The 72,089-nt window shown below is 46.4% G+C and overlaps 2 protein-coding genes across 3 annotated transcripts; both read left to right on the forward strand.

Annotated features, from left to right (window-relative positions):
- Window positions 1-2,917: 2,917 nt before the first annotated feature.
- On the forward strand, window positions 2,918-60,558 carry LOC130298320 (uncharacterized). 2 transcript variants are annotated; one of them, XM_056551251.1, is made up of 2 exons: window positions 2,918-3,406; window positions 59,846-60,558. In XM_056551251.1, the coding sequence occupies exons 1-2, from the start codon at window positions 3,282-3,284 to the stop codon at window positions 60,444-60,446; spliced, it is 726 nt and encodes a 241-aa protein (XP_056407226.1). In that variant the 5' UTR covers window positions 2,918-3,281; the 3' UTR covers window positions 60,447-60,558. The 2 variants fall into 2 exon arrangements, with proteins under 2 accessions (XP_056407226.1, XP_056407225.1); XM_056551250.1 differs by lacking the exon at window positions 2,918-3,406 and adding an exon at window positions 59,588-59,759.
- LOC130298321 (uncharacterized) lies at window positions 28,634-29,883 on the forward strand. The gene is made up of 2 exons (XM_056551252.1): window positions 28,634-29,125; window positions 29,212-29,883. Exons 1-2 carry the CDS (start codon window positions 29,001-29,003, stop codon window positions 29,810-29,812), a joined length of 726 nt encoding a protein of 241 aa, XP_056407227.1. The 5' UTR covers window positions 28,634-29,000; the 3' UTR covers window positions 29,813-29,883.
- Window positions 60,559-72,089: the final 11,531 nt, after the last annotated feature.

Consider the following 72,089-nt stretch of genomic DNA (forward strand, 5'->3'; position numbering starts at 1 on the left):
GGCGCTGGTGCAGCTCGTTCCGCCCCAGGGCACCATATCCGGCTCACTGCGCCGCAAGGGAGAGGGGGACGGAGGGGGACACAGGAGACGGAGAGTGAAGGAGGGGGATGCGGGGGACACAGGGAACAGATGGGGAAGGAGGGGAACACGGGTCACGCGGCAGACGCAGGGGACGGAGGGGAACACAGGAAACGCAGGAGATAGAGGGGGACGCTGTGTGCGCAGTGCGCACGCAGACTTCCCTTCCCCCCTGCGCCGTCAGGCCGGGGCGGGACATTTAAAAAAAAATAATAGTAAAAAATAAAAAAAATCACGGCAAAATCCAGCGGCACCACGGGCAGTGCTGAACGGCACACACGTGTGCCGCGGCACCGCGGTTGGGAATCACTGCTATATACTGACCCCCATATATATGAATGTATACTATATACTGACCACATATATATGAATGTATACTATATACTGACCCCCGTATATATGAATGTATACTATATACTGACCCCCATATATGAATGTATATTATATACTGACCCCCATATATATGAATGTATACTATATACTGACCCCCATATATATGAATGTATATTATATACTGAAACCCCATATATATGAATGTATACTATATACTGACCCCCATATATATGAATGTATATTATATACTGACCACATATATATGAATGTATACTATATACTGACCCCCGTATATATGAATGTATACTATATACTGACCCCCATATATGAATGTATATTATATACTGACCCCTATATATATGAATGTATACTATATACTGACCCCATATATATGAATGTATACTATATACTAACCCCCATATATGAATGTATACTATATACTGACCCCCATATATATGAATGTATACTTTATACTGACCCCATATATATGAATGTATACTATATACTGACCCCCATATATATGAATGTATACTATATACTGACCCCCATATATATGAATGTTTACTATATACTGACCACACATATGAATGTATACTATATACTGACCCCCATATATATGAATGTATACTATATACTGACCCCCATATATATGAATGTATACTATATACTGACCCCCATATATGAATGTATACTATATACTGACCACACATATGAATGTATACTATATACTGACCCCCATATATATGAATGTATACTATATACTGACCCCCATATATATGAATGTATACTATATACTGACCCCCATATATATGAATGTATACTATATATTGACCACATATATGAATGTTTACTATATACTTAGCAACCAATCAGATCGCTTCTTTCATTTTTGAATAGGCCTCTGAAAAATGAAAGAAGCAATTTGATTGGTTGCTATGGGCAACTCAGCAGCTTTTCCAGGAAAGTAAAGTTTAACCACAACACTGTAACACTGTCCACCCTGGGACTCGAACCAGTGACGGTTTCCCATCCCACTGTACTGCCGAGACGGTCCTGCTTATCTTACATGCAGTGAGATCCCCATAGACCACAATTAGCCTATTGGTTTTATTGGGCAAAAAATCACAGAGTTGATGCACTAGTCACAGTTCTCTATACCATTAATGAAGGGAGGGCTCAATATTCGCAAATTTGCGCATATGCGCACAAATTTTCACATATGCGCAAAAAAAGCGAATATTCGTAATTATGAATATATAGTGCTATATTTGCAATATTCGCAAATTCGCGAATATGCTATATTCGCGATTAAAATTTGAATTGCGAATATTCGTGAGCAACACTAGTCGCTGCAAATACAGTGAAGGAGTTTAAACATGCATGGGATAGGCATAAGGCTATCCTTCATATAAGATAGGGCCAGGGACTATTGATAGGATTCAGATTATTGGGCAGACTAGATGGGCCAATTGGTTCTTATCTGCCGACACATTCTATGTTTCTATACTGTATGGATATCAGAAAAATGGTTCCAAGCTCTTATTTCTTTATTAAATTCACTACTTTGGGGCAGGAAAGCACGAGAATGAAATATGTTTCTTTAACGTTAGCTGAGCACGATGGGGGTTGGGCACTTTTTTTTTTTTTTAGGTACTTTTTAGCACTAAAATTGCAGACTATTATGAGAAGGAGGGAAAATGTAGTCCTATTTTTTCTCTCTAAGGGTATGTTCACACTACGGAATTCCCGCGGAAATCCACCGGCGGAATTCCGCAAGCCGAATTCCACGGGCGGAACTCCGAGAGCCGAATTCCGCGGTGTGAACTTAACATTAATGTGAATGGGTTTCCGCGAGAGCCGTTCACACTGCGGAATTTCAGCGCCACTGAAATTGTTCCGCCCAAAGAAAGAACATGTTCATTCTTTGCACGGAAGTCCGCGAGCACTGCATAGCTGTCAATAGTGACGGCTCAGTGCCGCCCGGTCCTACCGCCACCGCCGGCTGCCAGTCTGAATCTTCGCTCACTGAATTCAGCGAGCGGAGATTCCATTCACACACTGTAGTGTGAACATACCCTAATGGGTCGTTATAAGGATATTTTTGAGATTTTGGAAGCTGGGATACTCACTACACCCATGCATATCTAGATAATTAAGTATGGGAGGAACTTAAAAAATGTTTAAAATCACATGGAGATTTGACTTTACTTCATTATGGTCGAATAAAGCACTTAAAGAATTCCTTAAAATTAAAGATTCACTCTTTTGGATGAAAAGGGGCTTATTTATGTAAATCAATTATACGCTTTAGGTCAAATAAAGTCGTTTGAAGAGATAGCCCATAAGTGTGTGGGGGGAAGACAATCAGAAACATTGTTTTTAACAAATAAGTAACACAGATCATAAACCAATAAAAGGAGAGATTGGAGATTTCAGGGATTCTATATATAAGAAAAGTTTAATTAGACTATTTCCTTATGCGAAGTTGCTGTCTCGGCATGCTGGGAGTTGTGGTTCTGCAGCGGTTGGGGGTTCACAGCTTGAAGACCACTGCTATAGAGGGTGCAAATGTATCTGAGCCCTGGAACTCAAATAATGTGAAATATGAGATGATCAAAATGGAGCCCCTGCACTAATTACTTGGGTTCTGAGGTCTGTAAGGTCCATAGTAAAAACATCAGGTTCTGTCTATAGCAGATACTAAATCATGGCAGCTCAAAGAAACAAGCAGTCATTCTGACATGTCACATGTGATGTCATAGACAGCTGGAGGCCTGACATTCCACTGACAGCCGCCCGAGCCTTCAGTCAGTTCCAGTGCGATTAGTGAGAATAGTGAGATTAGCGTCTTCTTCTTCTACTTGTCTGAAATGGAGCTAAAAGGACTGGGGTTCGTCCCCCTCCTGTTGGGGTTTTGGTGTGCGGCCTGGCTTGCCACCAGCTACATCATGACGGTCGTCCTCGGCCATGCAGCCTCGCCACTGATGAGCATCAGGTAAGATAAACAAGCACATGATTCTTATTTCATGGGTTGGGAGTGAGGAAATATCCATAATAACATTGGTTTCTTTTCCTTCACAGTGATGTGGGAAATGTCTTTCCCGAAAGCATATTATTCAGAATTGGATTCATAGGGATGTCCATTGGCACTTTGGTACTAACCTTTCTTATTTATAAGTATATGGTTATGCATACTGAAGAGTTCAGGGGTCATCAGGTCCTGATCCAGAGGATCCTGCTGGCCATTGTGTGGGCCTCCTGTTTTTCCACAGCTGTTATGCATGTATTGTCCCCCGAAGAATATCCCAGGATACACTTTGTCAGCACGATAATTTCCATTACATGTGAAGCCTTATACTACCTTGGGCAGTCCATCCAGATGTATAAATTACCAGGAGCAAAAAAAGTCATCCACCATAGTAGATGCACCTGCTGTGGCCTGACTTTTGTCTTTTTTAGTTTTCTATTTTGGATATGAAACATTAAAGGAATTATTCCATAATGATGAAGACTGGGACGAGATCCGTGAAATCCCCATCATAATCATCGAGTGGGTGATGCTTCTACTGATCCTGATAAACATCGTGACCTATTATTCCACCATGCAGAGGTTATTGTTGACCGTCTCCAGAAACAGCTGCACACTCTCTCTTAGAGTAAAAATTGATGACTTCGGGGTGTAGACCACCACGGGGGCCATCAAGTGGACTTCTGGGAGAGATACTGCACAGGACACGGAAAACATCTAAAGAAGAATAACTGGGGGACTACATATGGTGCCAGTAATCATGACACAATAATATGAGCTGGTGATATTACCTATACAAAAAAAAATAAAAAAAATAATAAAAAAATATTGGTGTGTGAAGTGTAATACCTAGTTAGAAAAACAGAATCAAATTCATCATTATAACCCCCCTCTGCATTACCCTGTTTATTATTTTTCAAGCAAGCACTTTGTTCTAATTCGTCCACTCTCTGGCGTGCTCCTTGTATAAGGGGTTTGGGATACCCTTTTTGTTTAAAACGATCCTCCAGGTTCTCTAGTTGTTGTAGGTATTTTTGTGTGGAAGAACAATTCCTTCGGATTCTTTTCATTTGACCGAATGGAATGTTCTTCTTCCATTATTTAAGATGGCAACTGTTAAAGTCGAGGTATCTGTTTGCATCCACCTCCTTTAAAATAGTTGGCAGTATGCGAACAGCCATCCTGAATATAGATATTTAAATCCAGGAACTCACATTTTTTGGGGGGACTGATGCAGCGCTGCCTTTGGATATCTCTGGCTCTGCCATAGCGCTTTTTTTGAGGGGGCGTGTCGGCTGCCCCTTCGTCTGGTGGTCAACACTAGTGTTGCTCGCAAATATTCGCAATGCGCGAATTCGCGAATATTCGCCAATATAGCACTATATATTCGAAATTACGAATATTGTTTTTTTTTTTTTCACAATACACATCACAGTGATCATCCCTCTCTGCTTCCAGCTTGTGTGGTGTAAAGAAGGCTCTAATACTACTGTGTGAGACTGGCGTATGAATTTTCGCATATGGGAAAATTTGCTTATGCACATTTTCATTTATGCAAATTTTCGCATATGCAAAAATATTACGCGAATATTACGAATATGCGAATTTAGCGAATATATGACGAATATTTGTCCATATATACGCGAAATATCGCGAATTCGAATATGGCCTATGCTGCTCAACACTAGTCAACACGCGCTATCTGGCCAGCGAGCCAGGGCCCCGTACAGGAGATCACGGGGCCCCCCAGCAGTCGGACACCCCACAATCTGAAATGTATCCCCTATCCTTGGGATAGGGGATGTTTTTCAACACTGCACTACTCCTTTAATGGCCTCCAAAATGAAGTTCCTCTGATGTATGGGCATCAAGGGATCTTCCACTAAAAAAGATCACACAGCTTCCACTCCTCTGTCATGTGGGATGTTACTATATAATGAAGCAATATCTAGCGTTGCCCACATATAGTCCTCTTCCCGTATGATATCTTTCAATAGGGTTAATAAACGCCCATTTATCTCTGAGGTATGCTGGTAAAGACACCGCACATTTCTGTAACTGATGGTCTATATATTCAGATAAACATCTGGCAACTATCGGGCGAACAGGTGTTTTTTTTTTCGGTCTTTATGTACATTAGGTAGAAAATAAAAATAAGGTACATTTGGTTTGGGGTTAAATATATATCATGTTTTTCCCTCTTAAAGGGGTACTACGCACCAAGACATCTTATCCCCTCTCCAAAGGACCCCCGTGATCTCGGTTGCGGCACCCTGTTGTCATCACTGCACAGAGAATACAGGGGCCAGCACATCGGCATAGCCATTGACTGTCCTGGCATGCTGGGAGTTTTGCTACAGCTGGAACTCTTTTTATTAGAAAAATATAAAACTTTTACAAAACACAAATACAATGCTTAATCAGCTGAAACATAAGGATGAAAAAGTAACAAATATAAACTCTTTGTTACAGAATAAAAGGACCTACCTAACCAACCAGCCCAGCTTAACTCAACTACCAAATAATGCCTGATACTACTAATTCTTACCTATTATCCTTCCAAACACACATACACACACACATTAATTACCAACAAAACATAAATATAGCTTTCCTTAATTAAGTTTTAACTGAAAACATCCGAATAGGAAACTTATCCCCACATACCATACACAAAATGCATTAAACAAAAATAAATAGGGCTAACTGCCATAAAAATAATAAGGAAATAAATAAAATAATTCCATCTTGGAAATACCATTAATTTTACACACAGACAACAACCAATACTCACAATACATATTAGATCATAACAACGAAAAAAATAAAAAAATAAAATAAAGTAAAAAAAAATAAAAAAAATTATAATAAAAAGAGGGCTTATTGCCATAACTAAAAATAATTCCAACTTGGAAATTTCATTTATTTATTTATTTTTTCCCCTTTCTCCTTTCCCTTCTCTTTAAACTATAGTAACACACACATGCATGGATACATTACCATAAGGGGGAAAAAATAAACACAATAATATCAACTAAAAGCTGGTCCGACTGCCTTTACCCAACAATGAGGTATAACACTATACAAAAATACATAAAACTATTTATACTTATGAAATACATGTAAACAAGAATAAAACCTAAAGAAAAATAACCTACACTATGAACTCTCCCATCACCCACACCACTCCCACTGGACATGGTCAGAGTTCGTGTATCACAGTGTTTTTTTATTTTTTTTTTACTGAAACAGTCATTGTCCATAAACTGACCCAAGTCAGACCCAAAGCATCACCCCCTCCCCCCAACAACCCCCACCCAACTTAAAATTAATCCCCCCCCCCCACTATTATTAACTAACTCAACAATGTACTAATTCACTACAACCACAGAAATAATATGAAAAACAAAGTAATACAGTACTTCAAACCCCCACCAGGCCCAAGATTGGTTGCCTGCAAGCCCTTTACATTCAAATTACAGAAAACAAAACAAAAAGCTAGAGTGACATGCATAGCCCACCACCAGGAAGAAGGATGGCAATCCTGATAAAACTAAGTTTCAAAATGCTTACCCTATGAACCTTACTTCTAACCCTATCGCTATCCCTTCATAAAACTGACCCTATACTCACCCTAACATCTATATACTGTCCCTAACCAAAATTAAGGTACATCAAAAGAAAACCCTCTCCACAGGAGAGAAGCCCTACTGGTACCAAGACTGCCATACTCCAAAGACCTGATCTTCCCGAGGTCACCAGTGATGTTCCTACATACCTCCACCTCGGAGAGGACTTTCTGTTGGGTCGATACTAAGCACCGTGCATTCCACGTGTAGTACCTAACCACTAAGCTAACTAAGAATAAAGTGCCCCGATCACGGCCACCCAGGTTCCTGAATGCCCCATAAGCCCACTCCGGATAGGAAAGGCCGGCAAGTTGACTCCAGCCGATGGAAGCACCCACCCTGTTGTAAACCCCTATATTAAAGGGACAATGAAGCAGGAAGTGGTCCATGCTTTCCAGCGTGTCCCCGTACTCTTCTCGGGGACATCCCCGGTCATCAGAGTTCCTGTACTTCAGGTTGTCCCTCACATATAGCTTCCCCTGAAAGCAGCGCCAGGCCAAGTCCCAAAACTTCTGGGGGATCCTTTTCATATTTAAAAGATGCAATCCCACCGTCAGATCCCGACCTGGGCAGTCCCTGAGCGCCAGAGGCTTCTGGAAGTGGGTCAACAGAACCCGTTTGTCAAGGAACTGCCTTGACTGGGTCCTGATCTCCCACACTCCCAGACCCCACCGACGTATCGCCTTCAGAGTCGGGGTAGCGTAAGCCGGAAGATATCCATGTGGTGTACGGAGGTCCTTCACTTGCCCTCCTGTCTCCCATTCCTGGAAGAAAGGCCGAAACCATTCCCTGCAGGAGAGTACCCACGGAGGAGCCCTCTCTGACCAGAGGTTTGCAATGTTGGCTTTCAAGAAGGTGTTCGTTAAGAACACCACAGGGTTTACCATAGATAAACCCCCTAGTCTCCTCGTGCGGTACGTAACCTCCCTCTTGACTAGGTTCAACCTGTTCCCCCATAACAGTTGGAAAAACAGGCTGTAGACCCTAGTGTAGTAAGCCTCTGGTAAAATACATACGCTGCCCAGATAGATAAACAAGGGGAGCAGGTACGATTTGATCAGGTGTACCCTTTCCCTGAGGGTCATAGACCAACCCTTCCACTGGTCCACCCTCTGAGTGGCATCCTGGAGCTTACCATCCCAGTTTTTGGTGGGATAATCATCCTGGCCGAATGTGATGCCCAAAACTTTTGCTGAGTCTTGGGGCCCTGGAAGGGTGTCCGGGAGATCAAACGTGGGGTCTCCCCCTCCCAGCCAGAGACTCTCACACTTATCCTGGTTGATCTTAGACCCGGATGCCTCCGAGTAGCGGTCCACTTCCGACATCACCACATCGGCCTCCTCTCTCGAGGAGAGGAAAATGGTGACATCATCAGCGTACGCCACCACTCTCTGGGCGACACCCGGCTCCGCCAGAATCATCCTGACTCCCGCCAATGGTCCGCAACTCACCCTCCTAAGGAAGGGATCGATCGCAAATACATATAAGAGCGGGCTCAAAGGACAACCCTGACGGACTCCAGACCCCACCTCAAAGAGCGGCCAGACCACCCGTTCACCAGCGGGAAACTCTCTGCCCCTGCATACAAGATCTTAAGCCAATTAACAAAAGTACACGGTAAGCCATATCTCAGGAGGACGGACCAGAGGTAGTCATGGTTCACTCGATCAAATGCTTTGGCCTGATCCAAGGAAAAGTAAGTACCCCTTCCAGAGACCCGCACTACTCCGCTCCACTGCCTCCCTGACACTGAGGACAGCACTTAAGGTGCTTCGGCCTGGAACAGAGCAGTGCTGAGCCCCCGAAAGGAGCCGGGGTGCAAACTTCACCAGCCGATTAAACAGTATCTTGGCCAGAAGCTTCCTGTCTGTAGGTGCGAGTAGAAGGATCTGACGACCTCCAGGATCCCTGATCTGGACCGATTCAGAGATCCCGTACTATCAATCAGTCCTGAGACTACTTTACTACTCACTGACATCTTGCAGTTCCTGTAAGGGTCGGGCGAGCGGTACTTCCCGTAATCCCTCTCAAAAACCAAAGATGCTTGCCTATCGTACTGACACCTCATCAGCAAGGACTTCACTCTGGAGATATCCTCTCGGCTACCTCCAGTCGAGACGAGAAGCTCGAGTTTCCTCCTCAGTCCCTGATACAGGCGATACCTGTTTAGGGACCTGAGGCTCGAGAGCTGGCGGAAGAACCCCGCAACCTGCTTCTTGAATATCTCCCACCACTCAGACTTACTACTACAAAAGTCCAGTAAAGGTACCTGACTTTGAAGAAAATCCTCAAAGGACTGTCTTATCTCTGTTTCCTCCAGGAGGGACAAATTCAGCTTCCAATAACCTTTTCCCATCCGGGGGGTCTCTGAAACATTCAGGGAAAACAAAATCATACAGTGGTCGGAGAACTCCACCTCAACCACGGACACTGCGGAAGAGACGGCTTCCTCCTTTAAATAAAACCTGTCTATCCTAGACCTGCTGCTACCTCGATGAAAGGTGAAACCCGCGTGGCCTGAGGGGCTCCGGATGTGGGCATCCTCTAGGCGAGCTTCCCTGACTATATTACTAAGGGCCACACAGTCATAAGCCAGCCGATCATTGGAACCTCTCCTATCTTGGGACCTCGTGACATTATTGAAGTCCCCTCCAAAGATCACTTGCCGGCTAGTAAAAAGAAAGGGTTTAATCCTCATAAAGAGATCCTTACGGCCCCACTTTGTTTGTGGGGTGTAGATGTTAATGAGCCGGAGCTCTTGTCCCTTCATGAAGACATCTAAGATCAGGCACCTCCCCATTTCTAACTCAATGACCCGTCTGCATTCGACCGGAGCGGTAAAAAGGACCGCCACCCCACTATACGGCTCAGCCACAAGAGACCAGTGGGAGGGGCCGCGCCTCCACTCTCTTCTGGCTTTCACCAGAGAGGCTAGATCTGACAACCTGGTCTCCTGTAAAAAGAAAATGTCGGCTTCAACACGGCCGAGAAAATCAAAGGCTGCGAATCTAGCCGTATCAGACTTTATACTGGCACAATTAATAGATGCCAGCGTCAATGGGGTGAGTGCTGCCATCCTGGGTAATTGAGTTAGACGGCCTTACCCATTATTTTTTCTTGCCCTTCTTCTTCACCGCCTCATCCCCTGAAGAAGAAGGAGCATTCTTACTTTCTTTAGATCTCTTTTTTGACTCAGACTGATCCATCTGGCTCCCATCTCCATCTGGCCCTGAGTTAGCCCTGCCCTCCGAGGAAGATGCCTCAACAGGACAGGACCCAGTTCCCCCTGGAGGCTCCAATCCCTCAGGCACCCCATCCTCGCCACCCCCCTCCAATGAGGGGGAGGAGATGGTATCAAGGACAAGGTACCTGTTCGATAGGTCAATCAGAAGGGGGGCAGGTAAGCTTCCTTTTAGGACCTGGCCTTTAGCACCTGAAATAGAGGACTGAGACTTCCCCTTTACAACTTTTTTGCCCTTGTCTTTTTTCGGCCTTTCCCTCCCCTCCTCATCCACACTTTTATAGTGGGAGGAATCAGAAAAGATCAGCCTCTTTGCCTTCCTCTTCGCGAATCCTCCTAATCTCCTCATCCAACACACCATCCCCCAGGGTCTCAGCAACATCTGGGCTAGTGACAGGAGCAGGGCCAGGAGCTACCCCCGCCACCTGAGAACTCTCCAGCTCCCTGCTCCTTCTGCGGTTTTCCTCTCGCCTTAGTTTGGCAGGCCCCTTCTTGCTCTTCATTAACCCTTTTGCTCCTTCACCCATGCCCGTACCCTCCCCAGCCGGGGCAACCCTAAAGCTCTCCCCAGCTGGAGCGGCCACCAAACGGGAAAAGGCGCTGGGGCAACGCTTGAAAGGGTGTCCTAGGACAACACACAGATGACACCGGATCTGCCCACAGGATGCAGCCAAATGACCAGCCCCACCACAAAAAGCGCAAACTTGCACAGTGCAGGCTGCGCTAAAATGGGTAGGACTACCACACCTGTGGCAGACTTTAGGCTGCCCCTGGTAGAAGACTTGGATTCTGTCACGTCCGAGTAAGGCTGCCGATGGGATGTGGGCAACTGTGCTCCCTGAACGCCTAAGTTTGACGGAAAACGTCCAGGCCCCAGACCAGATCCCGTGCTCATCAAGATTTTTCTTGGGCATGTCCGTCACATCCCCATAACGACCGAGCCAGGTCATGATGTCGTAGCAAGACAGCGACTCGTTACGGGTCAAAACGGTCACTCTCTTGGTTTGGTTCTGCCGGGATATCGCTTTTACAGCGAAATCCCGCCAGCCGGGCTCGTTCTTCACCATCTCGTAATTCGACCAGAAAAGTTCAAGACCCTCTGGCCGAACAAAGCTGATGTCGAACTCAGAAGAACCATAGGGGTGAATCAGGGCAAAGATGTCACTCGCCCTGAACTCCATCTGAAGGAGGAGCTCAACCACCCTTGCCCGGGGCGGGCACGCTGTCACGATGCCGGCTGGCAGGTAGTGGATCCTCTGTGCCAGAGAGGGATTGGCGTGGACCGTGCTAGTGGATCGGTTCTAAGTCACTACTGGTTTTCACCAGAGCCCGCCGCAAAGCGGGATGGTCTTGCTGCGGCGGTAGTGACCAGGTCGTATCCACTAGCAACGGCTCAACCTCTCTGACTGCTGAAGATAGGCGCGGTACAAGGGAGTAGACAGAAGCAAGGTCGGACGTAGCAGAAGGTCGGGGCAGGCAGCAAGGATCGTAGTCAGGGGCAACGGCAGGAGGTCTGGAACACAGGCTAGGAACACACAAGGAAACGCTTTCACTGGCACAATGGCAACAAGATCCGGCGAGGGAGTGCAGGGGAAGTGAGGTATAAATAAGGAGTGCACAGGTGAACACACTAATTAGAACCACTGCGCCAATCAGCGGCGAAGTGGCCCTTTAAATCGCAAAGACCCGGCGCGCGCGCGCCCTAGGGAGCGGGGCCGCGCGCGCCGGGACAGGACCGACGGAGAGCGAGTCAGGTACGGGAGCCGGGGTGCGCATCGCGAGCGGGCGCCACCCGCATCGCGAATCGCATCCCGGCTGGAGGCGGTATCGCAGCGCCCCGGGTCAGTGGATCTGACCGGAGCGCTGCAGTGACGAGAGTGTAGCGAGCGCTCCGGGGAGGAGCGGGGACCCGGAGCGCTCGGCGTAACACACGCATCTTTACCCCTCTAAATCAGACGGGCCACATTCCTACGGTTACTATCCTGCCCGGGAGTCGGGAGGGACCACATCACCTCCCCATTCTGTTCTTGGAAGGCACCCAGACCATGCCTCTCTATCCAAAAAGACAGGTCAACCGAACCCCTCCCTTCTACCTCAATTGACCTATCACCCTTACGCAGAGCCTCCAGGAGGCGCCGCTGCAAGTGACCCCCAGAACCAGATGGAGACGGAGACCCTCTTGATTCCCCGGCAGCGACGCTGGCATAGCTTCTAGCAGTCGCCACCAGGGGGGCAGCCGAACCAGCCCCTACTTCCTCAGTACTCTTTACTGATCCAGTGACATCCCTTTGCCTGCCTCCAGCACTCTTCTCTTGCACACCGATAGCATCCCTCTCTTGTACACCTCTAGCACCCCTCTCTCGCACACCGCTAGCATCCCTTTCTTGCACACCGCTAGCACCCCTCTCTCGCACACCGCTAGCACCCCTCTCTTGCACACCGCTAGCACCCCTCTCTTGCACACCGCTAGCACCCCTCTCTTGCACACCGCTAGCACCCCTCTCTTGCACACCGCTAGCACCCCTCTCTAGTACACCTCTAATGCCCCACTCTTGCACACTGCTAACATTTTCATGCAACATACCATCACCAAAATTTTCACTCTCTTTTGCACTCTTCCCTTTCACACTATTATCCTGGCTAAACTTTCCTGAGCTGGCCGGGTTATTTGCGTATGCCACGGGGGTTTGTGCTGCTGGTCCCGCCCCCGATGACCGCTTTTTCGGTTCTGGCGATGTTACTTCCAGTTCCAGTGATGACACTTCCTTCAACGCCGATGATGTTCCCAGTGAGAACTGCTTCACACTGGGTGGGATCTGTCCCTCCGGACGCACCCCCACCCCTCCTACAGCAGCCGACGTGGAGGGATTCCCCACAGCGTCAGTGCAACCTTCAGGAGCCACCTTACCCGACCGCCCGGGCTTTTCTACCAATCCAGACGCATGGACACTCCCCCCCCCCTCACAGAGGAGTGCCCTGCTACGCCCAGATCGCTCGGGGGACCGCCCCCCGAGCAGACAGCAACATCACCAAGCTCCGGCACTAGGACACGCCCCCTGCCCACCTGGGGTGGTCCTGCAGCATCGGAGTCGCCCACCTTAAGCCTGTCCTGCCCTTCCCTACCGACTGGACAGGCGGCTCCTTGGCGTCTGCAGCCATCTTAGAAACCTTATCCACCATGTACCCCCCATTCTGGCCCCGCTTTACAGCAAAAGCGGGGTCGGGCAGACTGGGGGGCCCACCAGCCTGAACCACCTTTTCAGATGGCCCAGACTGCTGGAGAGAAGAATAAACAAGTCTGGTGACCTCTCCTTTTTTCCTTTTATTTCTCCTCTTCCTCTTGCCCTTCACCTCAGTATCTGGGCCTAAGTCATTTCCAAATGATAAGTTCTCAAAATGGGTAGGTGACTCTTGGAGCACAATCGCCTTCAGCAATCCACCACCAATTAACCCATTGCTGCTGCCGCTGTCGTCACTGCTGTCATCTGACGTTACAGGCAGGGCTACCTGAGCAGGATTTATGTATGAACTCTGGGTTGTGTCCTCCTCCATTTCACTCTCCTCTGCACCACCATCTTGCTTCTCTTTAGCACCTTCCTCAGCACTGTCCTCTCTTTCTCCACCACCATCTTCCTCCACACTGTCCTCCTCAGCACTGTTCTCTCTTTCTCCTCCACCATCCACCTCCACACCATCCTCCTCTGCACTGCTTTCGCTGTGACTGACCTCCTCCTCTCTTTCTGGGTTCTGCTGGCCTCTGAACCGACTTTCATTGCAGAGTTTTTCTCTGAAGATACCAGCCCCTTCCATGATCTCCATCCTCACCCTTTCTACCTCCTCAACCTCTTTTTTCAGGGTGCGCACTTTAGCCGAATACACTGGCCTTCGATTTTTTGAGGTGTAATCAGCCTGGTAACGGGCAAATTTTAAGTCCTCTCTTAGCCCACGAAGCATTTTGCCAAGACACTCATACTCCGCCATTTTTGCTTGGATTCGGGACCCAAAAGTGGCCAAAGACTCCCTGGGACCCAATGCCCCCCATTGCTGGGGTTCAGAGGTACCTTGCCTCCCCATGTTTCTCCTCAACTCCTCACCTTCATGCAGGTCTTTACCTGCAGCCTTGCTTGTAGCCTTCCTTGCAGCCTTGCGGCTTCCAGATATGGACGGTGGAGTTGGTTCTGCATTTCTGCGGATCCTGGAGGATCTCCGTACCCCATCCTGGGAGTTGGCCGTTGCAATGTCACCTCCACCTCCCGCCGGCCTGGTAAGGGAGATGGGGACGTTGGGGTTCATGCAGGGAAACCCTTCCCCGAAGGCTGCCACAAACCTGGGGGGGGGGGGGGGGGGGGGGAGGGCTGGTGAAAATCCTGCTGCTCTCTGGTTCTCTGGTTCTCCTGGAGCTGACGATCACACAACCACACCCTGAACAGGAAGTAGTGCAACAGCTGGAGACACCCTATTTGGAAAGCACTGCTGTAGGGTAATTTGTGGTGGATGCAAATCCCTAATTTAGGCCTCAAATGCACATGGTGCTCTTTCACTTTGGAGCCCTCTCATATTTCAAGGCAACAGTTTTTGGTTACAAATTTTTTTTCTCTTCTTTTACCCCTTAAGAAAAGGTAAATTTTGGGTCTACACCAGCATGTTAGTGTAAACAGAGTGTACCATATACATTTGAGGCCTAAATTGGTGATTTGCACAGGGGTGGCTGGTAGTTACAGCAGTTCTGACATAAACATAAAAAACACCCATATGTGACCCCCATTTAGAAAACTACACCCCTCACGTAAAGTAACAAGGGGTATAGTGAGCCTTAACATCCCACAGGTGTTTGACAAATTTTTGTTAAAGTTGGAGGTGAAAATAAAAAAATGTATATTTTTTTCCCTAAAATGCTATTGTTACCCCAATTTTATCATTTTCACAAGGGGTAATAGGAAAAAAAGCCCAGCAAAATTTGTAACCCCATCTCTTCTGAGTCAGAAAATACCCCACATGTGGATGTAAAGTGCTCTGCGGGTGAACTACAGGGCTCAGAAGAGAAGGAGCACCATTGGGCTTTTGGAGAGAGAATCTGGCTGAAATTGAAGGCCATGTGCGTTTAGGCCTCCATGGTGCCAGAACAGTGAACCCCCCCCCCACACACACACACACACACACACACACATGTGACCCCATTTTGGAAACTACACCCCTAATAAGAAGTGCAGTGATACATCTCACAGGTGTCTGATAGATTTTTTTGAGCAGTGGTCTGCCAAAAGAAAAATGAAAATTTTTCATTTGCACAGCCCACTGTTCCAAAGATCTGTCAAATGCCAGTGGGGTTTAACCCCTTAAGGAACCAGCCCATTTTCACCTTAAGGACCCAGCCATTTTTGCACATCTGACCATTGTCATTTTAAGCATTAATAACTCTGGGATACTTTTACTTTTCATTCTGATTCTGACATTGTTTTTTCGTGACATATTCTACTTCATGTTAGTGGTAAATTTTTGTCGAGGCTTGCATCATTTCTTGGTGAAAAATTCCAAAATTTGATGAAAAAATTGAAAATTTAGCATTTTTCTAACTTTGAAGCTCTCTGCTTGTAACAAAAACAGACATTCCAAATAAATAATATATTGATTCACAGATACAATATGTCTACTTTATATTTTCATCATAAAGTTGACAGGTTTTAACTTTTAGAAGATATCAGAGGGCTTCAAAGTTCAGCAGCACTTTTCCAATTTTTCACAACATTTTCTAAATTGGAATTTTTCAGGGACCAGTTCAGTTTTGAAGTGGATTTGAAGGGCCTTCATATTAGAAATACCCCACAAATGACCACATTATAAAAACTGCACCCCTCAAAGTATCCAAAATGACATTTGGGTAAGTGTGTTAACCCTTTAGGTGTTTCACAGGAATAGCAGCAAAGTGAAGGAGGAAATTCAAAATCTCCATTTTTTACACTCGCATGTTCTTGTAGACCCAGTTTTTGAATTTTTACAAGGGGTAATAGGAGAAAAAGCCCCCCAAAATTTGTAACCCAATTTCTCTAGAGTAAGGAAATACCTCATATGTGTATGTAAAGTGTTCGGCTGGTGCAGTAGAGGGCTCAGAAGGGAAGGAGCAACAATGGGATTTTGGAGAGTGAATTTTTGCTGAAATGGTTTTTGGGGGGCATGTCACATTTTGGAAGCCCCTATGGTGCCAGAAGAGCAGAAAACCCCCACATGGCATACCATTTTGGAAACTACACCCCTCAAGCCACGTACCAAGGGGTCCAGTGAGCCTTAACACCCCACAGGTCTTTTACGACTTTTCGTTAAATTTGGATGTGTAAATGAAAAAAAAAAAAAAAAAAGTTTCACTTCCAGGCAGTGGAAGAGAGGTGGTTGTGGTTGTGATAAATATAAAGCAAATACACTATGTTGAGCTAGCGATTGTTTGTCTGTATACAAGAGTGTGAAGCATACAAGTGAGTGAGTATAAAAGTGAGGGGACTTAAAATTAAGGGACTTTAAATTCAGGAAGTTTAAATTGAAATATTTGATTTTTTTTTCTTTTCTGTTAATTTTTGCAATCCCCAAATCTAGTATGACCTCCATGTTGGAAAAGGCAGTCCAGTGTGCATCTTGCGCAATGTATGCAATCCTTGAACAACAGTTTGAGGGTGCATATTGTTGTGCGAGATGTGTGCGAGTTGCTCATTTAGAAGCCCAGATCCTGATCTAGAGGAGCAACTGGCAACACTGAGATGCATTGACAACCCGCAGAGTAGTCTCCTGCTCACTGAGCAGGTACTCTCTGGGGTCGAGGTGGGGATGGATAGTGGGACGGAGGGGCAGGATAGTCAGGCAGTTAGCTGGGTTACAGTTAGAAAACGGGGTAGAGGGAAAAGTGTCAGGGAGGCTAGTCCTGAACTGGCACACCCCAACAAGTTTGCCCAGTTGGCAGATGAGGGGGATGTCATTTCAGAGCTAGCGGTACTGCAGCAGGACTCTGCCTCTGACCGCCAGGGGGGTGTCTGCTCCAGTAAGGAGGGAGGGAGGAGAGCAGGGCAGGCCAGACAGGTACTAGTAGTGGGGGACTCAATTATTAGGGGGACAGACAGGGTGATCTGTCACAAAGACCGGGATAGCCGAACAGTGTGTTGTCTTCCTGGCGCTCGAGTTCGGCACATCGCGGATCGGGTTGACAGGTTGCTGGGTGGGGCTGGAGAAGACCCAGCAGTCATGGTACATATTGGCACCAATGACAAAGTAAGAGGTAGATGGAGTGTCCTTAAAAATGATTTCAGGGACTTAGGCTGCAAGCTTAAGGCAAGGACCTCCAAGGTAGTATTTTCTGAAATATTACCTGTACCACGAGCCGTACCAGAGAGGCTGCGGGAGATAAGGGAGGTAAACAAGTGGCTCAGAAGCTGGTGTAGGAAGGAGGGGTTTGGGTTCATGGAGAACTGGGCAGACTTCGACTTTAAAGGAAACAGATTTCTGACTATAGCTAAAGACCATTATCTGTCCCAAATGGTGCAGGGCCTGACCAGAGGGGGCGCCCTACTAGACTTAATATTTACCAACGTACTGAAACTGGCAGAGTAATTAATGTGCAAGTAGATGGACACCGAGGAAATAGTGATCATAATGTAATACATTATAACTTGTTCTTCAATAAGGGAATCTCTCGAGGGGCCACAAAAACAATGAACTTTCGAAAAGCAAAGTTCGATCAACTCAGAGAAGCCCATAACAATATAAAATGGGATAATGTCCTCAAAAATAACAATACTGACACTAAATGGGAGACTTTTAAAAATATCTTAAATTTTCACTGTAAGATGTATATACTTTATAGGAATAAAAGGGTCAGAAATAAAAGAAAACCAATATGGATGAATAAAAATGTTAAGGGGGCAATAAATGACTAAAATAAAGCATTTCAGTTACTAAAACAGGACAGCAGTGAAGAAGCATTAAAAAGCTATAGAGAAAAATGTGAAATATGTAAAAAACAGATAAAAGCCGCAAAAATAGAGACAGAAAGACTCATTGCCAAAGAGAGTATGACTAACACCAAAATGTTCTTTAATTATATAAATAGCAAAAAGGTCAAAAATGAAAGTGTTGGCCCTTTAAAAAATGATGAGGAAGAAATTATAAACGGGGATCAGGAAAAAGCAAATATACTAAAATTCTTCTCCACTGTATTCACTGAGGAAAATGAAATGCCAGGTGAAATACAGTGTGATAAGGTAAGCTCCCCAGTACAGGTCACCTGTCTAACCCAGGAAGAAGTACAGTGCCACCTACAAAAAATCAAAATAGACAAATCACCAGGTCCAGATGGCATTCACCCCCATGTTCTAAAGGAATTAAGTAATGTAATAGACAGACGCGGAGGTGTTGAGGGGCATGTGTGGAACTCCGCTACTCCTTGCTGGGATTTGAATAGACTGGCCCAGACCCTTTCTTGTGGATGGAGAGTGGAGCTGAGTAAAACGATCAGACTTTACATGTGATGAATATCTAACAGTGCAGAAGCCGGTGAAACCATTGATTAATACCCCGGCAATATTCTGAACAGAAGCAGCCTCTTGCACTGGCCCCATGTGGAATGGACAATATTGGATGCCTGACTCTCTGCCTGGTCACTCCTCCTAGCGATTTGGAGAAACCGGGACTCATGGACTAAATTGAACAACTTGGTCTTAGCAGAATTCCTCTCTCATGAAATTGGACCCCTCCCTGGACCCAATAAGATCAGTGACTCTGGGGGGTGATTGCACTGTCTACCAGGGGGAGCGTGAATACGCTAATGATTCCGTAGTTGCATATTAGTATGCTATATTTGGTGGTGGATATTTCTGGATCAGGGTGTGATACCCTAGGTTTTAAGCGCTCCCCAGAGCCATATGGGACTGTGAATTCTTACTTTTGTATGCTGTAAATAACGGGATTTAAATTCTCGAGTGGGAGGGGCCTATGGTGTATAAAGTTGCTAAGTTGGTCCGTGATATCCCCGTAGTGATACATACACCCCACAAATATAAAGTGAAGAGAAATAGTGGGTGAAATGGCCCCTAAGGTGAACCCCAGAAGATCAGGGGGTAGCTCGCCACAAAAAGATAAGGGGGCTATGGGTAAATTGGATAAAATATGGAAGTCTCCAGCTGTGGGTATAAAAACTAGAACCCAGAAGGATCTCTCCCCTAGTAAAACAGGCTCTAGGTACTCGGTCTTGGCGGTGGAAGAAACTGAGGAAGGGCAGTCTGTGCCCCCTGTGGGAACACAGATGTTGGAGGAGATCTTGGGAGGGGTGAAAAAATCTAATTGTGCAATTGAGGAGATAAATAAACAATTAGGTGTGGTATCTACCGAGGTATCTCTGATAAGACACGATATGACTAAAATGAGAGATAGGATTTCCAGACTGGAGGAAGAAGCCCCTAAAACAGAAAATAGGATTACGGTTTTGGAGGAGGAGGTTAATGACTTGAAAAAGGAGAGGACATCTGTTAAAGATAAGCTCACTGACCTTGAGGATAGATCCAGACGTTGTAATATAAGGATGGTGGGGTTTCCTGATGGGATGGTGGGGTTTCCTGAGGGGGTGGAGGGGGGGGGGACTCTGCCATACAGTTTCTTAGTAGGTGGTTGAAGGAGGGGATAGGGGAAGGGCATCTTACTCCAATGTTTGGGATTGAACGAGCTCATCAGTGCCAAGGCGTATTCCCCCTCCGGGGGGTCCCCCTAGGACAATCCTAATTAAGTTATATACCTCCCAGGACAGGGATACTATCCTTAGGAGGGCAAGAGAGATGAGGGACCTACAGTATAATGGACAGAATATTTTTCTATATCCGGATTTCTCTTGGGAGACCCAGAGGAAAAGGGCATCCTTTCGGGAGATAAAAAGGCGGCTAAAGAACGCAGGGGTGCCCTTCTCTCTGCTGTTTCCAACGAGACTCCGGGTTGAGCATAAGGGAAAGGTAACAATATTTGGAACCCCACAAGAAGTCTCAGATTGGATGGATAAATAAGGCATCTAATATAAGGCACTACTGTGGCATTAGGGGTTGGAAGTATTAGTTGAGTAATAATGTTACGTCTCGGGGGGGAGGGGGGAGGGGTTGGGGGGTTCTCTGGGGTGTCACTAGGATAGGAGTGCATAGTAGAAGTACGGTGCATTATGGGGAGAGGGGGGGTGCGGGGGGGGGAAGGATAAGGGAAAGGAGGGAGGGATGGCACGGGATGATCAAAAGAGTGTTTTTTTTTTTTTTTTCTCTTCTTCTTCTCTCTTTTCTTTTTTCTCTTAGGCAAATATATCTATGCTTAAATTATTAGCCTGGAACATACGAGGTATGTCGGATAGAATTAAAAAGTGTGCAGTCTTCGATTATATTCGGAGGTGCCTTCCTGCGATCATATGTTTAGTTGAGACCCATAGGTCAAGAGATGAGCAGATACTTCCAAGGAAGTGGGCCAAAGAAGAATACCACTCCAGACTCTCTTCCTACTCCATGGGAGTATCAGTATATGTTCACAGGAGGGTACCATTCGAGACTAAGAATGCAAAGGTAGATAAGTATGGTCGATATGTATTTCTTTATGGAATATGGGAAGATAGGGCAGTCATCTTGGCTTTTGTTTATATTCCTCCATCTTTTAGAGTGGATGTTCTGAGGGACCTCGTGAGCTATAGCGAAAGTAAGACACATTCGGCATTATGGATAGTTGGAGATTTGAACAATGTAATAGACCCTAGTATGGACAGATACAAATTAGGTAGGAATGTAGGGGGGAACGAAACAGCATTGGCGAGATACTGTGGAGAGATGAATTGGGTTGATGGGTGGCGGAAACTAAACCCAGGAGTAAGACAGTACTCATGTTTTAGTACCTCATATAACACCGCTTCCCGAATTGACTTATGCCTGTGTGATAAGAATGCAATGACCTGGACCAGCAGGGTGCAGTATAAAGCTAAAACCCTATCGGACCATTGCCCAGTGGTGGTGGAAATTGGAGGTAAGGTAATGGGTGGGAAAAGGTTGGGCTTTCGGCTCAACCCCCACTGGATTGAATTAGTGGGCGACCAGGACTGGTTTAGACAGGAAATAGAGGCATTCTGGGAGATTAATCATAAGTCCGCAAACCCTCAGGTGGTATGGGATACTATGAAGGCATACTTGAGGGGTCTATATATAGGGCGAATCAATAAAAAAAAAAAAGGAATTCTCACAGGAAGAATCAGTACTGAATAGTAAAGTGGCAACATTAGAAGCAGGGATAGAAGAGGATAGTGGGGGGAACAGCTGTTAGAACTGAAGGCAGCTCAAGAGGAATATAAAGAATATCTACTTAAAAAGGCACAAAATAAACTATTCTTCAGTGGGCAATTTAATTTCTTTGAGAAAGGGAAACCAAATAAGACACTGTCAAGATTACTTAAAAATCAAGGCGACGAACGTGGTATTATGGCTCTGAGGAGGGAGGATGACAGCATAACCACAGATAGAGAAGAAATAGCCCAAATGGTTGGCTCTTTTTTCTCCAATCTCTATATGGGCAGCTATATTAATAGGGCGGAGGTAGCGGAATTCTTGAGGGGAATTAATATTCCGAGTTTGACAGAGGATGTCAGGGACTCCCTGGATGACCCAATCTCCCTCCAGGAATTGGAGGAGGCATTGGCATCAATCCAAGGGAATACATCCCCTGGGTCTGACGGCATTCCTTTCTAGATATATAGAATATACTCAATCCTGCTGCTTCCAAAACTGCTGGGTATCATTAATGAATCCTGGAGGGGGGGGGGGGTTCTCCCTAAATCTATGTGTGAGGCTAATATTAGACTCATTAGGAAAAAAGATAAGGATCCCTTGGATTTGGGCTCATATCTCCTTGCTTAATACAGATATAAAGATAATAGCGAAAGCACTGGCAAGGAGATTGGATAAAGTAGTGAAGGTAGTGGTGGGCGGTGACCAGGGAGGGTTTAGGTCAGGAAGAACGGTTCATGACAATATCCACCAGGTGTATGAAGCAATCCAGAGTGGATCCCGTGGCCCCCGCTCCATTCTGTCATTGGATGCTACTAAAGCTTTTGACAGGGTGGAGTGGGAATACCTCTGGGAAGTTTTGAAAAGGGTTAGGGTGGGCCCGAGGTTTTTGAGTTATATTCAGCTACTATACACTAACCCCGAGGCGAGTGTGGTGGTAGATGGAACCCCCTCCTACCCATTCAAACTAAGTAGAGGAACAAGGCAGGGCTGCCCCCTCTCACCCTTTTTATTTTTAATTTATATTGAACCCTTAGCGGCTTGGATAAGAGATAATGATGTTTATGAGGGATTTGGAGTAAATGGAGAGAAGAGTAAGATCTTGTTATTTGTAGATGATATCCTCCTTTTTGTAACTAACCCACAAGAAAAAATACATCGTATCATTAAGATGTTCGAGGCATTTGCCCCTCTATCTGGGTTGGACATAAATTGGAGTAAATCTACTATGCTCCCCCTGGATGAAGATATGGGGGAGACGGTGGGAAGACTATCCGTGTTAAAAAAAAATGAATGTCTCCATTATCTGGGAGTAAAAATAGCAGCCACGAATGATAGGTTTGTGATTAACAATATACTGCCCCTTTTGAATAGTTTAGCGAAGAGAGTAGAAGTATGGATTAAAATGCCCTTCTCTATGTCAGAAAGGATGGCGATAATAAAAATGGTGGTCCTCCCACAGATCCTTTTTTTTCTTGCTACCTCGCCAGTGTGGATCGGCAAATGCTGGTTCCGGAAGATAGAAGTGATACTGGGTAGATTGTTATGGGGAAGAAAAAGGGTTCGTCTGAAGTACAGATGTTTTATGGCCCCTGGAGATAGGGGGGGATTGGATATGCCCAATTTCTTTGTTTATTACATGGCCGCGCAGTTGGTACGAATCGTGAATTGGAGAAATTTTAGATATCTGGAGAAGATTGTAGTAGATAAGGAGAAAGTGAACATATATGAGGTGTTGGAATGAGATGATTATGAGGAGAGTGGGTCAAATAACACGATGTTATTGTATAAATATAGGAAAGTATGGGAAAGATTAAAGGGAGAATTACATGTAGGAAATAGTTTTGGGTTCACACCCCTATGGGGTAACAATAAATTTAAAGAATTGGTGAAGTGTGAGTCAACTTTTTGGGATAGTAAGGGTATAAAACGACTGGAACAATTATTTGATAAAGGACAACTCTTTTCATTTGAGCACATAAAAAGGGGGTATGATATTAGTGATAACGATTGGCTGTACTATTGGCAAGTTAGTCATGCAGTCCATAACACGATAGATAAGGAGATATATGTAGCACAGAAACACAATTTCATAGAAGCACTAACTCAAATAGAGCACTTTAAAAAAAAAAAGGAATATCAATTTTGTATAAGAAATTAAATAAGATTATTGGAGTAAGGGGGATCGACAGAATTAAAGACAAATGGTCCGGAATAGTGGGTACTGTGTCTGAGGAAGATTGGGACATTATGGCCCAAAATATAAGCAAGGTTTCTCGTAATATGGAACATAAAATTACACAATTTAAGATATTACACAAGACCCACTATTCCGCGCTTCATTTACATAGGATAGGGGTGAGAATCACTTCACAGTGTGTTAAATGTGGTTTGGAAGAGGCGGACTATTTACATAGTTTTTGGTCGTGTGAGAAGATATCTGTTTTCTGGGAATCTGTAATAAAAGAGGTAGAAAGTAAAATCCCTGTGAAGGTACCTCGTACGATAGAGTTTATACTGCTGGGAGCTATTGGTAAGATGGGCAAAATTGATTAGACATACTCTTGGATGTAAACAAGTATGGATTTGGCTTCTATGGCTTTTGCTTTTCTTCCGATTGGTGATGTTGTTTTATCGGATTTGTACAATGTATTTTTGTAATTGTTTAATATTAAAATAAAAAAAATATAAAAAAAAAGTAATGTAATAGACAGACCCCAATTTTTAATATTCAGGGACTCTATAGTGACAGGGACTGTTCCCCAGGACTGGCGCATGGCAAATGTGGTGCCAATATTTAAGAAGGGGTCAAAAGGTGACCCCGGGAATTATAGACCTGTTAGTTTAACCTCGGTAAATTGTTTGAGGGTTTCCTAAGAGATGCTATTTTGGAATATCTTGATAAAAATAAATGTATGACCCTGTATCAGCATGGATTTATGAGGGATTGATCCTGTCAAACTAACCTGATCAGCTTTTATGAGGAGGTGAGCACAAGACTGGACCAGGGGCAATCGCTGGATGTCGTATATCTGGATTTTTCCAAAGCATTTGATACGGTTCCACATAAAAGGTTGGTGCATAAAATGAGAAGGTTTGGGCTGGGTGAGAATGTGCGCAAGTGGGTAAGTAACTGGCTCAATGATAGGAAACAGAGGGTGTTTATTAATGGTACTTATTCTGATTGGGTGACTGTTACTAGTGGGGTACCACAGGGGTCCGTCTTGGGTCCTGTCCTATTTAATATATTCATGAATGACCTTGCAGAGGGGTTGAATAGTAAAGTAGCAATCTTTGCAGATGACACCAAACTCTGTAAAGTGGTAAACACTATAGAGGACAGTGCACTGTTACAAATGGATCTGGATAGGTTGGAGGTTTGGGCTGGGAAGTGGCAGATGAGGTTCAACACTGATAAATGTAAGGTAATGCAAAAATCCGAGCTGGGATTATGTATTAAATGGAAGAACACTTAGGACGACTGACATGGAAAAGGACTTAGGAGCCTTAGGTAACAGTAAACTTAGCTGTAGTGACCAGTGTCGGGCAGCTGCTGCCAAGGCTAATAAAATCATGGGGTACATCAATAGGGGCATAGATGCCGACGACAAGGAAATAATGCTACCGCTGTACAAATCACTAGTCAGTCCTCACATAGAGTACTGTGTACAGTACTGAGCACCAGTGTACAAGAAAGATATAGTGGAGCTGGAGAGGGTTCAAATCCCACTAAGGACAACAATAAATAAAGACATTATTATTATTATTATTATTATAATAACGTCAGCAGAGAGCACTGTGCTCGTGATGTCATCAGAGAGCATTCCAAAAAGAAAATAATTTCCTCTGTAGTATTCAGCAGCTAATAAGTACAGGAAAGATTACGATTTTTTAATAGAAGTAATTTACAAATCTGTTTAACTTTCCGGAGCCAGTTGATTTAAAAGAAAAAAAAGGTTTTCACCGGAGTACCCCTTTAACCCCTTCATGACCCAGCCCATTTTCACCTTCAGGTCCTGGGCATTTTTTGAAAATCTGACCACTGTCACTTTAAACATTAATAACTCTGGAATGCTTTTACTTATCATTCTGATTCCGAGAACTGCTGTAACAATCAGCCACCCCTGTGCAAATCGCCTCAAATGTACATGGTGCACTCTCCCTTCTGAGCCTTGTTGTGCGCCCCCAGAGCACTTTGCGCCCACATATGGGGTATCTCCATACTCGGGAGAAATTGCATTACAAATTTAGAGGATCTTTTTTCCCCTTTTACCTCTTGTGAAAATGAAAAGTATAGGGCAACACCAGCATGTCAGAGTAAAAAAATTATTTTTTTACACTAACATGCTGGTGTAGACCCCAACTTCACCTTTTCATAAGGGGTTAAAGAAGAAAAAGCCCCCCAACATTTGTAAGGCAATTTCTCCCGAGTACGGCAATACCCCATATGTGTCCCAAAACTGTTGCCCTGAAATACAACAGGGCTCCAAAGTGAGAGAGCGCCATGCGCATTTGAGGCCTGAATTAGGGATTTGCATAGGGGTGGACATAGGGGTATTCTATGCCAATGATTCCCAAACAGGGTGCCTCCAGCTGTTGCAAAACTCCCAGCATGCCTGGACAGTCAATGGCTGTCCGGCAATACTGGGAGTTATTATTTTGCAACAGCTGGAGGCTCCGTTTTGGAAACAGTAGCGTACCAGACGTTTTTCATTTTTTTGGGGGAGGGGGGCTGTGTAGGGATAATGTGTATATGTAGTGTTTTTTACTTTTTATTTTAGGTTAGTGTTAGTGTAGTGTAGTGTTTTTAGGGTACAGTCACATGGGCAGAGGTTCACAGCAAGTTTGCCGCTGGGAGTTTGAGCTGCAGCGCAAATTTTGCGCCATCTCAAACTTGCAGCACTCACTGTAAACCTCCGCCCATGTGAGTGTACCCTGTACATTCACATTGGGGGGAGGGGGCAAACATCCAGCTGTTGCAAACTCCGAGCATGCCCTTTGGCTGTCCGTGCATGCTGGGAGTTGTAGTTTTGCAACAGCTGGAGGCACACTGGTTTGGAAACACTAAGTTAAGTAATAAACTTTCAAGTGTTTTGCAACCAAACTTAGCGTTTCCAAACCAGTGTGCCTCCAGCTGTTGAAAAACTACAACTCCCAGCATGCATGGTCTGTCAGTGCATGCTGGGAGTTATAGTTTTGCAACAATTGAAACAGCTGGAGGCACTGAGGTAGCAAACGGACAATGTTTCCCAACTAGTGTGCCTCCAGTTGTTGCAAAACTACAACTCCCAGCATGCCCAGACTGCCCAAGCATGCTGGAAGTTGTAGTTCGGCAATATCTGAAGGATCAGATGTTGCCGAACTACAACTTCCAGCATGCTTGGGCAGTCTGGGCATGCTGGGAGTTGTAGTTTTGCAATATCTGGAGGTCCACAGTTTGGAGACCACTGTATAATGGTCTCCAATCTATGCTCTTCCAGATGTTAGAGAACTACAACTCCCAGCATGCCTGAACAGACTGAGCATGCTGGGAGTTGTAGTTTTGCAACATCTGGAACAGCACAGATTGGAGACCATTATACAGTGGTCTCCAAACTGTGGACCTCCAGATGTTACAAAACTACAACTCCCAGCATGCCCAGAAAGCCAAAGGCTGTCTGGGCATGCTGGGAGTTGCCGTTTTGAAACTCCCAGAGGCAGCAGTGAGATCGCTTTACGGCGATCTCACTGCTGCCAATGAAGATGCCGCACTGCTGCCGGAAACTCACCTCCGGGACGCAGCGCCGCCGGGACCGCCTGGAGGACGTCGCTCGCAACGGGACCACTCGGGACACCGCATGGTCGGGTAAGTGATGCCGGGGGATGGGTAAGGGACACTTAGCAGAGCGGTGTGTGTCCCGATCCCCGTGATCGGGACTTACACACCGCGCTGCTAAATATTCTGATAGCGAAACGCTGCTATTAGCTAGTCAGAGTTGACCAGCTGATAGCAGCGATCGCTGGGGGGGGGATGAAACCCCCCGTGGTCGCATGGTAAGATGGCTGGCTATCAGTGATAGCCACCATCTTACCGGGCGCTGTGGGATGCCGCGAGTAGCGGCAAAAATGTTCATGACGTACCTGTATGTCATGGGTCGGGAACACCTTGCCACCCATGACGTACAGGTATGTCATAGGTCGGGAAGGGGTTAATGGTATAGAGAACTGTGTCTAGTGCATTAACTCTGATTTTTTGCCCATTGAAACCAGTAGGCCCATTGTGGTCTATGGGGAAAGCTGCTGAGTTGCCCATAGCAACCAATCAGATCGCTTCTTTCATTTTTGAAAAAGTCTCTGAAAAATGAAGGAAGTAATCTGATTGGTTGCTATGGGCAACTCAGAAACTTTTCCAGGAAAATATGCTGAGTTGCCCATAGCAACCAATCAGATCGCTTCTTTCATTTTGCAAAGGCATTGTGAAAAATGAAAGAAGCAATCTGGTTGCTATGGGCAACTGCACAACTCTTCCTCTACACTGGTCTTAATGAATCTCCCCCATAGAGGGAGATTTATCAAAACCTGCCCAGAGGAAAAGTTTCTGAGTTGCCCATAGCAACCAATCAGATCGCTTCTTTCATTTTTGAAAAAGCCTCTGAAAAATGAAGGATATTTTTGAGATTTTGGAAGCTGGGATACTCACTACACCCATGCATATCTAGATAATTAAGTATGGGGGGAACTTAAATTTATTTTTTAAATCACATGGAGTTTTGACTTTACTTCATTATGGTCGAATAAAGCACTTAAAGAGTTCCTTAAAATTAAAGATTCACTCTTTTGGATGAAAAGGGGCTTATTTATGTAAATCAATTATACGCTTTAGGTCAAATAAAGTCGTTTGAAGAGATAGCCCATAAGTGTGTGGGGGGAAGACAATCACAAACATTGTTTTTTACAAATAAGTAACACAGATCATAAAGCAATAAAAGGAGAGATTGGAGATTTCAGGGATTCTATATATAAGAAAAGTTTAATTAGACTATTTCCTTATGCAAAGTTGCTGTCTGGGCATGCTGGGAGTTGTGGTTCTGCAGCGGTTGGGGGTTCACAGCTTGAAGACCACTGCTATAGAGGGTGCAAATGTATCTGAGCCCTGGAACTCAAATAATGTGAAATATGAGATGATCAAAATGGAGCCCCTGCACTAATTACTTGGGTTCTGAGGTCTGTAAGGTCCATAGTAAAAACATCAGGTTCTGTCTATAGCAGATACTAAATCATGGCAGCTCAAAGAAACAAGCAGTCATTCTGACATGTCACATGTGATGTCATAGACAGCTGGAGGCCTGACATCCCACTGACAGCCGCCCGAGCCTTCAGTCTGTTCCTGTGCGATTAGTGAGAATAGTGAGATTAGCGTCTTCTTTTTCTACTTGTCTGAAATGGAGCTAAAAGGACTGGGGTTCGTCCCCCTCCTGTTGGCGTTTTGGTGTGCGGCCTGGCTTGCCACCAGCTACATCATGACGGTCGTCCTCGGCCATGCAGCCTCGCCACTGATGAGCATCAGGTAAGATAAACAAGCAAATGATTCTTATTTCATGGGTTGGGAGTGAGGAAATATCCATAATAACATTGGTTTCTTTTCCTTCACAGTGACGTGGGAAATGTCTTTCCCGAAAGCATATTATTCAGAATTGGATTCATAGGGACGTCCATTGGCACTTTGGTACTAACCTTTCTTATTTATAAGTATATGGTTATGCATACTGAAGAGTTCAGGGGTCATCAGGTCCTGATCCAGAGGATCCTGCTGGCCATTGTGTGGGCCTCCTGTTTTTCCACAGCTGTTATGCATGTATTGTCCCCCGAAGAATATCCCAGGATACACTTTGTCAGCACGATAATTTCCATTACATGTGAAGCCTTATACTACCTTGGGCAGTCCATCCAGATGTATAAATTACCAGGAGCAAAAAAAGTCATCCACCATAGTAGATGCACCTGCTGTGGCCTGACTTTTGTCTGTGTAGTTTTCTATTTTGGATATGAAACATTAAAGGAATTATTCCATAATGATGAAGACTGGGACGAGATCCGTGAAATCCCCATCATAATCATCGAGTGGGTGATGCTTCTACTGATCCTGATAAACATCGTGACCTATTATTCCACCATGCAGAGGTTATTGTTGACCGTCTCCAGAAACAGCTGCACACTCTCTCTTAGAGTAAAAATTGATGACTTCGGGGTGTAGACCACCACGGGGGCCATCAAGTGGACTTCTGGGAGAGATACTGCACAGGACACGGAAAACATCTAAAGAAGAATAACTGGGGGACTACATATGGTGCCAGTAATCATGACACAATAATATGAGCTGGTGATATTACCTATACAAAAAAAAATAAAAAAAATAATAAAAAAATATTGGTGTGTGAAGTGTAATACCTAGTTAGAAAAACAGAATCAAATTCATCATTATAACCCCCCTCTGCATTACCCTGTTTATTATTTTTCAAGCAAGCACTTTGTTCTAATTCGTCCACTCTCTGGCGTGCTCCTTGTATAAGGGGTTTGGGATACCCTTTTTGTTTAAAACGATCCTCCAGGTTCTCTAGTTGTTGTAGGTATTTTTGTGTGGAAGAACAATTCCTTCGGATTCTTTTCATTTGACCTAATGGAATGTTCTTCTTCCATTATTTAAGATGGCAACTGTTAAAGTCGAGGTATCTGTTTGCATCCACCTCCTTAAAATAGTTGGCAGTATGCGAACAGCCATCCTGAATATAGATATTTAAATCCAGGAACTCACATTTTTTGGGGGGACTGATGCAGCGCTGCCTTTGGATATCTCTGGCTCTGCCATAGCGCTTTTTTTGAGGGGGCGTGTCGGCTGCCCCTTCGTCTGGTGGTCAACACTAGTGTTGCTCGCAAATATTCGCAATGCGCGAATTCGCGAATATTCGCCAATATAGCACTATATATTCGAAATTACGAATATTGTTTTTTTTTTTTTCACAATACACATCACAGTGATCATCCCTCTCTGCTTCCAGCTTGTGTGGTGTAAAGAAGGCTCTAATACTACTGTGTGAGACTGGCGTATGAATTTTCGCATATGGGAAAATTTGCTTATGCACATTTTCATTTATGCAAATTTTCGCATATGCAAAAATATTACGCGAATATTACGAATATGCGAATTTAGCGAATATATGACGAATATTTGTCCATATATACGCGAAATATCGCGAATTCGAATATGGCCTATGCTGCTCAACACTAGTCAACACGCGCTATCTGGCCAGCGAGCCAGGGCCCCGTACAGGAGATCACGGGGCCCCCCAGCAGTCGGACACCCCACAATCTGAAATGTATCCCCTATCCTTGGGATAGGGGATGTTTTTCAACACTGCACTACTCCTTTAATGGCCTCCAAAATGAAGTTCCTCTGATGTATGGGCATCAAGGGATCTTCCACTAAAAAAGATCACACAGCTTCCACTCCTCTGTCATGTGGGATGTTACTATATAATGAAGCAATATCTAGCGTTGCCCACATATAGTCCTCTTCCCGTATGATATCTTTCAATAGGGTTAATAAACGCCCATTTATCTCTGAGGTATGCTGGTAAAGACACCGCACATTTCTGTAACTGATGGTCTATATATTCAGATAAACATCTGGCAACTATCGGACGACCAGGTGTTTTTTTTTTCGGTCTTTATGTACATTAGGTAGAAAATAAAAATAAGGTACATTTGGTTTGGGGTTAAATATATATCATGTTTTTCCCTCTTAAAGGGGTACTACGCACCAAGACATCTTATCCCCTCTCCAAAGGACCCCCGTGATCTCGGTTGCGGCACCCTGTTGTCATCACTGCACAGAGAATACAGGGGCCAGCACATCGGCATAGCCATTGACTGTCCTGGCATGCTGGGAGTTTTGCTACAGCTGGAACTCTTTTTATTAGAAAAATATAAAACTTTTACAAAACACAAATACAATGCTTAATCAGCTGAAACATAAGGATGAAAAAGTAACAAATATAAACTCTTTGTTACAGAATAAAAGGACCTACCTAACCAACCAGCCCAGCTTAACTCAACTACCAAATAATGCCTGATACTACTAATTCTTACCTATTATCCTTCCAAACACACATACACACACACATTAATTACCAACAAAACATAAATATAGCTTTCCTTAATTAAGTTTTAACTGAAAACATCCGAATAGGAAACTTATCCCCACATACCATACACAAAATGCATTAAACAAAAATAAATAGGGCTAACTGCCATAAAAATAATAAGGAAATAAATAAAATAATTCCATCTTGGAAATACCATTAATTTTACACACAGACAACAACCAATACTCACAATACATATTAGATCATAACAACGAAAAAAATAAAATAAAGTAAAAAAAAATAAAAAAAATTATAATAAAAAGAGGGCTTATTGCCATAACTAAAAATAATTCCAACTTGGAAATTTCATTTATTTATTTATTTTTTCCCCTTTCTCCTTTCCCTTCTCTTTAAACTATAGTAACACACACATGCATGGATACATTACCATAAGGGGGAAAAAATAAACACAATAATATCAACTAAAAGCTGGTCCGACTGCCTTTACCCAACAATGAGGTATAACACTATACAAAAATACATAAAACTATTTATACTTATGAAATACATGTAAACAAGAATAAAACCTAAAGAAAAATAACCTACACTATGAACTCTCCCATCACCCACACCACTCCCACTGGACATGGTCAGAGTTCGTGTATCACAGTGTTTTTTTATTTTTTTTTTACTGAAACAGTCATTGTCCATAAACTGACCCAAGTCAGACCCAAAGCATCACCCCCTCCCCCCAACAACCCCCACCCAACTTAAAATTAATCCCCCCCCCCACTATTATTAACTAACTCAACAATGTACTAATTCACTACAACCACAGAAATAATATGAAAAACAAAGTAATACAGTACTTCAAACCCCCACCAGGCACAAGATTGGTTGCCTGCAAGCCCTTTACATTCAAATTACAGAAAACAAAACAAAAAGCTAGAGTGACATGCATAGCCCACCACCAGGAAGAAGGATGGCAATCCTGATAAAACTAAGTTTCAAAATGCTTACCCTATGAACCTTACTTCTAACCCTATCGCTATCCCTTCATAAAACTGACCCTATACTCACCCTAACATCTATATACTGTCCCTAACCAAAATTAAGGTACATCAAAAGAAAACCCTCTCCACAGGAGAGAAGCCCTACTGGTACCAAGACTGCCATACTCCAAAGACCTGATCTTCCCGAGGTCACCAGTGATGTTCCTACATACCTCCACCTCGGAGAGGACTTTCTGTTGGGTCGATACTAAGCACCGTGCATTCCACGTGTAGTACCTAACCACTAAGCTAACTAAGAATAAAGTGCCCCGATCACGGCCACCCAGGTTCCTGAATGCCCCATAAGCCCACTCCGGATAGGAAAGGCCGGCAAGTTGACTCCAGCCGATGGAAGCACCCACCCTGTTGTAAACCCCTATATTAAAGGGACAATGAAGCAGGAAGTGGTCCATGCTTTCCAGCGTGTCCCCGTACTCTTCTCGGGGACATCCCCGGTCATCAGAGTTCCTGTACTTCAGGTTGTCCCTCACATATAGCTTCCCCTGAAAGCAGCGCCAGGCCAAGTCCCAAAACTTCTGGGGGATCCTTTTCATATTTAAAAGATGCAATCCCACCGTCAGATCCCGACCTGGGCAGTCCCTGAGCGCCAGAGGCTTCTGGAAGTGGGTCAACAGAACCCGTTTGTCAAGGAACTGCCTTGACTGGGTCCTGATCTCCCACACTCCCAGACCCCACCGACGTATCGCCTTCAGAGTGGGGGTAGCGTAAGCCGGAAGATATCCATGTGGTGTACGGAGGTCCTTCACTTGCCCTCCTGTCTCCCATTCCTGGAAGAAAGGCCGAAACCATTCCCTGCAGGAGAGTACCCACGGAGGAGCCCTCTCTGACCAGAGGTTTGCAATGTTGGCTTTCAAGAAGGTGTTCGTTAAGAACACCACAGGGTTTACCATAGATAAACCCCCTAGTCTCCTCGTGCGGTACGTTACCTCCCTCTTGACTAGGTTCAACCTGTTCCCCCATAACAGTTGGAAAAACAGGCTGTAGACCCTAGTGTAGTAAGCCTCTGGTAAAATACATACGCTGCCCAGATAGATAAACAAGGGGAGCAGGTACGATTTGATCAGGTGTACCCTTTCCCTGAGGGTCATAGACCAACCCTTCCACTGGTCCACCCTCTGAGTGGCATCCTGGAGCTTACCATCCCAGTTTTTGGTGGGATAATCATCCTGGCCGAATGTGATGCCCAAAACTTTTGCTGAGTCTTGGGGCCCTGGAAGGGTGTCCGGGAGATCAAACGTGGGGTCTCCCCCTCCCAGCCAGAGACTCTCACACTTATCCTGGTTGATCTTAGACCCGGATGCCTCCGAGTAGCGGTCCACTTCCGACATCACCACATCGGCCTCCTCTCTCGAGGAGAGGAAAATGGTGACATCATCAGCGTACGCCACCACTCTCTGGGCGACACCCGGCTCCGCCAGAATCATCCTGACTCCCGCCAATGGTCCGCAACTCACCCTCCTAAGGAAGGGATCGATCGCAAATACATATAAGAGCGGGCTCAAAGGACAACCCTGACGGACTCCAGACCCCACCTCAAAGAGCGGCCAGACCACCCGTTCACCAGCGGGAAACTCTCTGCCCCTGCATACAAGATCTTAAGCCAATTAACAAAAGTACACGGTAAGCCATATCTCAGGAGGACGGACCAGAGGTAGTCATGGTTCACTCGATCAAATGCTTTGGCCTGATCCAAGGAAAAGTAAGTACCCCTTCCAGAGACCCGCACTACTCCGCTCCACTGCCTCCCTGACACTGAGGACAGCACTTAAGGTGCTTCGGCCTGGAACAGAGCAGTGCTGAGCCCCCGAATTGAGCCGGGGTGCAAACTTCACCAGCCGATTAAACAGTATCTTGGCCAGAAGCTTCCTGTCTGTAGGTGCGAGTAGAAGGATCTGACGACCTCCAGGATCCCTGATCTGGACCAATTCAGAGATCCCGTACTATCAATCAGTCCTGAGACTACTTTACTACTCACTGACATCTTGCAGTTCCTGTAAGGGTCGGGCGAGCGGTACTTCCCGTAATCCCTCTCAAAAACCAAAGATGCTTGCCTATCGTACTGACACCTCATCAGCAAGGACTTCACTCTGGAGATATCCTCTCGGCTACCTCCAGTCGAGACGAGAAGCTCGAGTTTCCTCCTCAGTCCCTGATACAGGCGATACCTGTTTAGGGACCTGAGGCTCGAGAGCTGGCGGAAGAACCCCGCAACCTGCTTCTTGAATATCTCCCACCACTCAGACTTACTACTACAAAAGTCCAGTAAAGGTACCTGACTTTGAAGAAAATCCTCAAAGGACTGTCTTATCTCTGTTTCCTCCAGGAGGGACAAATTCAGCTTCCAATAACCTTTTCCCATCCGGGGGGTCTCTGAAACATTCAGGGAAAACAAAATCATACAGTGGTCGGAGAACTCCACCTCAACCACGGACACTGCGGAAGAGACGGCTTCCTCCTTTAAATAAAACCTGTCTATCCTAGACCTGCTGCTACCTCGATGAAAGGTGAAACCCGTGTGGCCTGAGGGGCTCTGGATGTGGGCATCCTCTAGGCGAGCTTCCCTGACTATATTACTAAGGGCCACACAGTCATAAGCCAGCCGATCATTGGAACCTCTCCTATCTTGGGACCTCGTGACATTATTGAAGTCCCCTCCAAAGATCACTTGCCGGCTAGTAAAAAGAAAGGGCTTAATCCTCATAAAGAGATCCTTACGGCCCCACTTTGTTTGTGGGGTGTAGATGTTAATGAGCCAGAGCTCTTGTCCCTTCATGAAGACATCTAAGATCAGGCACCTCCCCATTTCTAACTCAATGACCCGTCTGCATTCGACCGGAGCGGTAAAAAGGACCGCCACCCCACTATACGGCTCAGCCACAAGAGACCAGTGGGAGGGGCCGCGCCTCCACTCTCTTCTGGCTTTCACCAGAGAGGCTAGATCTGACAACCTGGTCTCCTGTAAAAAGAAAATGTCGGCTTCAACACGGCCGAGAAAATCAAAGGCTGCGAATCTAGCCGTATCAGACTTTATACTGGCACAATTAATAGATGCCAGCGTCAATGGGGTGAGTGCTGCCATCCTGGGTAATTGAGTTAGACGGCCTTACCCATTATTTTTTCTTGCCCTTCTTCTTCACCGCCTCATCCCCTGAAGAAGAAGGAGCATTCTTACTTTCTTTAGATCTCTTTTTTGACTCAGACTGATCCATCTGGCTCCCATCTCCATCTGGCCCTGAGTTAGCCCTGCCCTCCGAGGAAGATGCCTCAACAGGACAGGACCCAGTTCCCCCTGGAGGCTCCAATCCCTCAGGCACCCCATCCTCGCCACCCCCCTCCAATGAGGGGGAGGAGATGGTATCAAGGACAAGGTACCTGTTCGATAGGTCAATCAGAAGGGGGGCAGGTAAGCTTCCTTTTAGGACCTGGCCTTTAGCACCTGAAATAGAGGACTGAGACTTCCCCTTTACAACTTTTTTGCCCTTGTCTTTTTTCGGCCTTTCCCTCCCCTCCTCATCCACACTTTTATAGTGGGAGGAATCAGAAAAGATCAGCCTCTTTGCCTTCCTCTTCGCGAATCCTCCTAATCTCCTCATCCAACACACCATCCCCCAGGGTCTCAGCAACATCTGGGCTAGTGACAGGAGCAGGGCCAGGAGCTACCCCCGCCACCTGAGAACTCTCCAGCTCCCTGCTCCTTCTGCGGTTTTCCTCTCGCCTTAGTTTGGCAGGCCCCTTCTTGCTCTTCATTAACCCTTTTGCTCCTTCACCCATGCCCGTACCCTCCCCAGCCGGGGCAACCCTAAAGCTCTCCCCAGCTGGAGCGGCCACCAAACGGGAAAAGGCGCTGGGGCAACGCTTGAAAGGGTGTCCTAGGACAACACACAGATGACACCGGATCTGCCCACAGGATGCAGCCAAATGACCAGCCCCACCACAAAAAGCGCAAACTTGCACAGTGCAGGCTGCGCTAAAATGGGTAGGACTACCACACCTGTGGCAGACTTTAGGCTGCCCCTGGTAGAAGACTTGGATTCTGTCACGTCCGAGTAAGGCTGCCGATGGGATGTGGGCAACTGTGCTCCCTGAACGCCTAAGTTTGACGGAAAACGTCCAGGCCCCAGACCAGATCCCGTGCTCATCAAGATTTTTCTTGGGCATGTCCGTCACATCCCCATAACGACCGAGCCAGGTCATGATGTCGTAGCAAGAGAGCGACTCGTTACGGGTCAAAACGGTCACTCTCTTGGTTTGGTTCTGCCGGGATATCGCTTTTACAGCGAAATCCCGCCAGCCGGGCTCGTTCTTCACCATGTCGTAATTCGACCAGAAAAGTTCAAGACCCTCTGGCCGAACAAAGCTGATGTCGAACTCAGAAGAACCATAGGGGTGAATCAGGGCAAAGATGTCACTCGCCCTGAACTCCATCTGAAGGAGGAGCTCAACCACCCTTGCCCGGGGCGGGCACGCTGTCACGATGCCGGCTGGCAGGTAGTGGATCCTCTGTGCCAGAGAGGGATTGGCGTGGACCGTGCTAGTGGATCGGTTCTAAGTCACTACTGGTTTTCACCAGAGCCCGCCGCAAAGCGGGATGGTCTTGCTGCGGCGGTAGTGACCAGGTCGTATCCACTAGCAACGGCTCAACCTCTCTGACTGCTGAAGATAGGCGCGGTACATGGGAGTAGACAGAAGCAAGGTCGGACGTAGCAGAAGGTCGGGGCAGGCAGCAAGGATCGTAGTCAGGGGCAACGGCAGGAGGTCTGGAACACAGGCTAGGAACACACAAGGAAACGCTTTCACTGGCACAATGGCAACAAGATCCGGCGAGGGAGTGCAGGGGAAGTGAGGTATAAATAAGGAGTGCACAGGTGAACACACTAATTAGAACCACTGCGCCAATCAGCGGCGAAGTGGCCCTTTAAATCGCAAAGACCCGGCGCGCGCGCGCCCTAGGGAGCGGGGCCGCGCGCGCCGGGACAGGACCGACGGAGAGCGAGTCAGGTACGGGAGCCGGGGTGCGCATCGCGAGCGGGCGCCACCCGCATCGCGAATCGCATCCCGGCTGGAGGCGGTATCGCAGCGCCCCGGGTCAGTGGATCTGACCGGAGCGCTGCAGTGACGAGAGTGTAGCGAGCGCTCCGGTGATGAGCGGGGACCCGGAGCGCTCGGCGTAACAGTACCCCCCCCCTTGGGTCTCCCCCTCTTCTTAGAGCCTGAGAACCTGAGGACCAGACTTTTGTCTAGAATATTGTCCTCAGGTTCCCAGGATCTCTCTTCTGGACCACAACCCTCCCAATCAACTAAAAAAAAAAAGTTTTCCCTCTGACCTTCTTGGATGCCAGAATCTCTTTGACGGAGAAGATGTCCGAGGAGCCGGAAACAGGAGTGGGGGAAACAAGTTTGGGAGAGAAACGGTTGATGATAAGTGGTTTAAGAAGAGAAACGTGAAAGGCATTAGGGATACGAAGAGAAGGAGGAAGAAGAAGTTTGTAAGAGACAGGATTAATCTGGCACAAAATTTTGAAAGGACCAAGATAGCGTGGTCCCAACTTGTAGCTAGGGACACGGAAGCGGACATATTTAGCGGAGAGCCATACCTTGTCTCCAGGAGAAAAAATGGGAGGAGCTCTTCTTATCAGCAAACTTCTTCATGCGTGATGAAGCCTGTAAGAGAGAATTTTGGGTCTCTCTCCATATGGTGGAAAGATCACGAGAAATTTCATCCACAGCGGGCAGACCAGAGGGCAAGGGGGTAGGGAGGGGAGGAAGAGGGTGACGGCCGTACACCACGAAAAATGGGGATTTGGAGGAAGATTCAGAGACTCTGAAGTTATACGAGAATTCGGCCCATGGTAGAAGATCTGCCCAATCATCCTGGCGGGAGGAAACAAAATGTCGTAAATAATCACCCAAGACCTGGTTAATTCTTTCTACTTGTCCATTGGATTGAGGATGATATGCAGAAGAAAAGTTTAATTTAATCTTGAGTTGTTTACAGAGAGCCCTCCAGAATTTTGACACGAATTGGGCGCCTCTATCCGAGACGATCTGCGTGGGCAACCCGTGAAGACGAAAAATGTGTACAAAAAATTGTTTAGCCAACTGAGGCGCTGAAGGAAGACCAGGAAGAGGGATGAAATGTGCCATTTTGGAGAATCGATCAACGACCACCCAAACAACAGTGTTGCCACGGGATGGGGGTAAGTCTGTAATAAAATCCATACCAATCAGAGACCAAGGCTGTTCGGGGACAGGCAGAGGATGAAGAAAACCAGCGGGCTTCTGGCGAGGAATCTTATCCCGGGCACAGACAGTGCAGGCTCGCACAAAGTCCACGACATCCGTCTCCAGAGTCGGCCACCAATAGAAGCGAGAGATGAGTTGCACAGATTTCTTGATGCCTGCATGACCTGCGAGATGGGAGGAGTGACCCCATTTGAGGATTCCGAGGCGTTGGTGTGGAGAGACGAAGGTCTTTCCTGGAGGAGTTTGCCTGATGGAGGCTGGAGAAGTGGAAATCAGGCAGTCAGGAGGAATGATGTGTTGCGGAGAGAGTTCAACTTCCGAAGCATCCGAGGAACGAGAGAGAGCATCGGCCCTAATGTTCTTATCGGCAGGCCGAAAGTGAATTTCAAAATTAAATCGGGCAAAGAACAGAGACCACCTGGCCTGGCGAGGATTCAGCCGTTGGGCAGACTGGAGATAGGAGAGGTTCTTGTGATCGGTGTAAATAATAACTGGAAATCTTGATCCCTCCAGCAGATGCCTCCATTCCTCAAGTGCTAATTTAATGGCTAGAAGCTCTCGATCCCCGATGGAGTAGTTCCTCTCCGCCGGAGAGAAGGTCCTAGAAAAAAAACCACAAGTAACAGCATGCCCGGAAGAATTTTTTTGTAGAAGGACCGCTCCAGCTCCTACAGAGGAGGCATCAACCTCCAATAGGAAGGGTTTAGATGGGTCAGGTCTGGAGAGCACGGGAGCCGAAGAAAAGGCAGACTTGAGCCGTTTAAAGGCGTCTTCCGCTTGAGGAGGCCAAGACTTGGGATTGGCATTTTTTTTGGTTAAAGCCACGATAGGAGCCACACCGGTAGAAAAATGTGGAATAAATTGCCTGTAATAATTGGCGAACCCCAAAAAACGTTGGATAGCACGGAGTCCGGAGGGGCGTGGCCAATCTAAGACGGCAGAGAGTTTGTCTGGATCCATTTGTAGTCCCTGGCCAGAGACCAAGTATCCTAGGAAAGGAAGAGATTGGCATTCAAACAGACATTTCTCTATCTTGGCATAAAGTTGATTGTCACGAAGTCTCTGAAGAACCATACGGACATGCTGGCGGTGTTCTTCTAGATTGGCAGAAAAAATCAGGATATCGTCCAGATATACAACAACACAGGAGTATAAGAGATCACGAAAAATTTCATTAACAAAGTCTTGGAAGACGGCAGGGGCGTTGCACAGGCCAAAGGGCATGACCAGATACTCAAAGTGTCCATCTCTAGTGTTAAATGCCGTTTTCCATTCATCCCCCTCTCTGATGCGGATGAGATTATAAGCACCTCTTAAGTCCAGTTTGGTAAAGATGTGGGCACCTTGGAGGCGATCAAAGAGTTCAGAGATGAGGGGTAGGGGGTAGCGGTTCTTTACCGTGATTTTATTAAGACCGCGGTAGTCAATGCAAGGACGTAGAGAGCCATCTTTTTTGGACACAAAGAAAAATCCGGCTCCGGCAGGAGAGGAGGATTTACGGATAAAGCCCTTTTTTAAATTTTCCTGGATGTACTCAGACATAGCAAGAGTCTCTGGGGCGGACAGAGGATAAATTCTGCCCCGGGGTGGAGTAGTGCCCGGGAGGAGGTCAATAGGACAATCATAAGGCCTGTGAGGAGGTAGAGTCTCAGCTTGTTTTTTGCAAAAAACATCCGCAAAGTCCATATAGGCCTTAGGGAGACCGGTTACAGGGGGAACCACAGAGTCACGGCAAGGGGTACTGGGAACCGGTTTTAGGCAGTCCTTGAAACAAGAGGGCCCCCAACTCTTGATCTCCCCAGTGGACCAATCCAGGGTTGGGGAATGGAGTTGAAGCCAGGGTAGTCCAAGGAGAATTTCGGAAGTGCAATTGGGGAGGACCAAAAATTCAATCTTCTCGTGATGAGGTCCGATGCACATTAGAAGGGGCTCCGTGCGGAAACGTATGGTACAGTCCAATCTTTCATTGTTTACACAATTGATGTAGAGGGGTCTGGCGACACTGGTCACCGGGATGTTGAACCTGTTGACGAGAGAGGCCAAAATAAAATTTCCTGCAGATCCGGAATCCAAGAAGGCCATAGTAGAGAAGGAGAAGGCAGAGGCAGATATCCGCACAGGCACAGTAAGACGTGGAGAAGCAGAGTAGACATCAAGGACTGTCTCACCTTTGTGCGGAGTCAGCGTACGTCTTTCCAGGCGGGGAGGACGGATAGGACAATCCTTCAGGAAGTGTTCGGTACTGGCACAGTACAGGCAGAGATTCTCCATGTGGCGTCGTGTCCTCTCTTGAGGTGTCAGGCGAGACCGGTCGACCTGCATAGCCTCCACGGCGGGAGGCACAGGAACGGATTGCAGGGGACCAGAGGAGAGAGGAGCCGGGGAGAAAAAACGCCTCGTGCGAACAAAGTCCATATCCTGGCGGAGCTCCTGACGCCTTTCGGAAAAACGCATGTCAATGCGAGTGGCTAGATGAATGAGTTCATGTAGGTTAGCAGGGATTTCTCGTGCGGCCAGAACATCTTTAATGTTGCTGGATAGGCCTTTTTTAAAGGTCGCGCAGAGGGCCTCATTATTCCAGGATAATTCTGAAGCAAGAGTACGGAATTGTACGGCGTACTCGCCAACGGAAGAATTACCCTGGACCAGGTTCAACAGGGCAGTCTCAGCAGAAGAGGCTCGGGCAGGTTCCTCAAAGACACTTCGAATTTCCGAGAAGAAGGAGTGTATAGAGGCAGTGACGGGGTCATTGCGGTCCCAGAGCGGTGTGGCCCATGACAGAGCTTTTCCAGACAGAAGGCTGACTACGAAAGCCACCTTAGACCTTTCAGTAGGAAACTGGTCCGACATCATCTCCAAGTGCAGGGAACATTGGGAAAGAAAGCCACGGCAGAATTTAGAGTCCCCATCAAATTTATCCGGCAAGGATAGTCGTAGACCAGAAGCGGCCACTCGCTGCGGAGGAGGTGCAGGAGCTGGCGGAGGAGATGATTGCTGAAGCTGTGGTAGTAGCTGCTGTAGCATCACGGTCAGTTGAGACAGCTGTTGGCCTTGTTGCGCTATCTGTTGTGACTGCTGGGCGACCACCGTGGTGAGGTCGGCGACAACTGGCAGAGGAACTTCAGCGGGATCCATGGCCGGATCTACTGTCACGATGCCGGCTGGCAGGTAGTGGATCCTCTGTGCCAGAGAGGGATTGGCGTGGACCGTGCTAGTGGATCGGTTCTAAGTCACTACTGGTTTTCACCAGAGCCCGCCGCAAAGCGGGATGGTCTTGCTGCGGCGGTAGTGACCAGGTCGTATCCACTAGCAACGGCTCAACCTCTCTGACTGCTGAAGATAGGCGCGGTACAAGGGAGTAGACAGAAGCAAGGTCGGACGTAGCAGAAGGTCGGGGCAGGCAGCAAGGATCGTAGTCAGGGGCAACGGCAGGAGGTCTGGAACACAGGCTAGGAACACACAAGGAAACGCTTTCACTGGCACAATGGCAACAAGATCCGGCGAGGGAGTGCAGGGGAAGTGAGGTATAAATAAGGAGTGCACAGGTGAACACACTAATTAGAACCACTGCGCCAATCAGCGGCGAAGTGGCCCTTTAAATCGCAAAGACCCGGCGCGCGCGCGCCCTAGGGAGCGGGGCCGCGCGCGCCGGGACAGGACCGACGGAGAGCGAGTCAGGTACGGGAGCCGGGGTGCGCATCGCGAGCGGGCGCCACCCGCATCGCGAATCGCATCCCGGCTGGAGGCGGTATCGCAGCGCCCCGGGTCAGTGGATCTGACCGGAGCGCTGCAGTGACGAGAGTGTAGCGAGCGCTCCGGGGAGGAGCGGGGACCCGGAGCGCTCGGCGTAACACACGCATCTTTACCCCTCCAAATCAGACGGGCCACATTCCTACGGTTACTATCCTGCCCGGGAGTCGGGAGGGACCACATCACCTCCCCATTCTGTTCTTGGAAGGCACCCAGACCATGCCTCTCTATCCAAAAAGACAGGTCAACCGAACCCCTCCCTTCTACCTCAATTGACCTATCACCCTTACGCAGAGCCTCCAGGAGGCGCCGCTGCAAGTGACCCCCAGAACCAGATGGAGACGGAGACCCTCTTGATTCCCCGGCAGCGACGCTGGCATAGCTTCTAGCAGTCGCCACCAGGGGGGCAGCCGAACCAGCCCCTACTTCCTCAGTACTCTTTACTGATCCAGTGACATCCCTTTGCCTGCCTCCAGCACTCTTCTCTTGCACACCGATAGCATCCCTCTCTTGTACACCTCTAGCACCCCTCTCTCGCACACCGCTAGCATCCCTTTCTTGCACACCGCTAGCACCCCTCTCTCGCACACCGCTAGCACCCCTCTCTTGCACACCGCTAGCACCCCTCTCTTGCACACCGCTAGCACCCCTCTCTTGCACACCGCTAGCACCCCTCTCTTGCACACCGCTAGCACCCCTCTCTAGTACACCTCTAATGCCCCACTCTTGCACACTGCTAACATTTTCATGCAACATACCATCACCAAAATTTTCACTCTCTTTTGCACTCTTCCCTTTCACACTATTATCCTGGCTAAACTTTCCTGAGCTGGCCGGGTTATTTGCGTATGCCACGGGGGTTTGTGCTGCTGGTCCCGCCCCCGATGACCGCTTTTTCGGTTCTGGCGATGTTACTTCCAGTTCCAGTGATGACACTTCCTTCAACGCCGATGATGTTCCCAGTGAGAACTGCTTCACACTGGGTGGGATCTGTCCCTCCGGACGCACCCCCACCCCTCCTACAGCAGCCGACGTGGAGGGATTCCCCACAGCGTCAGTGCAACCTTCAGGAGCCACCTTACCCGACCGCCCGGGCTTTTCTACCAATCCAGACGCATGGACACTCCCCCCCCTCACAGAGGAGTGCCCTGCTACGCCCAGATCGCTCGGGGGACCGCCCCCCGAGCAGACAGCAACATCACCAAGCTCCGGCACTAGGACACGCCCCCTGCCCACCTGGGGTGGTCCTGCAGCATCGGAGTCGCCCACCTTAAGCCTGTCCTGCCCTTCCCTACCGACTGGACAGGCGGCTCCTTGGCGTCTGCAGCCATCTTAGAAACCTTATCCACCATGTACCCCCCATTCTGGCCCCGCTTTACAGCAAAAGCGGGGTCGGGCAGACTGGGGGGCCCACCAGCCTGAACCACCTTTTCAGATGGCCCAGACTGCTGGAGAGAAGAATAAACAAGTCTGGTGACCTCTCCTTTTTTCCTTTTATTTCTCCTCTTCCTCTTGCCCTTCACCTCAGTATCTGGGCCCAAGTCATTTCCAAATGAGAAGTTCTCAAAATGGGTAGGTGACTCTTGGAGCACAATCGCCTTCAGCAATCCACCACCAATTAACCCATTGCTGCTGCCGCTGTCGTCACTGCTGTCATCTGACGTTACAGGCAGGGCTACCTGAGCAGGATTTATGTATGAACTCTGGGTTGTGTCCTCCTCCATTTCACTCTCCTCTGCACCACCATCTTGCTTCTCTTTAGCACCTTCCTCAGCACTGTCCTCTCTTTCTCCACCACCATCTTCCTCCACACTGTCCTCCTCAGCACTGTTCTCTCTTTCTCCTCCACCATCCACCTCCACACCATCCTCCTCTGCACTGCTTTCGCTGTGACTGACCTCCTCCTCTCTTTCTGGGTTCTGCTGGCCTCTGAACCGACTTTCATTGCAGAGTTTTTCTCTGAAGATACCAGCCCCTTCCATGATCTCCATCCTCACCCTTTCTACCTCCTCAACCTCTTTTTTCAGGGTGCGCACTTTAGCCGAATACACTGGCCTTCGATTTTTTGAGGTGTAATCAGCCTGGTAACGGGCAAATTTTAAGTCCTCTCTTAGCCCACGAAGCATTTTGCCAAGACACTCATACTCCGCCATTTTTGCTTGGATTCGGGACCCAAAAGTGGCCAAAGACTCCCTGGGACCCAATGCCCCCCATTGCTGGGGTTCAGAGGTACCTTGCCTCCCCATGTTTCTCCTCAACTCCTCACCTTCATGCAGGTCTTTACCTGCAGCCTTGCTTGTAGCCTTCCTTGCAGCCTTGCGGCTTCCAGATATGGACGGTGGAGTTGGTTCTGCATTTCTGCGGATCCTGGAGGATCTCCGTACCCCATCCTGGGAGTTGGCCGTTGCAATGTCACCTCCACCTCCCGCCGGCCTGGTAAGGGAGATGGGGACGTTGGGGTTCATGCAGGGAAACCCTTCCCCGAAGGCTGCCACAAACCTGGGGGGGGGGGGGGGGGGAGGGCTGGTGAAAATCCTGCTGCTCTCTGGTTCTCTGGTTCTCCTGGAGCTGACGATCACACAACCACACCCTGAACAGGAAGTAGTGCAACAGCTGGAGACACCCTATTTGGAAAGCACTGCTGTAGGGTAATTTGGTGGTGGATGCAAATCCCTAATTTAGGCCTCAAATGCACATGGTGCTCTTTCACTTTGGAGCCCTCTCATATTTCAAGGCAACAGTTTTTGGTTACAAATTTTTTTTCTCTTCTTTTACCCCTTAAGAAAAGGTAAATTTTGGGTCTACACCAGCATGTTAGTGTAAACAGAGTGTACCATATACATTTGAGGCCTAAATTGGTGATTTGCACAGGGGTGGCTGGTAGTTACAGCAGTTCTGACATAAACATAAAAAACACCCATATGTGACCCCCATTTAGAAAACTACACCCCTCACGTAAAGTAACAAGGGGTATAGTGCGCCTTAACATCCCACAGGTGTTTGACACATTTTTGTTAAAGTTGGAGGTGAAAATAAAAAAATGTATATTTTTTTCCCTAAAATGCTATTGTTACCCCAATTTTATCATTTTCACAAGGGGTAATAGGAAAAAAAGCCCAGCAAAATTTGTAACCCCATCTCTTCTGAGTCAGAAAATACCCCACATGTGGATGTAAAGTGCTCTGCGGGTGAACTACAGGGCTCAGAAGAGAAGGAGCACCATTGGGCTTTTGGAGAGAGAATCTGGCTGAAATTGAAGGCCATGTGCGTTTAGGCCTCCATGGTGCCAGAACAGTGAACCCCCCCCCCCCCCCACACACACACACACACACACACATGTGACCCCATTTTGGAAACTACACCCCTAATAAGAAGTGCAGTGAGCATTTACATCTCACAGGTGTCTGATAGATTTTTTTGAGCAGTGGTCTGCCAAAAGAAAAATGAAAATTTTTCATTTGCACAGCCCACTGTTCCAAAGATCTGTCAAATGCCAGTCGGGTTTAACCCCTTAAGGAACCAGCCCATTTTCACCTTAAGGACCCAGCCATTTTTGCACATCTGACCATTGTCATTTTAAGCATTAATAACTCTGGGATACTTTTACTTTTCATTCTGATTCTGACATTGTTTTTTCGTGACATATTCTACTTCATGTTAGTGGTAAATTTTTGTCGAGGCTTGCATCATTTCTTGGTGAAAAATTCCCAAATTTGATGAAAAAATTGAAAATTTAGCATTTTTCTAACTTTGAAGCTCTCTGCTTGTAACAAAAACAGACATTCCAAATAAATAATATATTGATTCACAGATACAATATGTCTACTTTATATTTTCATCATAAAGTTGACAGGTTTTAAGTTTTAGAAGATATCAGAGGGCTTCAAAGTTCAGCAGCACTTTTCCAATTTTTCACAACATTTTCTAAATTGGAATTTTTCAGGGACCAGTTCAGTTTTGAAGTGGATTTGAAGGGCCTTCATATTAGAAATACCCCACAAATGACCACATTATAAAAACTGCACCCCTCAAAGTATCCAAAATGACATTTGGGTAAGTGTGTTAACCCTTTAGGTGTTTCACAGGAATAGCAGCAAAGTGAAGGAGGAAATTCAAAATCTCCATTTTTTACACTCGCATGTTCTTGTAGACCCAGTTTTTGAATTTTTACAAGGGGTAATAGGAGAAAAAGCCCCCCAAAATTTGTAACCCAATTTCTCTAGAGTAAGGAAATACCTCATATGTGTATGTAAAGTGTTCAGCTGGTGCAGTAGAGGGCTCAGAAGGGAAGGAGCAACAATGGGATTTTGGAGAGTGAATTTTTGCTGAAATGGTTTTTGGGGGGCATGTCACATTTTGGAAGCCCCTATGGTGCCAGAAGAGCAGAAAACCCCCACATGGCATACCATTTTGGAAACTACACCCCTCAAGCCACGTACCAAGGGGTCCAGTGAGCCTTAACACCCCACAGGTCTTTTACGACTTTTCGTTAAATTTGGATGTGTAAATGAAAAAAAAAAAAAAAAAGTTTCACTTCCAGGCAGTGGAAGAGAGGTGGTTGTGGTTGTGATAAATATAAAGCAAATACACTATGTTGAGCTAGCGACTGTTTTTCTGTATACAAGAGTGTGAAGCATACAAGTGAGTGAGTATAAAAGTGAGGGGACTTAAAATTAAGGGACTTTAAATTCAGGAAGTTTAAATTGAAATATTTGATTTTTTTTTCTTTTCTGTTAATTTTTGCAATCCCCAAATCTAGTATGACCTCCATGTTGGAAAAGGCAGTCCAGTGTGCATCTTGCGCAATCTATGCAATCCTTGAACAACAGTTTGAGGGTGCATATTGTTGTGCGAGATGTGTGCGAGTTGCTCATTTAGAAGCCCAGATCCTGGATCTAGAGGAGCAACTGGCAACACTGAGATGCATTGACAACCCGCAGAGTAGTCTCCTGCTCACTGAGCAGGTACTCTCTGGGGTCGAGGTGGGGATGGATAGTGGGACGGAGGGGCAGGACAGTCAGGCAGTTAGCTGGGTTACAGTTAGAAAACGGGGTAGAGGGAAAAGTGTCAGGGAGGCTAGTCCTGAACTGGCACACCCCAACAAGTTTGCCCAGTTGGCAGATGAGGGGGATGTCATTTCAGAGCTAGCGGTACTGCAGCAGGACTCTGCCTCTGACCGCCAGGGGGGTGTCTGCTCCAGTAAGGAGGGAGGGAGGAGATCAGGGCAGGCCAGACAGGTACTGGTAGTGGGGGACTCAATTATTAGGGGGACAGACAGGGTGATCTGTCACAAAGACCGGGATAGCCGAACAGTGTGTTGTCTTCCTGGCGCTCGAGTTCGGCACTTTCGCGGATCGGGTTGACAGGTTGCTGGGTGGGGCTGGAGAAGACCCAGCAGTCATGGTACATATTGGCACCAATGACAAAGTAAGAGGTAGATGGAGTGTCCTTAAAAATGATTTCAGGGACTTAGGCTGCAAGCTTAAGGCAAGGACCTCCAAGGTAGTATTTTCTGAAATATTACCTGTACCACGAGCCGTACCAGAGAGGCTGCGGGAGATAAGGGAGGTAAACAAGTGGCTCAGAAGCTGGTGTAGGAAGGAGGGGTTTGGGTTCATGGAGAACTGGGCAGACTTCGACTTTAAAGGAAACAGATTTCTGACTATAGCTAAAGACCATTATCTGTCCCAAATGGTGCAGGGCCTGACCAGAGGGGGCGCCCTACTAGACTTAATATTTTCTAACGTACTGAAACTGGCAGAGTAATTAATGTGCAAGTAGATGGACACCGAGGAAATAGTGATCATAATGTAATACATTATAACTTGTTCTTCAATAAGGGAATCTCTCGAGGGGCCACAAAAACAATGAACTTTCGAAAAGCAAAGTTCGATCAACTCAGAGAAGCCCATAACAATATAAAATGGGATATTGTCCTCAAAAAGAACAATACTGACACTAAATGGGAGACTTTAAAAAATATCTTAAATTTTCACTGTAAAATGTATATACTTTATAGGAATAAAAGGGTCAGAAATAAAAGAAAACCAATATGGATGAATAAAAATGTTAAGGGGGCAATAAATGACTAAAATAAAGCATTTCAGTTACTAAAACAGGACAGCAGTGAAGAAGCATTAAAAAGCTATAGAGAAAAATGTGAAATATGTAAAAAACAGATAAAAGCCGCAAAAATAGAGACAGAAAGACTCATTGCCAAAGAGAGTATAACTAACCCCAAAATGTTCTTTAATTATATAAATAGCAATAGGGTCAAAAATGAAAGTGTTGGCCCTTTAAAAAATGATGAGGAAGAAATTATAAACGGGGATCAGGAAAAAGCAAATATACTAAAATTCTTCTCCACTGTATTCACTGAGGAAAATGAAATGCCAGGTGAAATACAGTGTGATAAGGTAAACTCCCCAGTACAGGTCACCTGTCTAACCCAGGAAGAAGTACAGTGCCACCTACAAAAAATCTAAATAGACAAATCACCAGGTCCAGATGGCATTCACCCCCATGTTCTAAAGGAATTAAGTAATGTAATAGACAGACGCGGAGGTGTTGAGGGGCATGTGTGGAACTCCGCTACTCCTTGCTGGGATTTGAATAGACTGGCCCAGACCCTTTCTTGTGGATGGAGAGTGGAGCTGAGTAAAACGATCAGACTTTACATGTGATGAATATCTAACAGTGCAGAAGCCGGTGAAACCATTGATTAATACCCCGGCAATATTCTGAACAGCAGCAGCCTCTTGCACTGGCCCCATGTGGAATGGACAATATTGGATGCCTGACTCTCTGCCTGGTCACTCCTCCTAGCGATTTGGAGAAACCGGGACTCATGGACTAAATTGAACAACTTGGTCTTAGCAGAATTCCTCTCTCATGAATTTGGACCCCTCCTTGGACCCAATAAGATCAGTGACTCTGGGGGGTGATTGCACTGTCTACCAGGGGGAGCGTGAATACGCTAATGATTCCGTAGTTGCATATTAGTATGCTATATTTGGTGGTGGATATTTCTGGATCAGGGTGTGATACCCTAGGTTTTAAGCGCTCCCCAGAGCCATATGGGACTGTGAATTCTTACTTTTGTATGCTGTAAATAACGGGATTTAAATTCTCGAGTGGGAGGGGCCTATGGTGTATAAAGTTGCTAAGTTGGTCCGTGATATCCCCGTAGTGATACATACAACCCACAAATATAAAGTGAAGAGAAATAGTGGGTGAAATGGCCCCTAAGGTGAACCCCAGAAGATCAGGGGGTAGCTCGCCACAAAAAGATAAGGGGGCTATGGGTAAATTGGATAAAATATGGAAGTCTCCAGCTGTGGGTATAAAAACTAGAACCCAGAAGGATCTCTCCCCTAGTAAAACAGGCTCTAGGTACTCGGTCTTGGAGGTGGAAGAAACTGAGGAAGGGCAGTCTGTGCCCCCTATGGGAACACAGATGTTGGAGGAGATCTTGGGAGGGGTGAAAAAACTAATTGTGCAATTGAGGAGATAAATAAACAATTAGGTGTGGTATCTACCGAGGTATCTCTGATAAGACACGATATGACTAAAATGAGAGATAGGATTTCCAGACTAGAGGAAGAAGCCCCTAAAACAGAAAATAGGATTAAGGTTTTGGAGGAGGAGGTTAATGACTTGAAAAAGGAGAGGACATCTGTTAAAGATAAGCTCACTGACCTTGAGGATAGATCCAGACGTTGCAATATAAGGATGGTGGGGTTTCCTGAGGGGATGGTGGGGTTTCCTGAGGGGGTGGAGGGGGGGGGGGGAACTCTGCCATACAGTTTCTTAGTAGGTGGTTGAAGGAGGGGATAGGGGAAGGGCATCTTACCCCAATGTTTGGGATTGAACGAGCTCATCGGTGCCAAGGCGTATTCCCCCTCCGGGGGGTCCCTCTAGGACAATCCTAATTAAGTTATATACCTCCCAGGACAGGGATACTATCCTTAGGAAGGCAAGAGAGATGAGGGACCTACAGTATAATGGACAGAATATTTTTCTATATCCGGATTTCTCTTGGGAGACCCAGAGGAAAAGGGCATCCTTTCGGGAGATAAAAAGGCGGCTAAAGAACGCAGGGGTGCCCTTCTCTCTGCTGTTTCCAACGAGACTCCGGGTTGAGCATAAGGGAAAGGTAACAATATTTGGAACCCCACAAGAAGTCTCAGATTGGATGGATAAATAAGGCATCTAATATAAGGCACTACTGTGGCATTAGGGGTTGGAAGTATTAGTTGAGTAATAATGTTACGTCTCGGGGGGAGGGGTTGGGGGGTTCTCTGGGGTGTCACTAGGATAGGAGTGCATAGTAGAAGTACGGTGCATTACGGGGAGAGGGGGGGCTGCGGGTGGGGAAGGATAAGGGAAAGGAGGGAGGGATGGCACGGGATGATCAAAAGAGGGTTTTTTTTTTTTTCTCTCTCTTCTTCTTCTCTCTTTTCTTTTTTCTCTTAGGCAAATATATCTATGCTTAAATTATTAGCCTGGAACATACGAGGTATGTCGGATAGAATTAAAAAGTGTGCAGTCTTCGATTATATTCGGAGGTGCCTTCCTGCGATCATATGTTTAGTTGAGACCCATAGGTCAAGAGATGAGCAGATACTTCCAAGGAAGTGGGCCAAAGAAGAATACCACTCCAGACTCTCTTCCTACTCCATGGGAGTATCAGTATATGTTCACAGGAGGGTACCATTCGAGACTAAGAATGCAAAGGTAGATAAGTATGGTCCATATGTATTTCTTTATGGAATATGGGAAGATAGGGCAGTCATCTTGGCTTTTGTTTATATTCCTCCATCTTTTAGAGTGGATGTTCTGAGGGACCTCGTGAGCTATAGCGTAAGTAAGACACATTCGGCATTATGGATAGTTGGAGATTTGAACAATGTAATAGACCCTAGTATGGACAGATACAAATTAGGTAGGAATGTAGGGGGGAACGAAACAGCATTGGCGAGATACTGTGGAGAGATGAATTGGGTTGATGGGTGGCGGTAACTAAACCCAGGAGTAAGACAGTACTCATGTTTTAGTACCTCATATAACACCGCTTCCCGAATTGACTTATGCCTGTGTGATAAGAATGCAATGACCTGGACCAGCAGGGTGCAGTATAAAGCTAAAACCCTATCGGACCATTGCCCAGTGGTGGTGGAAATTGGAGGTAAGGTAATGGGTGGGAAAAGGTTGGGCTTTCGGCTCAACCCCCACTGGATTGAATTAGTGGGCGACCAGGACTGGTTTAGACAGGAAATAGAGGCATTCTGGGAGATTAATCATAAGTCCGCAAACCCTCAGGTGGTATGGGATACTATGAAGGCATACTTGAGGGGCCTATATATAGGGCGAATCAATAAAAAAAAAAAAGGAATTCTCACAGGAAGAATCAGTACTGAATAGTAAAGTGGCAACATTAGAAGCAGGGATAGAAGAGGATAGTGGGGGGAACAGCTGTTAGAACTGAAGGCAGCTCAAGAGGAATATAAAGAATATCTACTTAAAAAGGCACAAAATAAACTATTCTTCAGTGGGCAATTTAATTTCTTTGAGAAAGGGAAACCAAATAAGACACTGTCAAGATTATTTAAAAATCAAGGCGACGAATGTGGTATTATGGCTCTGAGGAGGGAGGATGGCAGCATAACCACAGATAGAGAAGAAATAGCCCAAATGGATGGCTCTTTTTTCTCCAATCTCTATATGGGCAGCGATATTAATAGGGCGGAGGTAGCGGAATTCTTGAGGGGAATTAATATTCCGAGTTTGACAGAGGATGTCAGGGACTCCCTGGATGACCCAATCTCCCTCCAGGAATTGGAGGAGGCATTGGCATCAATCCAAGGGAATACATCCCCTGGGTCTGACGGCATTCCTTTCCAGATATATAGAATATACTCAACCCTGCTGCTTCCAAAACTGCTGGGTATCATTAATGAATCCTGGAGGGGGGGGGTTCTCCCTAAATCTATGTGTGAGGCTAATATTAGACTCATTAGGAAAAAAGATAAGGATCCCTTGGATTTGGGCTCATATCTCCTTGCTTAATACAGATATAAAGATAATAGCGAAAGCACTGGCAAGGAGATTGGATAAAGTAGTGGAGGTAGTGGTGGGCGGTGACCAGGGAGGGTTTAGGTCAGGAAGAAAGGTTCATGACAATATCCACCAGGTGTATGAAGCAATCCAGAGTGGATCCCGTGGCCCCCGCTCCATTCTGTCATTGGATGCTACTAAAGCTTTTGACAGGGTGGAGTGGAGATACCTCTGGGAAGTTTTGAAGAGGGTTAGGGTGGGCCCGAGGTTTTTGAGTTATATTCAGCTACTATACACTAACCCCGAGGCGAGTGTGGTGGTAGATGGAACCCCCTCCTACCCATTCAAACTAAGTAGAGGAACAAGGCAGGGCTGCCCCCTCTCACCCTTTTTATTTTTAATTTATATTGAACCCTTAGCGGCTTGGATAAGAGATAATGATGTTTATGAGGGATTTGGAGTAAATGGAGAGAAGAGTAAGATCTTGTTATTTGCAGATGATATCCTCCTTTTTGTAACTAACCCACAAGAAAAAATACATCGTATCATTAAGATGTTCGAGGCATTTGCCCCTCTATCTGGGTTGGACATAAATTGGAGTAAATCTACTATGCTCCCCCTGGATGAAGATATGGGGGAGACGGTGGGAAGACTATCCGTGTTCAAAAAAAATGAATGTTTCCATTATCTGGGAGTAAAAATAGCAGCCACGAATGATAGGTTTGTGATTAACAATATACTGCCCCTTTTGAATAGTTTAGCGAAGAGAGTAGAAGTATGGATTAAAATGCCCTTCTCTATGTCAGAAAGGATGGCGATAATAAAAATGGTGGTCCTCCCACAGATCCTTTTTTTTCTTGCTGCCTCGCCAGTGTGGATCGGCAAATGCTGGTTCCGGAAGATAGAAGTGATACTGGGTAGATTGTTATGGGGAAGAAAAAGGGTTCGTCTGAAGTACAGATATTTTATGGCCCCTGGAGATAGGGGGGGATTGGATATGCCCAATTTCTTTGTTTATTACATGGCCGCGCAGTTGGTACGAATCGTGAATTGGAGAAATTTTAGATATCTGGAGAAGATTGTAGTAGATAAGGAGAAAGTGAACATATATGAGGTGTTGGAATTAGATGATTATGAGGAGAGTGGGTCAAATAACACGATGTTATTGTATAAATATAGGAAAGTATGGGAAAGATTAAAGGGAGAATTACATGTAGGAAATAGTTTTGGGTTCACACCCCTATGGGGTAACAATACATTTAAAGAATTGGTGAAGTGTGAGTCAACTTTTTGGGATAGTAAGGGTATAAAACGACTGGAACAATTATTTGATAAAGGACAACTCTTTTCATTTGAGCACATAAAAAGGGGGTATGATATTAGTGATAACGATTGGCTGTACTATTGGCAAGTTAGTCATGCAGTCCATAACACGATAGATAAGGAGATATATGTAGCACAGAAACACAATTTCATAGAAGCACTAACTCAAATAGAGCACTTTAAAAAAAAAAAGGAATATCAATTTTGTATAAGAAATTAAATAAGATTATTGGAGTAAGGGGGATCAACAGAATTAAAGACAAATGGTCCGGAATAGTGGGTACTGTGTCTGAGGAAGATTGGGACATTATGGCCCAAAATATAAGCAAGGTTTCTCGTAATATGGAACATAAAATTACACAATTTAAGATATTACACAAGACCCACTATTCCGCGCTTCATTTACATAGGATAGGGGTGAGAATCACTTCACAGTGTGTTAAATGTGGTTTGGAAGAGGCGGACTATTTACATAGTTTTTGGTCGTGTGAGAAGATATCTGTTTTCTGGGAATCTGTAATAAAAGAGGTAGAAAGTAAAATCCCTGTGAAGGTACCTCGTACGATAGAGTTTATACTGCTGGGAGCTATTGGTAAGATGGGCAAATTTGATTAGACATACTCTTGGATGTAAACAAGTATGGATTTGGCTTCTATGGCTTTTGCTTTTCTTCCGATTGGTGATGTTGTTTTATCGGATTTGTACAATGTATTTTTGTAATTGTTTAATATTAAAATAAAAAAAATATAAAAAAAAAGTAATGTAATAGACAGACCCCAATTTTTAATATTCAGGGACTCTATAGTGACAGGGACTGTTCCCCAGGACTGGCGCATGGCAAATGTGGTGCCAATATTTAAGAAGGGGTCAAAAGGTGACCCCGGGAATTATAGACCTGTTAGTTTAACCTCGGTAAATTGTTTGAGGGTTTCCTAAGAGATGCTATTTTGGAATATCTTGATAAAAATAAATGTATGACCCTGTATCAGCATGGATTTATGAGGGATTGATCCTGTCAAACTAACCTGATCAGCTTTTATGAGGAGGTGAGCACAAGACTGGACCAGGGGCAATCGCTGGATGTCGTATATCTGGATTTTTCCAAAGCATTTGATACGGTTCCACATAAAAGGTTGGTGCATAAAATGAGAAGGTTTGGACTGGGGGAGAATGTGCGCAAGTGGGTAAGTAACTGGCTCAATGATAGGAAACAGAGGGTGTTTATTAATGGTACTTATTCTGATTGGGTGACTGTTACTAGTGGGGTACCACAGGGGTCCGTCTTGGGTCCTGTCCTATTTAATATATTCATGAATGACCTTGCAGAGGGGTTGAATAGTAAAGTAGCAATCTTTGCAGATGACACCAAACTCTGTAAAGTGGTAAACACTATAGAGGACAGTGCACTGTTACAAATGGATCTGGATAGGTTGGAGGTTTGGGCTGGGAAGTGGCAGATGAGGTTCAACACTGATAAATGTAAGGTAATGCAAAAATTCGAGCTGGGATTATGTATTAAATGGAAGAACACTTAGGACGACTGACATGGAAAAGGACTTAGGAGCCTTAGGTAACAGTAAACTTAGCTGTAGTGACCAGTGTCGGGCAGCTGCTGCCAAGGCTAATAAAATCATGGGGTACATCAATAGGGGCATAGATGCCGACGACAAGGAAATAATGCTACCGCTGTACAAATCACTAGTCAGTCCTCACATAGAGTACTGTGTACAGTACTGAGCACCAGTGTACAAGAAAGATATAGTGGAGCTGGAGAGGGTTCAAATCCCACTAAGGACAACAATAAATAAAGACTTATTATTATTATTATTATTATAATAACGTCAGCAGAGAGCACTGTGCTCGTGATGTCATCAGAGAGCATTCCAAAAAGAAAATAATTTCCTCTGTAGTATTCAGCAGCTAATAAGTACAGGAAAGATTACGATTTTTTAATAGAAGTAATTTACAAATCTGTTTAACTTTCCGGAGCCAGTTGATTTAAAAGAAAAAAAAGGTTTTCACCGGAGTACCCCTTTAACCCCTTCATGACCCAGCCCATTTTCACCTTCAGGTCCTGGGCATTTTTTGAAAATCTGACCACTGTCACTTTAAACATTAATAACTCTGGAATGCTTTTACTTATCATTCTGATTCCGAGAACTGCTGTAACAATCAGCCACCCCTGTGCAAATCGCCTCAAATGTACATGGTGCACTCTCCCTTCTGAGCCTTGTTGTGCGCCCCCAGAGCACTTTGCGCCCACATATGGGGTATCTCCATACTCGGGAGAAATTGCATTACAAATTTAGAGGATCTTTTTTCCCCTTTTACCTCTTGTGAAAATGAAAAGTATAGGGCAACACCAGCATGTCAGAGTAAAAAAATTATTTTTTTACACTAACATGCTGGTGTAGACCCCAACTTCACCTTTTCATAAGGGGTTAAAGAAGAAAAAGCCCCCCAAAATTTGTAAGGCAATTTCTCCCGAGTACGGCAATACCCCATATGTGTCCCAAAACTGTTGCCCTGAAATACAACAGGGCTCCAAAGTGAGAGAGCGCCATGCGCATTTGAGGCCTGAATTAGGGATTTGCATAGGGGTGGACATAGGGGTATTCTATGCCAATGATTCCCAAACAGGGTGCCTCCAGCTGTTGCAAAACTCCCAGCATGCCTGGACAGTCAATGGCTGTCCGGCAATACTGGGAGTTATTATTTTGCAACAGCTGGAGGCTCCGTTTTGGAAACAGTAGCGTACCAGACGTTTTTCATTTTTTTGGGGGAGGGGGGCTGTGTAGGGATAATGTGTATATGTAGTGTTTTTTACTTTTTATTTTAGGTTAGTGTTAGTGTAGTGTAGTGTTTTTAGGGTACAGTCACATGGGCAGAGGTTCACAGCAAGTTTGCCGCTGGGAGTTTGAGCTGCAGCGCAAATTTTGCGCCATCTCAAACTTGCAGCACTCACTGTAAACCTCCGCCCATGTGAGTGTACCCTGTACATTCACATTGGGGGGAGGGGGCAAACATCCAGCTGTTGCAAACTCCGAGCATGCCCTTTGGCTGTCCGTGCATGCTGGGAGTTGTAGTTTTGCAACAGCTGGAGGCACACTGGTTTGGAAACACTAAGTTAAGTAATAAACTTTCAAGTGTTTTGCAACCAAACTTAGCGTTTCCAAACCAGTGTGCCTCCAGCTGTTGCAAAACTACAACTCCCAGCATGCATGGTCTGTCAGTGCATGCTGGGAGTTATAGTTTTGCAACAATTGAAACAGCTGGAGGCACTGAGGTAGCAAACGGACAATGTTTCCCAACTAGTGTGCCTCCAGTTGTTGCAAAACTACAACTCCCAGCATGCCCAGACTGCCCAAGCATGCTGGAAGTTGTAGTTCGGCAATATCTGAAGGATCAGATGTTGCCGAACTACAACTTCCAGCATGCTTGGGCAGTCTGGGCATGCTGGGAGTTGTAGTCTTGCAATATCTGGAGGTCCACAGTTTGGAGACCACTGTATAATGGTCTCCAATCTATGCTCTTCCAGATGTTAGAGAACTACAACTCCCAGCATGCCTGAACAGACTGAGCATGCTGGGAGTTGTAGTTTTGCAACATCTGGAACAGCACAGATTGGAGACCATTATACAGTGGTCTCCAAACTGTGGACCTCCAGATGTTACAAAACTACAACTCCCAGCATGCCCAGAAAGCCAAAGGCTGTCTGGGCATGCTGGGAGTTGCCGTTTTGAAACTCCCAGAGGCAGCAGTGAGATCGCTTTACGGCGATCTCACTGCTGCCAATGAAGATGCCGCACTGCTGCCGGAAACTCACCTCCGGGACGCAGCGCCGCCGGGACCGCCTGGAGGACGTCGCTCGCAACGGGACCACTCGGGACACCGCATGGTCGGGTAAGTGATGCCGGGGGATGGGTAAGGGACACTTAGCAGAGCGGTGTGTGTCCCGATCCCCGTGATCGGGACTTACACACCGCGCTGCTAAATATTCTGATAGCGAAACGCTGCTATTAGCTAGTCAGAGTTGACCAGCTGATAGCAGCGATCGCTGGGGGGGGGGGGGTGGGGGATGAAACCCCCCGTGGTCGCATGGTAAGATGGCTGGCTATCAGTGATAGCCACCATCTTACCGGGCGCTGCGGGATGCCGCGAGTAGCGGCAAAAATGTTCATGACGTACCTGTATGTCATGGGTCGGGAACACCTTGCCACCCATGACGTACAGGTATGTCATAGGTCGGGAAGGGGTTAATGGTATAGAGAACTGTGTCTAGTGCATTAACTCTGATTTTTTGCCCATTGAAACCAGTAGGCCCATTGTGGTCTATGGGGAAAGCTGCTGAGTTGCCCATAGCAACCAATCAGATCGCTTCTTTCATTTTTGAAAAAGTCTCTGAAAAATGAAGGAAGTAATCTGATTGGTTGCTATGGGCAACTCAGAAACTTTTCCAGGAAAATATGCTGAGTTGCCCATAGCAACCAATCAGATCGCTTCTTTCATTTTGCAAAGGCATTGTGAAAAATGAAAGAAGCAATCTGGTTGCTATGGGCAACTGCACAACTCTTCCTCTACACTGGTCTTAATGAATCTCCCCCATAGAGGGAGATTTATCAAAACCTGCCCAGAGGAAAAGTTTCTGAGTTGCCCATAGCAACCAATCAGATCGCTTCTTTCATTTTTGAAAAAGCCTCTGAAAAATGAAGGATATTTTTGAGATTTTGGAAGCTGGGATACTCACTACACCCATGCATATCTAGATAATTAAGTATGGGGGGAACTTAAATTTATTTTTTAAATCACATGGAGTTTTGACTTTACTTCATTATGGTCGAATAAAGCACTTAAAGAGTTCCTTAAAATTAAAGATTCACTCTTTTGGATGAAAAGGGGCTTATTTATGTAAATCAATTATACGCTTTAGGTCAAATAAAGTCGTTTGAAGAGATAGCCCATAAGTGTGTGGGGGGAAGACAATCACAAACATTGTTTTTTACAAATAAGTAACACAGATCATAAAGCAATAAAAGGAGAGATTGGAGATTTCAGGGATTCTATATATAAGAAAAGTTTAATTAGACTATTTCCTTATGCAAAGTTGCTGTCTGGGCATGCTGGGAGTTGTGGTTCTGCAGCGGTTGGGGGTTCACAGCTTGAAGACCACTGCTATAGAGGGTGCAAATGTATCTGAGCCCTGGAACTCAAATAATGTGAAATATGAGATGATCAAAATGGAGCCCCTGCACTAATTACTTGGGTTCTGAGGTCTGTAAGGTCCATAGTAAAAACATCAGGTTCTGTCTATAGCAGATACTAAATCATGGCAGCTCAAAGAAACAAGCAGTCATTCTGACATGTCACATGTGATGTCATAGACAGCTGGAGGCCTGACATCCCACTGACAGCCGCCCGAGCCTTCAGTCTGTTCCAGTGCGATTAGTGAGAATAGTGAGATTAGCGTCTTCTTTTTCTACTTGTCTGAAATGGAGCTAAAAGGACTGGGGTTCGTCCCCCTCCTGTTGGCGTTTTGGTGTGCGGCCTGGCTTGCCACCAGCTACATCATGACGGTCGTCCTCGGCCATGCAGCCTCGCCACTGATGAGCATCAGGTAAGATAAACAAGCAAATGATTCTTATTTCATGGGTTGGGAGTGAGGAAATATCCATAATAACATTGGTTTCTTTTCCTTCACAGTGACGTGGGAAATGTCTTTCCCGAAAGCATATTATTCAGAATTGGATTTATAGGGACGTCCATTGGCACTTTGGTACTAACCTTTCTTATTTATAAGTATATGGTTATGCATACTGAAGAGTTCAGGGGTCATCAGGTCCTGATCCAGAGGATCCTGCTGGCCATTGTGTGGGCCTCCTGTTTTTCCACAGCTGTTATGCATGTATTGTCCCCCGAAGAATATCCCAGGATACACTTTGTCAGCACGATAATTTCCATTACATGTGAAGCCTTATACTACCTTGGGCAGTCCATCCAGATGTATAAATTACCAGGAGCAAAAAAAGTCATCCACCATAGTAGATGCACCTGCTGTGGCCTGACTTTTGTCTGTGTAGTTTTCTATTTTGGATATGAAACATTAAAGGAATTATTCCATAATGATGAAGACTGGGACGAGATCCGTGAAATCCCCATCATAATCATCGAGTGGGTGATGCTTCTACTGATCCTGATAAACATCGTGACCTATTATTCCACCATGCAGAGGTTATTGTTGACCGTCTCCAGAAACAGCTGCACACTCTCTCTTAGAGTAAAAATTGATGACTTCGGGGTGTAGACCACCACGGGGGCCATCAAGTGGACTTCTGGGAGAGATACTGCAGAGGACACGGAAAACATCTAAAGAAGAATAACTGGGGGACTACATATGGTGCCAGTAATCATGACACAATAATATGAGCTGGTGATATTACCTATACAAAAAAAAAATAAAAAAAAATTATAAAAAAATATTGGTGTGTGAAGTGTAATACCTAGTTAGAAAAACAGAATCAAATTCATCATTATAACCCCCCTCTGCATTACCCTGTTTATTATTTTTCAAGCAAGCACTTTGTTCTAATTCGTCCACTCTCTGGCGTGCTCCTTGTATAAGGGGTTTGGGATACCCTTTTTGTTTAAAACGATCCTCCAGGTTCTCTAGTTGTTGTAGGTATTTTTGTGTGGAAGAACAATTCCTTCGGATTCTTTTCATTTGACCTAATGGAATGTTCTTCTTCCATTATTTAAGATGGCAACTGTTAAAGTCGAGGTATCTGTTTGCATTCACCTCCTTAAAATAGTTGGCAGTATGCGAACAGCCATCCTGAATATAGATATTTAAATCCAGGAACTCACATTTTTTGGGGGACTGATGCAGCGCTGCCTTTGGCAATTTCTGGCTCTGCTATAGCGCTTTTTTTGAGGGGGCGTGTCGGCTGCCCCTTCATCTGGCGGTCAACCTGCGCTATCTGGCCAGCGAGCCAGGGCCCCGTACAGGAGATCACGGGGCCCCCCAGCGGTCGGACCCCCGCAATCTGAAACTTATCCCCTATCCTTGGGACAGGGCCGGACTGGGGATGAAATCCAGCCCTGGAAATTACTGTATACAAGCCCCACAGCATTGTGTCATTGTGCCGGCAAACAGCCACCGAGCACAGGCGTATCACTTTGCGTGGCTATACATATATATATATATCACAGAAGGAATACACCAGTACTTTGCCAAATTTTTCAATAAAGTGGTGTCAGCGACCAAGACCTGATCATAGTCCACCACAAATTCAAAAAGTAAAATGGCACAACACTCCCTTATAATCAGGGCCGGTTTTAGGCTTAGCATGGCCTTAGGCAAAATCAAAAGTGGGGCCCCAAAAGTCATAGTAGTGCACTAACTAGATTTGAACAATTTTGGTCACTTCAAATACTATAAAAAAAATATCTAAAAAGCTATTGAAAAGTCCCATCAAAACAAAAATGGTACCGATAAAAACTACAAATCACAGCGCAAAAAATTACCCTCACATCCCCATATACAGAAAAATAAGAGTTATAGGGATCAAAATAGTACAATTTTATATTTTTGTATAGTTCCCCCCACATTAGGTAAAGAGTATAGCTCCCCCACATTAGGTGTGCAGTATAGTTCCCCCACATTAGGTGCAGTATAGTTCCCCCACATTAGGTGCAGTATAGTCCCCCTCATTAGGTGCAGTATAGTTCTCCCCACATTAGGTGCAGTATAGTTCCCCCACTTCAGGTGCAGTATAGTTCTCCCCACATTAGGTGCAGTATAGTTCCCCCACATTAGGTGCAGTATAGTCCCCCACATTAGGTGCAGTATAGTCCCCCACATTAGGTGCAGTATAGTCCCCCACATTAGGTGCAGTATAGTCCCCCACATAAGGTGCAGTATAGTTCCCCCACTTCAGGTGCTGTATAGTTCCCCCACTTTAGGTGCAGTATAGTTCTAACCACATTAGGTACAGTATAGTTCCCCCACATTAGGTGCAGTATAGTCCGCCACATTAGGTGCAGTATAGTTCTCCCCACATTAGGTGCAGTATAGTTCTCCCCACATTAGGTGCAGTATAGTTCTCCCCACATTAGGTGCAGTATAGTTCCCCCACATTAGGTGCAGTATAGTTCTCCCCACATTAGGTGCAGTATAGCTCTCCACATTAGGTGCAGTATAGTTCCCCACATTAAGTGCAGTATAGTTCCCCACATTAGGTGCAGTATAGTTCTCCCCACATTAGGTGCAGTATAGTTCCCCCACTTCACGTGCAGTATAGTTCTCCCCACATTAGATACAGTATAGTTCCCCCACATTAGGTGCAGTATAGTTCTCCCCACATTAGGTGCAGTATAGTTCTCCCCACATTAGGTGCAGTATAGTTCTCCCCACATTAGGTGCAGTATAGTTCTCCCCACATTAGGTGCAGTATAGTTCTCCCCACATTAGGTGCAGTATAGTTCTCCCCACATTAGGTGCAGTATAGTTCTCCCCACACTAGGTGCAGTATAGCTCTCCACATTAGGTGCAGTATAGCTCTCCACATTAGGTGCAGTACAGTTCCCTGCACATTAGGTGCAGTATAGCTCTCCACATTAGGCTGGCATTATAGTTCCCCCACATTAGGTGCAGTATATAATCCCCCCCCCCCTCATTAGGTGCAGTATAGTTCCCGCACATTAGATGCAGTATAGTTCACCACATTAGGTACAGTATAGCTCTCCACATTAGGTGCAGTACAGTTCCCTCCACATTAGGTGCAGTATAGCTCCCCACATTAGGTTGGCAGTATAGTTCCCCCACATTAGGTGCAGTATATAGTCCCCCCTCATTAGGTGCAGTATAGTTCCCCCACATTAGGTGCAGTGTAGTTCCCCACATTAGGTGCAGTATAGTTCCCCACATTAGGTGCAGTATAGTTCCCCCACATTAGGTGCAGTATAGCTCTTCACATTAGTTGCAGTATAGTTCTCCCCACATTAGGTGCAGTATAGTCCCCCACATTGGGTGCAGTACAGTCCCCCACATTAGGTGCAGTATAGTTCCCCCACATTAGGTTGGCTGTATAGTTCCCCCACTTCAGGTGCAGTATAGTTCTCCCCATATTAGGTACAGTATAGTTCCCCCACATTAGGTGCAGTATAGTTCTCCCCACATTAGGTGCAGTATAGTCCCCCACATTAGGTGCAGTATAGTTCTCCCCACATTAGGTGCAGTATAGTTCTCCCCACATTAGGTGCAGTATAGTTCTCCCCACATTAGGTGCAGTATAGTTCTCCACATTAGGTGCAGTATAGTTCTCCACATTAGTTGCAGTATAGCTCTCCACATTAGGTGCAGTACAGTTCCCTCCACATTAGGTGCAGTATAGATCCCCACATTAGGTTGGCAGTATAGTTCCCCCACATTAGGTGCAATATATAGTCCTCCCCCCCCCCTCATTAGGTACAGTATAGCTCCCCACATTAGGTTGACAGTATAGTTCCCCCACATTAGGTGCAGTATATAGTCCCCCCCCCCTCATTAGGTGCAGTATAGTGCCCCCACATTAGGTGCAGTATAGTTCCCCACATTAGGTACAGTATAGCTCTCCACATTAGGTGCAGTACAGTTCCCTGCACATTAGGTGCAGTATAGCTCTCCACATTAGGCTGGCATTATAGTTCCCCCACATTAGGTGCAGTATATAATCCCCACCCCCCCCTCATTAGGTGCAGTATAGTTCCCGCACATTAGATGCAGTATAGTTCACCACATTAGGTACAGTATAGCTCTCCACATTAGGTGCAGTACAGTTCCCTCCACATTAGGTGCAGTATAGCTCCCCACATTAGGTTGGCAGTATAGTTCCCCCACATTAGGTGCAGTATATAGTCCCCCCTCATTAGGTGCAGTATAGTTCCCCCACATTAGGTGCAGTGTAGTTCCCCACATTAGGTGCAGTATAGTTCCCCCACATTAGGTGCAGTATAGCTCTTCACATTAGGTGCAGTATAGTTCTCCCCACATTAGGTGCAGTATAGTCCCCCACATTGGGTGCAGTACAGTCCCCCACATTAGGTGCAGTATAGTTCCCCCACATTAGGTTGGCTGTATAGTTCCCCCACTTCAGGTGCAGTATAGTTCTCCCCATATTAGGTACAGTATAGTTCCCCCACATTAGGTGCAGTATAGTTCTCCCCACATTAGGTGCAGTATAGTCCCCCACATTAGGTGCAGTATAGTTCTCCCCACATTAGGTGCAGTATAGTTCTCCCCACATTAGGTGCAGTATAGTTCTCTCCACATTAGGTGCAGTATAGTTCTCCCCACATTAGGTGCAGTATAGTTCTCCACATTAGGTGCAGTATAGTTCTCCACATTAGTTGCAGTATAGCTCTCCACATTAGGTGCAGTACAGTTCCCTCCACATTAGGTGCAGTATAGATCCCCACATTAGGTTGGCAGTATAGTTCCCCCACATTAGGTGCAATATATAGTCCTCCCCCCCCCCTCATTAGGTACAGTATAGCTCCCCACATTAGGTTGACAGTATAGTTCCCCCACATTAGGTGAGGTATATAGTCCCCCCCCCCCCCTCATTAGGTGCAGTATAGTGCCCCCACATTAGGTGCAGTATAGTTCCCCACATTAGGTACAGTATAGCTCTCCACATTAGGTGCAGTACAGTTCCCTCCACATTAGGTGCAGTATAGCTCCCCACATTAGGTTGGCAGTATAGTTCCCCCACATTAGGTGCAGTATATAATCCCCCCCTCATTAGGTGCAGTATAGTTCCCCCACATTAGGTGCAGTATAGTTCCTCACATTAGGTGCAGTATAGTTCCCCCACATTAGGTGCAGTATAGTTCTCCCCATATTAGGTGCAGTATAGTTCCCTCCACATTAGGTGCAGTATAGTTCTCCCCACATTAGGTGCAGTATAGTTCTCCCCACATTAGGTGCAGTATAGTTCCCCCACATTAGGTGCAGTGTAGTCCCACACATTGGTGCAGTATAGTTCTCCCCACATTAGGTGCAGTATAGTTCTCCCCACATTAGGTGCAGTATAGTTCCCCCACATTAGGTGCAGTATAGTTCCCCACATTAGGTGCAGTATAGTTCCCCACATTAGGTGCAGTATAGTTCTCCCCACATTAGGTGCAGTATAGTTCCCTCCACATTAGGTGCAGTATAGTTCTCCCCACATTAGGTGCAGTATAGTTCCCCCACATTAGGTGCAGTATAGATCCCCCACATTAGGTGCAGTATAGTTCTCCCCACATTGGTGCAGTATAGTTCCCCACATTAGGTGCAGTATAGTCCCACACATTGGTGCAGTATAGTTCCCCACATTAGGTGCAGTATAGTTCCCTCCACATTAGGTGCAGTATAGTTCTCCCCACATTAGGTGCAGTATAGTCCCCCACATTAGGTGCAGTATAGTTCCCCACATTAGGTGCAGTATAGATCCCCCACATTAGGTGCAGTATAGTTCTCCCCACATTGGTGCAGTATAGTTCCCCACATTAGGTGCAGTATAGTTCCCTCCACATTAGGTGCAGTATAGTTCCCCCACATTAGGTGCAGTATAGTTCCCTCCACATTAGGTGCAGTATAGTTCCCCCACATTAGGTGCAGTATAGTTCCCCCACATTAGGTGCAGTATAGTTCCCCCACATTAGGTGCAGTATAGTTCCCCACATTAGGTGCAGTATAGTTCCCTCCACATTAGGTGCAGTATAGTTCCCTCCACATTAGGTGCAGTATAGTTCTCCCCACATTAGGTGCAGTATAGTTCTCCCCACATTAGGTGCAGTATAGTTCCCCCACATTAGGTGCAGTATAGTTCTCCCCACATTAGGTGCAGTATAGTTCCCTCCACATTAGGTGCAGTATAGTTCTCCCCACATTAGGTGCAGTATAGTTCCCTCCACATTAGGTGCAGTATAGTTCTCCCCACATTAGGTGCAGTATAGTTCCCCCACATTAGGTGCAGTATAGTTCCCCACATTAGGTGCAGTATAGTTCCCCACATTAGGTGCAGTATAGTTCCCCCCACATTAGGTGCAGTATAGTTCCCCCCACATTAGGTGCAGTATAGTTCCCCCCACATTAGGTGCAGTATAGTTCCCTCCACATTAGGTGCAGTATAGTTCTCCCCACATTAGGTGCAGTATAGTTCCCCCACATTAGGTGCAGTATAGTTCCCCCACATTAGGTGCAGTATAGTTCCCCCACATTAGGTGCAGTATAGTTCCCCACATTAGGTGCAGTATAGTCCCACACATTGGTGCAGTATAGTCCCCAGGCCCGTCGCTACCGGACCGGCAAACCAAGCAATTGCTTGGGGCCCCGAGCTGGCTGGGGGGCCCCGAGCAGAGCCGGTGCTTGCCCGTCCTGTAGCGACGGGACACTTCGGGGGGCCCGCACATTTCACCAAAATTACATTTTTGATGGGCGCGGGCCCCTTAAGAAACAAAGCAGGGCCGGCACCGGACAGGTCAGGGGATGATTGGAGTAGAGACGTCACGTGCCCCGCGCAGGCACGCACGTTTACGCCAATCACCTGACCTGTCCCTGCTTGCGTCCCCGCGGGAACCTCCAGCATCCTCCGTGCAGTGACAGGAGCAGCAGCAGACTCCCGCCTCTGCAACGATCCCCGGCAGGGTAAGTAAACTGGCGCGGGGGGCCCGGGGGATTGTATGGTTGTCAGGGGACTGCAATGGTGATGAGAGGTGTTTGTGTGTGTGTGTGTGGGGGGGGGGGGGGGGGTCATGGGGGTCATGAGAGATGCAGGAGGGGTGTTATGGGGGTCATGAGAGATGCAGGGGGTGTTATGGGGGTCATGAGAGATGCAGGAGGGGTGTTATGGGGGTCATGATAGATGCAGGGGGGGTGTTATGGGGGTCATGAGAGATGCAGGAGGGGTGTTATGGGGGTCATGAGAGATGCAGGGGGGTGTTATGGGGGTCATGAGAGATGCAGGAGGGGTGTTATGGGGGTCATGAGAGATGCAGGGGGGTGTTATGGGGATCATGAGAGATGCAGGGGGGGTGTTATGGGGGTCATGAGAGATGCAGGAGGGGTGTTATGGGGTCATGAGAGATGCAGGGGGGTGTTATGGGGGTCGTGAGAGATGCAGGAGGGTGTTATGGGGGTCGTGAGAGATGCAGGGGGGTGTTATGGGGGTCATGAGAGATGCAGGAGGGGTGTTATGGGGGTCATGAGAGATGCAGGAGGGGTGTTATGGGGATCATGAGAGATGCAGGAGGGGTGTTATGGGGGTCATGAGAGATGCAGGAGGTGTTATGGGGATCATGAGAGATGCAGGGGGGTGTTATGGGGGTCATGAGAGATGCAGGGGGTGTTATGGGGGTCATGAGAGATGCAGGGGGTGTTATGAGGGTCATGAGAGATGCAGGAGGTGTTATGGGGGTCATGAGAGATGCAGGGGGTGTTATGGGGGTCATGAGAGATGCAGGGGGTGTTATGGGGGTCATGAGAGATGCAGGAGGTGTTATGGGGGTCATGAGAGATGCAGGAGGGGTGTTATGGGGGTCATGATAGATATAGGGAGTGTTATGGGGATCATGAGAGATGCAGGAGGGGTGTTATGGGGATCATGAGAGATGCAGGAGGGGTGTTATGGGGGTCATGAGAGATGCAGTGGGGTGTTATGGGGGTCATGAGAGATGCAGGAGGGGTGTTATGGGGGTCATGAGAGATGCAGGGGGGTGTTATGGGGATCATGAGAGATGCAGGGGGGGTGTTATGGGGGTCATGAGAGATGCAGGAGGGGTGTTATGGGGTCATGAGAGATGCAGTGGGGTGTTATGGGGGTCATGAGAGATGCAGGGGTGGTGTTATGGGGGTCATGATAGATATAGGGAGTGTTATGGGGATCGTGAGAGATGAAGGGGGGGTGTTATGGGGGTCATGAGAGATGCAGGGGGTGTTATGGGGGTCATGAGAGATGCAGGAGGGGTGTTATGGGGGTCATGAGAGATGCAGGAGGGGTGTTATGGGGATCATGAGAGATGCAGGAGGGGTGTTATGGGGGTCATGAGAGATGCAGGGGGGTGTTATGGGGGTCATGAGAGATGCAGGGGGTGTTATGGGGGTCATGAGAGATGCAGGGGGTGTTATGGGGGTCATGAGAGATGCAGGAGGGGTGTTATGGGGGTCATGAGAGATGCAGGAGGGGTGTTATGGGGGTCATGAGAGATGCAGGAGGGGTGTTATGGGGATCGTGAGAGATGCAGGGGGTGTTATGGGGGTCATGAGAGATGCAGGAGGGGTGTTATGGGGGTCATGAGAGATGCAGGAGGGGTGTTATGGGGGTCATGAGAGATGCAGGAGGGGTGTTATGGGGTTCATGAGAGATGCAGGGGGGTGTTATGGGGGTCATGAGAGATGCAGGGGGTGTTATGGGGGTCATGAGAGATGCAGGGGGTGTTATGGGGATCATGAGAGATGCAGGGGGTGTTATGGGGATCATGAGAGATGCAGTGGGGGTGTTATGGGGGTCATGAGAGATGCAGGGGGTGTTATGGGGGTCATGAGAGATGCAGGGGGGTGTTATGGGGGTCATGAGAGATGCAGGGGGTGTTATGGGGGTCATGAGAGATGCAGGGGAGTGTTATGGGGATCATGAGAGATGCAGTGGGGTGTTATGGGGGTCATGAGAGATGCAGGGGGGTGTTATGGGGGTCATGAGAGATGCAGGGGGGTGTTATGGGGGTCATGAGAGATGCAGGGGGGTGTTATGGGGGGTCATGAGAGATGCAGGAGGGGTGTTATGGGGGTCATGAGAGATGCAGGGGGGTGTTATGGGGGTCATGAGAGGTGCCCCCCCCCTGCACCTCTCCTCATCCCCCCCCCCCCGGTTATAATAGTGATGAGGAGAGGTGGGGGGGGGGAGTTATAGTAATAATGAGGAGAGGTATATGTATATATGATGTGTATGCATGTGTGGCAGTATTGTATTCAGTGGATGCAGTGTGGAGCAGCATTATATTCAGGGTACAGGGTGTGGCAGCATTATATTCAGGGGTACAGTGTGTGGCAGTATTATATTCAGGGGTACAGTGTGTGGAAGCATTATATTCAGGGTACAGTGTGTGGCAGTATTATTTTCAGGGTACAGTGTGTGGCAGTATTATTTTCAGGGTACAGTGTGTGGCAGTATTATTTTCAGGGTACAGTGTGTGGAAGCATTATATTCAGTGGATACAGTGTGGAGCAGCATTATATTCAGGGTACAGTGTGTGGCAGCATTATATTCAGGGTACAGTGTGTGGCAGAATTATAGTCAGGGTACAGTGTGTGGCAGCATTATAGTCAGGGTACAGTGTGAGGCAGCATTATATTCAGGGTACAGTGTGTGGAAGCATTATATTCAAGGTACAGTGTGAGGCAGCATTATCTTCAGGGTACAGTGTGGGGCAGTATATTATTTAGAGTACACTTTCTGGCAAGGTTATAATGATTACTGTCTTCATGCAGAGGATGAGGATCTGCTGACAGTGAGGAGCCAATGATGCCTGGATGTCAGACTCTGCAGAGAAGATGGAGCTGGAGGAAGACCTGGTCTCTGGACCAGATGAAGAAGAAAAGATAACAGAGAAGATATCACTCAAGTCAGAAGACGTCACTCAGGTCACTATCATTGTGTATTCTCCTGACTGTCCCATCAGAGCTGTAGTCACTTGTAAGTTCTGCAGTGATGATGGGTAAAACTGTGTCCAATCTGTGGCTCTTCAGCTGTTACAAAACTACAACTCCCATTGCCAGAGGCTCTCCAGAATGATGGGAGTTTTAGCTTTCCAACAGCTGGAGAACCATTTTAACCGAGGTGATCGGTGGAGGTCTCAGCAGTCAAACCCCCACCAAAAAAATGGCCCGGGAGGGGGGGGGGGGGTCTGGACAGCGGGTATGGGTAGGGAACACTGCTGCACCTAATGTGGGGGGAAGACTGCCTACCTAATGTGGGGGGAAGACTGCCTACCTAATGTAGGGGGAACACTGCTGCACCTAATGTGCGTCGTATTGACGTTCGCTCACGTTGCGCTCCCAGAATTCAAGGGTCGGCGTTACTATGGAGGGGGGGGCCTCCATGTCCATTTTGCTTGGGGCCCCCAAATTCCTTCAAACGGCCCTGATAGTCCCCCACATTAGGTGCAGTATAGTTCCCCACATTAGGTGCAGTATAGTCCCACACATTGGTGCAGTATAGTCCCCCACATTAGGAGCAGTATAGCTCTCCACATTAGGTGCAGTATAGCTCTCCACATTAGGTGCAGTATAGCTCTCCACATTAGGTGCAGTATAGTTCTCCACATTAGGTGCAGTATAGTTCTCCACATTAGGTGCAGTATAGTTCCCCCACATTAGGTTGGCAGTATAGTTCCCCCACATTAGGTTGGCAGTATAGTTCCCCCACATTAGGTTGGCAGTATAGTTCCCCCACATTAGGTTGGCAGTATAGTTCCCCCACATTAGGTTGGCAGTATAGTTCCCCACATTAGGTGCAGTATAATTCCCCACATTAGGTGCAGTATACAGTAGTTCCCCCACATGAGGTGCAGTATAATTCCCCACATTAGGTGCAGTATACAGTAGTTCCCCCACATTAGGTGCAGTATACAGTAGTTCCCCCACATTAGTTGCAGTATACAGTAGTTCCCCCGCATTAGGTGCAGTATAATTCCCCCCATTAGGTGCAGTATACAGTAGTTCCCCACATTAGGTGCAGTATACAGTAGTTCTCCCACATTAGGTGCAGTATACAGTAGTTCCCCCACATTAGGTGCAGTGTAGTTCCCCCACATTAGGTGCAGTGTAGTTCCCCCACATTAGGTGCAGTATAGTTCCCCACATTAGGTGCAGTATAGTTCCCCCACATTAGGTGCAGTATAGTTCCCCACATTAGGTGCAGTATAGTTCCCCCACATTAGGTGCAGTGTAGTTCCCCCACATTAGGTGCAGTGTAGTTCCCCCACATTAGGTGCAGTGTAGTTCCCCCACATTAGGTGCAGTATAGTTCCCCCACATTAGGTGCAGTATAGCTCTCCACATTAGGTGCAGTATAGTTCTCGACATTAGGTGCAGTATAGTTCTCCACATTAGGTGCACTATAGTTCCCCCACATTAGGTTGGCAGTATAGTTCCCCCACATTAGGTTGGCAGTATAGTTCCCCACATTAGGTGCAGAATAGTTCCCCACATTAGGTGCAGTATAGTCCCTCCACATTAGGTGCAGTATACAGTAGTTCCCCACATTAGGTGCAGTATACAGTAGTTCCCCACATTAGGTGCAGTATACAGTAGTTCCCCACATTAGGTGCAGTATACAGTAGTCCCCCCACATTAGGTGCAGTATACAGTAATCCCCCCACATTAGGTGCAGTATACAGTAATCCCCCCACATTAGGTGCAGTATACAGTAGTCCCCCCACATTAGGTGCAGTATACAGTAGTCCCCCCAAATTAGGTGCAGTATTCAGTAGTTCCCCACATTAGGTGCAGTATACAGTAGTTCCCCACATTAGGTGCAGTATACAGTAGTCCCCCCACATTAGGTGCAGTATACAGTAATCCCCCCACATTAGGTGCAGTATACAGTAATCCCCCCACATTAGGTGCAGTATACAGTAGTCCCCCCACATTAGGTGCAGTATACAGTAGTCCCCCCACATTAGGTGCAGTATACAGTAGTTCCCCACATTAGGTGCAGTATACAGAAGTTCCCCCACATTAGGTGCAGTATACAGTAGTTCCCCCACATTAGGTGCAGTATAATTCCCCACATTAGGTGCAGTATACAGTAGTTCCCCCACATTAGGTGCAGTATACAGTAGTTCCCCCACATTAGGTGCAGTATACAGTAATTCCCCCGCATTAGGTGCAGTATAATTCCCCCCATTAGGTGCAGTATACAGTAGT

Source organism: Hyla sarda (assembly GCF_029499605.1).
Source record: "Hyla sarda isolate aHylSar1 chromosome 2 unlocalized genomic scaffold, aHylSar1.hap1 SUPER_2_unloc_1, whole genome shotgun sequence".
Taxonomy (NCBI): Eukaryota; Metazoa; Chordata; class Amphibia; order Anura; family Hylidae; genus Hyla; species Hyla sarda.

Bases quoted from the DNA above. Each gene is read 5' to 3' on its own strand.
- LOC130298320 (XM_056551251.1), top strand. From the start codon at position 3,282: ATGGAGCTAAAAGGACTGGGGTTCGTCCCCCTCCTGTTGGGGTTTTGG. The intron at 3,407-59,845 runs GTAAGATAAACA...TTTCCTTCACAG, and splicing joins TCGCCACTGATGAGCATCAG to TGACGTGGGAAATGTCTTTC.
- LOC130298321 (XM_056551252.1), top strand. From the start codon at position 29,001: ATGGAGCTAAAAGGACTGGGGTTCGTCCCCCTCCTGTTGGCGTTTTGG. The intron at 29,126-29,211 runs GTAAGATAAACA...TTTCCTTCACAG, and splicing joins TCGCCACTGATGAGCATCAG to TGACGTGGGAAATGTCTTTC.